At 35.4% G+C, this 72,089-nt stretch overlaps 1 long non-coding RNA gene across 2 annotated transcripts; it reads right to left on the bottom strand.

Annotated features, from left to right (window-relative positions):
• Positions 1 to 27,915: 27,915 nt before the first annotated feature.
• Positions 27,916 to 49,138, bottom strand: LOC138714583 (uncharacterized). Of its 2 annotated transcripts, none has more exons than XR_011336049.1 (3): positions 49,040 to 49,138; positions 31,699 to 31,775; positions 27,916 to 28,524 (listed from the first exon to the last, which is right to left on the bottom strand). It is a non-coding gene; the product is annotated as an uncharacterized lncRNA (long non-coding RNA). The 2 variants fall into 2 exon arrangements; XR_011336053.1 differs by having other exon boundaries at positions 48,926 to 49,103.
• Between the last annotated feature and the right edge of the window lie 22,951 nt (positions 49,139 to 72,089).

The raw sequence follows: 72,089 nt of genomic DNA on the forward strand, positions 1-72,089 counted from the left end.
ATTTTAACCTTTTGCAGCACAAATTAATTTGTTATGTTTTTCATTTCATGGATCATAACAAAGCTTTGATCAATTTTTTTCAACATTTTAACTCTGCACACAATTTCAAAACATAGATGGCACCTCTATGTATATTCAAGAGATGGTTCCTTGGTTGAATATCCGTGCCATAAAATTTAGAAAGAAAGAAAACTGTGCTTCGTCTGAACAACCACTATGCTGCAAAGGGTTAAGATCCTTGCCATTTCCAAAGCATAACGCGTTTACGTATTCAACATTTGAACACATTCAACATTTTTAACATATTTAGCACTTTAATATATTTAACATTTAAACATATTTAACATGTTAATACATTTAGGCTCGCTTTCATCAACGTCTGTTACAAACCCAACTAACAAGTGTTGGTTTAAAATGTTAAATTATTTAATAGTACGTTAAAATTGGAAAATTTTATGTGAATTCAGAAGACAGTGGCCGGTATTCGTTTCTGAGAATCTTTTACACTTCCAGCTCCTGTTTCCGTTAGTACTTTTTCCGTTACCGCGACAGAAAAGAAAAATGGAGACAAACAAATAAGCGTTCCGTGCTGTTAATTACACATTACAAGAAAACAATTTTTTAGAGCTGATTGATAAGTACGAGGGACAATAGGGAACAAAAAACTGCTAACATGTCACGTAACATTGGACGCGTAGTAATATGATGGTGAAAACTGAACGTTAAGAAAAGATCAACATACGATGAGCTGAAATGAGTTTCCTTCGCTTTGTAGCTGGATATACAACAGTATCTTATCGAACCATAACTAAAGAAATTAAATTAGAAAAGAATAATTGAATGTCCAGAGTACAGCTTCAGATTTAATCACAAAATTCAGGAATAATTGAGAACTTGAGGAAGAAAATTAGAATAGTACATTATGCAATGACCCTATAATGATAGTAATTAAGAAGCGAGTATGGATGTTTATGAAACCAGCGCAAGCGAGTTTCATAAACATCCATACTCGCTTCTTAATTACCATTATAGGCGAGTTTCATACGACTTTTTATGCTCGACTATATTTCTAACTTGAAATTATTCATTTTATTTGTATCTAACTAACCTTGAGCAATACCTCGTAAATTGTGAGATGTGCGCAGACACGAAAGTATTGATTTTTTCCGAGGAACAGATGTCCACATTGACCTTCATAGCCTATAAGAACCTACAGAGTAAACTAAATATTAACTTTGATATAACATTGAAATTAAATTAGACATTGAAAAACGAGATGACAAATTGAATTTATTTGAATATTATTTACAATTAACGCTAATTATTATAGTAACAGAACATAACCTTCTGCGACAGTATTGGATTTCCAGCCTCCGTGACTTTTCGCTAATTGTCTTTCGATTGCATATCCGAGAATAATCGATACTTGCGGTTTTATAACGGTACAAAGCTGACTTGTCATTGGCTGAGGTTTTATAACGGTACAAAGCTGACTTGTCATTGGCTGAACACCTGTACTTTAATGAGTAGGTGTACTTTAATGACATGCATTAAAAGACTGCTACCAGGTGTATAATTTCTACATTTCGGCATGGTCGAGCATAAAATAAAATATGTAACAGAATACTGTAAATTATCTTACATTTCATTGTTAAATTGTATTAAGTAATTTATATTTTAATAAATATTGTTCTGGACATTTATAATACCGTAGGTCTACATGTAATAACTCGGGACATTTAAGGTAATGGCCATGTAATGACTGTGGTCATATTATATGGTATATTGGCCATTTAATAACTGTGAACATTTTTGATACTGGACATTTAATTTCTATTCATATTTAAGATAATGGCCACTTATCCTCGTTTGTCCTTCTGTATCATATATGATAGCTTAGAAATTTATTCATGTCATTCATTATGCGCTTATATAGGTCCATGGCCAGAGGTTTCTTATTCTATACCATCTGCGCTTTCTGGTTTTCATTCGAGTTTCTTCTATTTACTTGTCACTAGATGCCTCCAGTTGATTGAATTTATCATTCCGTCTAGTCAGCAGCATGGCTGAGAAAAGTAAATATAATTGCCGATCTGTTATATGTTAAATGAAATAATATTAACTGTTGATACATTCTTACACATTACCTATTCACGTAATAATAATATAAACATTGTTTGGGTTCTCATACAGGCGTACAAAACTACATTGGCGATACCTTTGGTCACTAGCATGACTTTTCATAAATCACATTACCATAATTTTCTATAATAAGTAGAACAAATAATATTGTATAAAACTGATAGCTGTTATTTCATGCTCTCATCATTTTCATATAATCAAAATATTCTTTACAATATGATACGCTTCACTAAAAAGTGACACTGATATGAAGAATAACGGTAGGGGTAGTTACGAGCAAGTGGTGAGAAATGACGACAAACTAGCTCTACTGAGTAGTTTGACAATACGTCCATTTTTATGTCATCGACTGAATTCAGTGTGGAACTAGTGAAAGACTATAAGTGGTGGTCAAAAAAGAATACTGTGTCTGTGTATTGCATAATACTCCAATAGATGGACAGTTTAGTAAAAAATTGTGGGCAGAAACAATTCATATAATAAGTCATTGCCTGAAATAGGGACTCTGTGAAGCTGCTAATTAGATTTGATCACTGTACCCGTGTATAGTCCATTAGATGGACAGTTTAGTAAAAAATTGTGGGCAGAAACAATTCATATAATAAGTCATTGCCTGAAATAGGGACTCTGTGAAACTGCCAATCAGATTTGATCACTGTACCCGTGTATTGTCCATTAGATGGACAGTTTAGTAAAAAATTGTGGGCAGAAACAATTCATATAATAAGTCATTGCCTGAAATAGGGACTCTGTGAAACTGCCAATCAGATTTGATCACTGTACCCGTGTATTGTATAATACTCCAATAGATGGACAGTTTAGTAAAAAAACTGTGGGCAGAAACAATTCAAGTCAATGTCTGGAATTGGGGCTCTGTGAAACTGCCAATCAGATTTGATCACTGTACCAGTGTGTTCTATAATACTCCAATAGAGAACAGTTTAGTAAAAAATTGTGGGCAGAAACAATGCATATAAGTCAATGCCTGTAATATGGAGTGTGTGTGAAACTGCCAATCAGATTTGATCACTGTACCAGTGTGTTCTATAATACTCCAATAGATGGACAGTTTAGTAAAAAATTGTGGGCAGAACCAATTCACATAAGTCAATGGCTGGGATAGGAATTTTGTGAAACTGCCAATCAAATTTGATTCTGTGCCCGCACCTGGAGCGAACTACGGTCGAGATGGATTAGGTATCTTCAAACGGTATAGGTTTTAGTTTAGGATGTGGTTCGTCTGTATAGCCACATGGAACATTTTGCAATATTTTGCAAAATACCTGTTACTATAGATCACGTAGTGTTGTTGAGGTTATTCTGTTGTTATTATTCTTCAGATTTTTTTTTACCTGTAGTGTAGTTCCTGGTACAGAACATCTTTACAGAGCATCCTTTTTTTCCACGAGAGAAATATATTTTCTATATAATATATAAATTTAATAAGAGTATTACATTTGCCTTGATTTCTAAGCGTAGTGTTGCTGCTGGAATACAGATACTTTCATTTCATTATTTTTAAGCAATTGTTTGCATTTTTGTAAAATAAATAAAACTGAATGGATACCAAATTAAGTCCCCATAGAATCCCAAGGTATCACATGATACCTAGCATAAAACAAGAATTGAGGTCATGATAAAAATTTTGATTGGTTAGTGTTTGTCTTTGTATCGCCAATTATCAAATAAATAATATTTTACCGGTAACATTTTTTTTTACTTTAAATTTGTCTCGGGACTGAAGAGGGTAATGACTGTGGACATATTATATATTGGACATTTAATAACTGGGGTCATTTCTGATACTGATTATGGATATTTTTGCAGTGGACATTTCGCATTGGGCTAATTGACTGATAATCGTCTTGAGCCTCAAATCTCTAATTTCCATACGATATTATTATGTTATGAAACAATGTCTTTTTGAGTCTTTCTTTTCTGTATTTCTCTAGTGGTTTTCACGCTTGTAAATTTTTGACCAGCTTTAAAATATGTAGCAATAATACAATTCCTCTTGTCGCAACCACAATCTTGCAGAAGAAAACAATTGAAATCACAATTGAAATATCACAATGCAAAAGTAAAATACAATCTTAGACTTATAGTACGAAGTGAGATTTGATCAGTGTAACTGTTTCATGCAAAATAATGCAAACTCAAATATTCTGTTCAACTGTGGGCAGATATGAACGTAATTTTTTTGTATTGTGTGATTTTCTAATTGCAGTGAAATTCTCATGAAGCGATAGTAACTCTTCTAGTACCGTGCATAATTACTGACTTCCATATTTCTTTTATTTCAGGTTCTGCATGCTTCACGAAGAAGGGAGAAGTCTCTTGGAACTGGAAACAGGTTAGTTTAGCTTCACTTGATAAACGAGATTATCTTAAACGTCGTCCGGTTTTGCAGTAAGTCATTTTAATGTACCATGTTCATTATAGAATTCCAGTTTTTAGGTTTGGGAGTAACTTATTTTAGTCATTCTTGTACTGTAATACAGAATGTTCTGAACGTTAAAGATCAAGACCAGAACTTACTGAACTCATAACTCACAAAAATTCGAGAGGAAGTACCGCAACGTAAAATAGAATGTTTTATTTTCGTTGGAAGTATTAAGGCCATAAGGCCAACCAGCCTTAATTAATACAATACATATTTAAATTACGAATATTTACACTACACTTGAAAGATTCTCCAGCAATATTATAAGTTTTAACGACTAGTATATGTTTATTTAAATTTAGATAAACCTATGAGATAAAGAAGTAACTTAATTTATGAGCCAATTTAATTCAATCAATTGTAATTAATTTGAGATGGCTAGTAAAATGATGAAAATTAATTTAATATAAGTTTACTAGAACTATGTTATAGGGAGAAAAAATCTAAATCTAAATAGTACATTATGCAACGAGCCTACAATGAAGATAATTAAGAAGCGAGTATGGATATTTATGAAACGAGCGCAAGCGAGTTTCATAATTTTCTTACGAGCTTCTTAATTACCATTATAGGCGAGTTTCATACGACTTTTTATGCTCGACCATATTTCTAACTTGATATTATTAATTTTCTTTGTATCTGACCTTGGCCAATATCCCGTATGTTGTGAGATGTGCGCAGACGCGAAAGTATTGATTTTTTCCGAGGAACAGATGTTCACAATGACCTTGCTAGGCCATAAGAACTTACAGAGATAACATTAAAAATAAATTAGACATTGAAAAACGAGATGACAAATTGAATCTATTTGAATATTATTTACAATTAACGATAATTATTGTAGTAACAAAACATAACCTTCTGCGACAGTATTGGATTTCCAGCCTCCGTGACTTTTCGCTAATTCTCTTTCGATTGCATATCCGAGAATAATCGATACTTGCGGTTTTATAACGGTAGAAAGCTGACCTGTCATTGGCTGAACAGTTGTAACCTGAGTCGTCATTGGCTGAAAGACCTGACCTTTAATGAGTAGGTGTACTTTAATGACATGCATTAAAGGTCTGCTACCAGGTGTATAATTACTACATTTCGGCATGGTCGAGCATAAATATATTTATATAATGAGAATATTAATGTAATTGCCATTAGAGGTTTTGTAATCTATTTAGAGAAATTAATGATAGTAATAAGAATGGACAGATGTTAGTTTCATTATAAGTAACAAATATTAATCAGTAATTAATATGTTAAGTAAGAATTTATGTAATTTTGGCCTAAATGAAGTTATTGTCCAACAACCCCTTACGTCACTCGGAAGCGAGTTCCAATTTCTAGCAACTGAAACTGTATAAGATGAAGAATATAAATATGTCTTGTGGTAAGGTATAATGAGTAAATTGTTATGATGAGACCTGGCACTTAGCTGATGATATGCGGATAAATTTTGAAAACGAATACGTCTTGTTACAGAGATCTTGTAAATGAAACAACCGTTTACATAAAAACTGAAGTAGGTATTATTTTTATCTCTACTTAATTATACATGTTTTCCTTCGTTAACATACAACCTACCCTGGTGCCATATTTCAAACATTATATTTGAACTTAATTTACAAGCAGGAGAATTTTCCTTGAGAATAAAATTTATTTTAATGAGGTTTTCAAATAAATTTGAATAATTTATCTTACTCAATTCGTCCACATAGTTGGAATTCAGTTCAGACCGAGATTAATGTAAACACGGATTCTATCGATATAGCTCTGCATATATTCGATCGTCATTTTCCCGGACTTTTTACGAAATCGGAATTGTTGCCATCAATTTAGCAAGCAATCGGACACTTTGCAGCTTTCCCTCCACCTTCGTGTTCGCTCGGTACCGCTGAGTTGTCCATCATTTTGTTCGGTGTTTTCCTTTCTTTCTTCTCGTATCCGAAACTTACAGAATTTTCAATATTTTCTTTGTAAATATTTCGGAATTTTGAAATAAAACTTCAAATTTTTCTCTTGTTTTCAATTTTTCACTTTTTTCACTTTTATTTTATAGATCAATTCGTAACGAATCGTCTGAATAGTCAAAGACGCATATAGCTTCTCCGGTTGCTGAGTTACGGCTGCCGAAATGGCATGAAATTTAGTAATTTTTACATCGCGTTTTGCCGCATTCCTGTCTTATCTCAAATGCATGACCCCGATAAGTCAACCATCAGAGCACGCATACGTCCTCGCCCTACCACGTGATACCACTGTCATCCACCTTCTACTATTAAGGCAACTGTTTAGGGATTTTGGGGTGAAAACTCCGACTTCTTATTTTGTGTTTAGTATTTTTTTAAACTTGTGGGCCGTGAAACCAGGTAGCTCGGGTTCGATTCTCGGTCGGGGTAAGTTACCTAGTTGGAGTTTTTCCGGGGTTTTCCCTCAACCCAATATGAGCAAATGCTGGGTTACTTCCGGTGCTGGACCCCGGACTCGTTTCACCGGCATTGTCACCTTCATCTCATTCAGACGCTAAATAACTTAAGATGTCGATAAAGTGTCGTAAAATAACCTACTAAAATAAAAATAAACTTGTGGGTGAGGGTTCAGTTTTCCGTAAGTTGAGATTTTCCAAATTAAGTGCACTTTTCTCTGAAACAATCTATTACATGAAATTTTTACATTATTTCCTGCTTCAAAGAATTGCTGCAAAATCTTGATTTTGGACGTTAACTGTAGTTAAAATGCATTCTTTTACTGAGAACTCTACATACAATATTATTGTTCATGCTGTTCTAAGTTCACTACTGGTTCTTCGAGTTAACTTGTGAGGGTTTTGGACAAATTATTCTCTAAACCGATGCACATCCACATCATGCAGTATACTGCAGGCCAGAACTTTTATTCTTCTATATAAAACCTTCGTTAAAAAAGAAAAACGAGCGTGTATTGTCTACACGAGTCAGAAATAAACTTCTTAATCTGTAAATGTATAGTAATACAAGTTATTTCATAATTTATAGGTACAAACCTCAAGAATAAGTAAAGTACAATGACACACAAAAAATCTTAACATACATAGGTCGGGAAGCTAAACATTTCCGAAATCTATAGGTTATATTACGCCTCGTGAGTACAGATGCTCTGGGGTAACAACATCCTATATCCATCGGAAAATTCCTGGCGTGTCTCCAATGCATTAACAACCATTGTCCATGCGATCCGGAGTTCGTTAACATTATCAACATAGCTGGAATACACTAAAAATTTCAAATATACTCAAACAAAAATATCCAGAGAATTGAAGTCTGGGGACATGGGAGACCATAGTCTTGGTAAGCCATGGCCGATACAACTGTTGTGGAAGCATATGTGTAAGAACTCAACTTAAAATGAAAGTGAGTCGGTGCTCCATCATGCATATACCACAGCAGCTACCTTTTCCAAAGAGACACATTACCAGGATATCGTGTACCTCATTTGCGAAAAGTGGAGGTACGCACGACTATTAAGTCCATCAAGTAAGAAATGTAGTATGTTCACTAGGATTTATAATGGGATGATAAATTAGGGTTAAATTTAACACTTTTATGCGCAGTACTTTTTAAAACTTAAAATTGAAAGGTGAAATAATATTGGAAGTAAAAGATATTTTTCAGCGACTAGAGAAGCTGTAAAATTTTGCAAAGTATTCGTCTGAATTCTGTACATATCTCCATGAAGAAGATGCTAATGATTGGAGAGTAAAATGGCGTTTATATTTGAATTTTGTATTATATAGCGAAATTTATAAACTTGTACTTGTTATTTGGGAAAAGGAAATTGTACCAGAACAATGGAAGGAGTCCATAATTGTACCTATTTTTAAAAAGGGGGACAAAACCAACTGTGGTAACTTTCGAGGAATATCACTTTTGTTGACGTCGTACAAAATTTTGTCCAATATTCTTTTGAGGAGATTAACTCCGTACGTAGATGAAATTATTGGGGATCATCAGTGCGGTTTTCGGGGTAATAGATCGACTATTGATCAGATTTTTTGTATTCGGCAGATAATGGAGAAAAAATGGGAGTATAAGGGTACAGTACATCAGTTATTCATAGATTTCAAAAAGGCATATGACTCGGTTAAGAGGGAAGTATTATATGATATTCTTATTGAATTTGGTATTCCCAAGAAACTAGTTCGATTAATTAAAATGTGTCTCAGTGAAACATACAGCAGAGTCCGTATAGGTCAGTTTCTATCTGATCCTTTTCCAATTCACTGCGGGCTAAAGCAGGGAGATGCACTATCACCTTTACTTTTTAACTTCGCTTTAGAATATGCCATTAGGAAAGTTCAGGATAACAGGCAGGGTTTGGAATTGAACGGGCTACATCAGCTTCTTGTCTATGCAGATGACGTGAATATGTTAGGAGAAAATACACAAACGGTTAGGGAAAACACGGAAATTTTACTTGAAGCAAGTAAAGCGATCGGTTTGGAAGTAAATCCCGAAAAGACAAAGTATATGATTATGTCTCGTGACCAGAATATTGTATGAAATGGAAATATAAATATTGGAGATTTATCCTTCGAAGAGGTGGAAAAATTCAAATATCTTGGAGCAACAGTAACAAATGTAAATGACACTCGGGAGGAAATTAAACGCAGAATAAATATGGGAAATGCGTGTTATTATTCGTTTGAGAAGCTCTTATCATCCAGTCTGCTGTCCAAAAATCTGAAAGTTAGAATTTATAAAACAGTTATATTACCGGTTCTTCTATATGGCTGTGAAACTTGGACTCTCACTCTGAGAGAGGAACATAGGTTAAGGGTGTTTGAGAATAAGGTGCTTAGGAAAATATTTGGGGCTAAGCGGGATGAAGTTACAGGAGAATGGAGAAAGTTACACAACACAGAACTGCACGCATTGTATTCTTCACCTGACATAATTAGGAACTTGAAATCCAGACGTTTGAGATGGGCAGGGCATGTAGCACGTATGGGCGAATCCAGAAACGCATATAGAGTGTTAGTTGGGAGACCGGAGGGAAAAAGACCTTTAGGGAGGCCGAGACGTAGATGGGAGGATAATGTTAAAATGGATTTGAGGGAGGTGGGGTATGATGATAGAGACTGGCTTAATCTTGCACAGGATAGGGACCGATGGCGGGCTTATGTGAGGGCGGCAATGAACCTTCGGGTTCCTTAAAAGCCATTTGTAAGTAAGTAAGTATTATTATTATTATTATTATTATTATTATTATTATTATTATTATTATTATTATTAAGTGAAATTCGTGGTTGAAGAAAACTGTATTGGTAGTAGGTTTCGCAGAATTATCCCGTTTCCCCTACCGGCAGTACACCATTGCTTCATTAATGATCCTGTACAATGTGGTTCGCCTTCTTTAGTGAAAGAAAAGGGAAACGCCCACATCGAGAAAATATACATTTTCGATATGTCGCTCATAGATGGGAACACTTGGCTCAATGATGCAAATTCAAGTATCAGCCATTGGATTGAATGTAATGCTCATTGTTGTTGAGCGTGTTTTGACAATCGTGTTTGAACTACTGAGTGTTTGAATCGTTTTAATGTACTGTGTTTTCTGTGAGATGAGTTTTCAGTGATAAAGTTAACGATTTTGGTTAATCAGAAAGTAATGTTTCAAAACTTCACCTAGCAATTTCGTGAACCAAGTTAAAAAAATAATACAGATTCTTTAACATATTAACACAGTCTAGTATATACAGTCACGGAGCTCAATACGTAGTAAATATGCATCCATAGATAGTTTCTCACCACTACGATCGCTAATATCGCCTCATTACAGGCAATGCGAAATAGTATCGGCTCAGTCTATTGTTCCTAGCACCCTCAAAACTCAAGCTTCGTGACTGTATGTACTAGACCATGATGTCAAAGCAAGCGCATTTTTCTGACCTTGACGTCGTGAGCGGGCAGCAAGCGCTAAGTATGGAAAGGGGAAGGGTTGTGTATATGAATAAGCAACTTGTTGGATTAAGAAAACAGTGGTGCACAAACTTTAAACGGAACGTGAAATTTTATATCGTTATTTTATATGGCTTCTTTCTGTTTAATATTATCTATAGTGTCTGTAAAACAAAAGTACTAACACTGATTTCTTAATATTGCAGTTTTGTTTTAAATCTTAATAAGACAATAGAGAGTTAAGATGGAATATTCACTTATTTTCTCGAAATCTGCTGAAGCTATAGAGCTGACATTTTTACAACACATGGGCACATAACTTTTGCTTATGATGTAACAGTAGTTGCTTTGTTAATTCATTTCCTTACAAACAATTTCAATGTGAATATTTTAAAAAATTTCAATACACTATCTTCAGTAATACGTATTCACGGTATATTAAATTTACGAAAACATTCTGTACGGCTACTAAATAAATAGGTCTATATCTGAAAAATTCACTTTTCTATACGAAAAGTTGAGAAAATATTTCTTTTGAATAAAAAATCAAACTTGTGAAAAATGAGCATTAAAATTAAAACTTACATTCTTATAATGCACTTATACTTCTCAGGCAAATCTAAAAATTAACATGGATAGAGTTTTAATAAGTTCTCTTCCCTTTATCTATTGAATCAGTGCTGGCCATCCCTGAATATAGCTCGACCAAGCGGCATATACCACCTCTTTCGTCTGTCTCTTTCCTTTCCGCTGTAAAGCGCTCAGGCTCTCCTGGGCTCTGAAGCGCGCGCTTGCTCCTGTGGGCATCAATTGAAATGCCTGTACTAGACTGTGATATTAGGTTGATGTATAAGTTCGTAGTGTTTTTGTTCGTCATGGAAACGCTGTGTTGTTGGAGATTGTTTATCGTTTGTCATTTGTCCTTTGTCATTTGGCATTAGGAATGTCATGCTTGTAAATACGCCTTGAATTTTGCGGATCTCAAAAAGATTCTGCTGGTCGTGGGGTAAAGAGAATGAAGTGTCAAATGAAAAAAAAAATAAATAAATAAACATTTCCGACTTATTCTTCTGCTTGAGTTTAATAGAGGAACTGTGTCGTGTACGGGGAGAATGTCATCGGAGGAAGCATGCAAGAAAATAGTTCTGTCATTTCAACACACAAAAGTTAGTGTCGATCCATAGAAGAGACGTCTGGTGGGATAAAGGTGGTGTCGTGTACTACGAATTGTTTCCTAGGAATGTAACCGCAACTGCAGGATTTTACATATTTTCGTGTCTCAGGCTTAATTTACAATGACGCGACATTCGCGACACGCGACGCGACATCGCAGTATCGTGTCGCGGTCTGGTGTTCACAATTCCGCGACTTGAATCGCTGGTTCGTGTTGATTAGGAAACTTAAAATGAAACGATGCCTGCCTTCTCAGTTTTTGGAGTAGAAAAAATCAACATATCATAACTATATGCGGATGACATTTTCGCAATTTGATGATGTCCTGCATACCATTGCCCCTCAAATACAAAAACGTCCAATGCGGGAGGCATCCAGCAGAGCGTCTAAGCGTAACTTTGAGGTTAGAGTTCCCTAATAGTTGGTATCTCTCTTTAAAAACTTGGTTCTCTCTCTTTACGATTTTCGTATTGTAACTACACAATGTCCATTAGGCCTATAGTTTGGGATAAATCTGGGATAAATTAAAAACACCTCATTAAATGGAAACTTTTTGAGGACAATTTCACGAAGGTGGAAGGATACCTATTGGAAAAAAGTAAATTTTCCGAACTTCATGAGAGCCATGGATGGAAAGCATTGTGCATTTCACGTAAACAAACCGTAACATAAAAGGTGAACCGTAAATAATGTCATTAATTTCAGAGGGTTATTCTTTGAGATATTTTAAACAAAAAAAAAATAATATAAGTTTTGTTATCCTTTTGCTTCCGTTTCAAGATAAAAACTGTTTTATATGAAACATTTCTTACCGTCTTTTGGAAAAACCATTGATTTAATTAAAATTATTTTCAGTCAATTTAAGAGAGCACTGTATTATGATAATAAATACGCAGAAATTTGATGTAACGAATGTAACGTTTTAAAATTCATTTTCAGAACGAAAATTTACAATTGTTCAGATGAAATTTCTGCATATTTGAACGACAAAAACAATTTTTTTTATCATAGTACACTACTCTCTTAAATTGACTAAGAATATTGGGAATTAAATTAATTCAATGGCTTTCCCAAAATATACGCCATGAAATGTTTCAAATAAAACAATTTTTTTCTCTAAAATGAAGCAAAAACGAGCAAAATTATATTAACCTTTTTTGTTTGAAAAACCTCTAGAAATTAATGACATCACTCACGGTTCATTCTGTATAATTCAGGGTATCCTTTAACCCATTCTATCAACATCTCATCTGAAAAAGTCGAAAAGTATTCAATTTTGTTGCAGACGACGCCATTATAAACAAAACACATACGCATTCCGGTAACGTCGCGCGGTAAAAGTTAATTCAATTTTAACTTTTGTCGCGTCGCGATCTGCGTCGTGACGTCATTGAACTCGGATTTCCTATTGGTCCATAATTTATATAACGTTGCGTCGCTGTGTCGTGTCGCGTATGTCGCGTCATTGTAAACGATGCATTACACTTTCTCTCGAATGATTCTCGAGTATAGATGTTTTTACTAAAAAAGTAGAGCTATCAAAATGGCAGAAGTGCGAAGACCTTGCCGCCATAATCGACTACTGAAACTGGTTTCGTCAAAGAGTATAGTGCATAGTAATGACCCTAAATTAATCTTGGTTTTGTAATGAGGTCTGGTTTTATTTCCATGGTCGAGTTAATTTACGGAACGATCGGTATTAGTAAAGTGGAAAACCCAATTCAAATTCTTGGAACTCTGCCTTCAGACTGTTAATTAAAGATCGTTCAGGACACCAAAACACATCAGAAGAAAATCTATTATTTGGATCAATAATGAAACTAAATGCACGAAAAACTAACATAGAGTGACGGCATGATGTAAACAGGCACATATCCCTGTCTGGATAAGTGGACATTTTTATTTCTACTACCAGAAAATCTGTATACTTAAAACGTACTTTTTATACCTGAAATTCGTTGACCAAAATGTTGCACTTCAGAATATAACTAGGCTCCGTATTTCACCTACCTATAAACTGGAATGAAGTTGTCGATTCGAAGTATTTATTTTTTATTTTGGTAGGTTATTTTACGACGCTTTATCAACAGCTTAGGTTATTTAGCGTCTAAATGAGATGAAGGTGATAATGCTGGTGAAATGAGTTCGGGGTCCAGCACCGAAAGTTACCCAGCATTTGCTCATCTTGGGTTGAGGTAAAACCCTGGAAAAAACCTCAACCTGGTGACTTACCCCGACCGGGAATCGAACCCGGGCCACCTGGTTTCGCTGCCAGACGCGCTGACCGTTACTCCACAGGTGTGGACGATTCGAAGTATATGTGACGTCACAGCGCAGGTACATGTACGTTCGTATACAAAATAGTTACGCATCCTCTGCCCTCTTCATGTAGAAAGTCAAAATCGGGACGCAGTCATAGCGAGTAGTCTTATCGATCACTGCTCTTACTAGTCGTATTATTTAAGTAACTACATCATTGTGGCTGATTGAACGTTCATTGCAGAAGTAAAATGCCTTAGGTAAGACGCTCAAGCGTGTAATATTGCAAGACATAGTTGAGGATATTTGAAGTAATATTTTCGCTGTAAATATAGACAACATTACATATAAATTGTGTAAAATAAACGTAAAAGTGACAAGAACAGTGCACTGAAAGATACTGCAATACCAAAAGGTACAGAAAGTGTGTTGAACGTAATCCAAAGGAATCAGTACCATTAAAATTAGAAAATTATGAAGATATTCACTCGACGTTTAGCATGGATTTGTGTAGTCTGCCATGATGTTCAGTGCCAACATCCCAATTAATAAATTAAATAATCTACATTTTAGGGAATTTCTAGAAAAGTATATAGAAAATTGGTGGGTTTTCAGTGATTAGCGACATATGCAATAGCCTAATGAAACACGAAAAAATATCAGACAATAGGAATATCTTGTACTACATCATGCAGCAATAACGGTATGTGCTATTGAAAGAATTTCTTGTAATATAAAATCATTTCAAGTGACATCCGCATATGTTCAAGTTCCGTAACTTATGAATGCACATTATTATTCACTGCAAAGATCACGACGAAAATGAACATCACGGCTCAAGCATGTGTTTACTAGTATAGCTTCGGAAAGTCGGGAGTTGACTGTACTCCACGAATACGCAGCGAGAAGCGTTTGTTTATATCCTTATCCGTTGCATTACCTGTGTTCGGCATACTGTATATCCACTGCGTCTTAAACTTCAGTCTTTAGGTAGCTGGAATACGAAGCTTAATAATAAAAAAGAGAAAATAAATGAAAAAACAGTATTACATAATATGTCTGACAGTCAAGTTGTAGTGGTATGAAACTGGTATCCAATGAGTTTCATCACATTTACTAATAAGGGTGGGGCAGAGCAAATAGCTTATTTCAATTTGGCGCCCTGAAGCGAAGGTTGCTTCGAGGAAGGTGGGGGTAAGCACATTAGAGAGGGCGGGGCGTAAAGTTGTAGCTCCGATTAGTTTAGTTAGCTTCATGGAGTGGACGAAGGTGGAACGCGCGTTGGCTGTCGAGGCATACTTTTCTAACGTTCGCTCTATCATCGCCACGCAACGTGCATTCCGTACCCATTTCATATTGCGCCCCGTGGTCGTGTTCCTGGCCGGCAGTCGATTGTTTCACGGGTAAACAATTTCAAGGAAACTGGTGGGCTTCCACGAACAGCAAAGTCACCACAAAACATTGACATGGTAAGACTTTCTGTTGCGCGACCCCCTCAGCGCTCTGCTCGCCAACACGCAGCTGCTCTTGGGTTGTCTGCTCGTTCTGTGAGGCGAATCCTTCATGAAGAACTGAAATTTCATCCCTACAAATTGGCGGCAACATTTCCCAGGACGCCTCATCTCCTTGAGGGGTGATCTGCACTGGCCTGCACGGTCGCCTGATTTAGCCCCCTGCGACTATTTTTTATGGGGCTATCTAAAATCACTTGTTTACAACGATCGTCCTAGGATCCTGGCTCATCTGAAGAACAACATTCGTCAAGCTGTCGCCAACGTAACCGTCGATATGCTGGAAAGAGTTGAACGAAACTTCCGAGTTCGATTAACTCAGTGTATTGAGAATAATGGACGCCATCTGCCTGATATCATGTTTAAAACTGTGTAAACATAAAATTTACATGTTGTACTTGATGTTGTTCAAAGAATTAAATATATATCTGCATTATTTTTGTTTTAATTGAATTTCTAAATAAGCAAGTTGCTCTGCCCCACCCTGTACATTATTATTTATAGGAAGTACAAGTTTTCAATAAAAACATTTGTTTCTTCTTTCTGAAGGCCTTAACACCCAGGGAGTTCTCTGTCAAACTGATTTCACGCGGGAGCGTGTCACACAAAATAAGCAGAATCCTCCAGAAGGTTAATATCAAAACCATCCATAAACCACAGAGCAAAATCCGGAGTCATCTACGTCAGGTTAAAGACAGTCAGGGCTTAAGGACTCCAGGGATTTACAAGATTCCATGCGAGTGTGGCGAAGTATACATAGGGCAGACTGGCCGCACAGTAGAAGACAGAATCAAAGAACATAAGAGGAACCTGAGGCTGTATTACCCGGAAAAATCTGCAGTGGCGCAACACAGCATAGAAAAGGAGCATAAAATACTGTTTGACCACACCAAGGTCATTAACAAATCAAGCCACTACTGGGATCGTACAATCAAGGAGGCCATAGAGATCAAGCTGGAGAAAAACAACTTTAACAGAGACAGTGGACTCCAGCTCAGTCAGGCATGGACACCGGCCTTAGACCAACTCAGGCCCTGTTACAATCAAGGTCATGAAGATCACGGACCGAGGACGGCAACCGATTCCAACCGGCGGAACAGGGCTCGCCGCCCGCCAAACTTCACGCAGTAATCCCGGGAGGGGCGGAGCTTACGAGCGATGACAATTCCCGGCCCCGGATTGGCCGATCCGCCAACCAATCCCGTTTCACCTGAGACAGCCACATCTATATAACCTTTCGACTTTCTGTTCGGACATCACTTCCCTGAAGATGGCTGCAGAGATAGCAGTCGAAAGCTTGGAGCATTCCAAAATCTTAACTCGGCTGATATCCCGCGAAAACATATTAGCGAACCAACGCCGAGAAAGCCTCAAATCATACATGATATTCTTTACCTTACCCTTATTTCAGTGTACTGTGTGTTTCTTCACAGTTTCACAGTGTTTGATCAGAGTCTATTTCACGCTTCTGCTTTAGATAAACGTTGCGTGTAGCAGTAATGGCATGTGTGTAGTTTTTCTAGAATTTTAATATGCAGAAGTAATTGTGTGGAAAGACATTTAAATGGGCGAATAACATGAACATTGCTCATGTTTTTTGTAGCTCCAGTGAATAAAGTTCGCGATTTTGTTCTTAGCGGTCGTTGAAATTCGGCTTAAAACACAGTGGATCCTGCTTAATAGGACCATGTTGGGACCATGCGTTTTGGTCCAATAATGCGGCTGGTTCTTCTAACCGGAGTTGGATACATAATATTGTCGTGTACTGTTTTTGTCCCTCTAAGTTTGGTTCTAATACGCAACTTTATTGGACCAAAACGCAGGTCTCAACGTGGTCCTATTAATAATAATAATAATAATAATAATAATAATAATAATAATAATAATAATAATAATAATAATAGTTTTATTTTCCCTGGCAGAGTTAAGGCCATCAGGCCTTTTCTTCCACTCAACCAGGATCAAATCACATACAGAAAAAATACATACCGGTATACAAATATGAACTTAAAAATAATAATAAACATAATTAAGTAGAAAAGAGAGATTGAATACATATACACAATCAGTATTAACTTTGAAATAACAATAATAAAAAATATATATGTAATAAAAAAAGAGACTGAATACATAATCACAAACAGAAAAATACATTCTAGTATACAAGTATTAAGTTAAAAGAAAAAAAAAAGAATTAGTACATATGTATATAATCTCACAACTAAAGGAACAGTACAATTAGTATGATCAGCACAGCACGTGTTACATTGAGACAATGACAATTACCTAGATATTAGTGTTAATGGGAAAATAAAGTAATGACTGTAAAATAATAATAATAATAATAATAATAATAATAATAATAATAATAATAATAATAATACCTAAAAACTAGTTCTGTGCATTTAAAATATTTCTAAACAACCTAATTTTAAACAACTGGGGACTAAGACTACCCCTGATTTCCAGCGGCAGCGAATTCCATGAGCGGGCCATGGCTATTGAGAAAGAACTTGAGTACAGAGATGTCTGATGACGTGGTATTGATAGCAACAGATTGTGCTGTGAACGTGTATTACGATTATGATGTGAAGCTAGGAGAGTAAACCGAGAGGCAAGGTAGTTGGGTGTGGAATCATGTATAATTCGATATAGCAGGCAAAGAGAATGTACTAATCGTCGATCTTGCAAGCGGAGCCAGGAGAGTCGTAGAAAATATTCCGATATATGATCATGTCGGCGGATATTGAAAATAAATCGGACGCAGACATTATGTACACGTTGAAGTTTTTGAGAAAGTTCAGCACTTAGGTCACTATATAAAACATCACAATAGTCAAAGTGAGGCGGAATCCATTTTATATCAGTGCCTACGTTATTGCTTCACACATATTATGACTCGGACTAAGTTTTGAAGTAAGAATTTAGTATTGAACTTTAGACCACAAGGGTATCTTAGCGCTAGAGCACTGGATTTATAAGCCAGGGTCCCAGGCTCAAAGGCCGATCGTTTTTTTTGGTCGCTCTTTCTTTCTTCTTTTCGCTAGCTCTTTCTTCTTTCCTCCGGTCGATCTTTCTTTTGCTCGCTCTTTCTTTTTCCCTTTCGCGCGTTCTTTCTTCTTTCCTTTGCCCGCTCCTTTTTTCGACGATAATTCTTTTTTTCTTTCCTTTACTTGCTCTTTCTACTTTTGATTGATGGTTCTTTTTTTCCCTTGCTCACCCTTTCTTCTTTCCTTTGCTCTCTGTATTTTTTTTTTGATTGATATTTCTTTCCTATCTATACTCGACCTTCCATCTTTCCTTTGCTCGCTCTTTGTCTCTTTTTATTAATATTTCTTTCTTTCCTTGCTTTACTTTTTCTTCTTTCTTTTCACCGAAATTTCTGTTTTTTTCTTTTGCTTGCTCTTTTTATTTTATTAACATTTCTTCCTTCTTTTTGCTTGCTCTTTTCTTTTTCCTTTACTCGTTCTCTTTTTTTAATTAGTTTTTCTTTCTTCCCTTCCTTTTTTTGCTCGCTCTTTCATTTATCGATATTTCTTTTCTTGATTTATATTTCTTTCTTCCCTTTGCTTGCTCTCTTCTTTCTTTTGTATGCTGTTTTCTTTGATCGATATTTCTTTTCTTAATTGATATATCTTTATTTCCTATGGCTTACTTTTTCTTTTTATATTTGCTCGCTCATTCTTTTTTTGATTGATATTTCTTTCTTCCCTTTGCTTTCTCTTTCTTATTTCCTTTGCGCGCTCTTTTATTTAATCGATATTTCTTTTCTTGATTGATATTTCTTTCTTCTTTATTCGGTCTCTCTTTTTTGATATTTCTTTCTTCTCTTTGGTCGCTCTTTATTCTTTTCTTTGCTCGCTCTTTATTCTTTTCTTGGCTCGATCTTTTTTTCATTTCTTGGCTCAATGTTTCACTCATTCCTTGGTTCGATCTTTTTTTTTTTTTTTTTCATTTCTTGGCTCAGTGTTTCATTCATTCCTTGACTCGATCTTTTTTCATTTCTTGGCTCGATGTTTCATTCATTCCTTTGCTCGATCTTTCTTTAATTTCTTTATTCGATTTTTCTTTCATTCCTTGGTTCGATTTTTCTTTCATTTGCTTTGTTTGATCTTTCTTTCATTCCTTCGTTTGATTTTTTTTTTCAATTATTGGCTCAATTTTACTCATAGCCTATGTCACTCGGATCTTTTTCATTTCTTAACTCGAATGTTGTTTCGCTTATTGGGTCGATATTTCTTTCTTTCTTTCTTTCGCTTATTTTTTCTTCTTTCTTTCTCTCTTTCTTTCGCTCATTTTTTCTTATCTTGGTTCGGTCTTTTCTTGTTTATCTTTTTATCTTTTCTTTCGTACCTTTCATGTTTCTCTTCTTCTTTCTCATTGATTCGATTTTCTTTCTTTCTTTCTTTCTTTCTTTCTTTCTTTCTTTCTTTCTTTCTTTCTTTCTTTCTTTCTTTCGATGTTTATTTCCTTTTCTTTTTGCTTTCGACAGAGTTTTCTTCCTTTACTCGATCTGTGTTTCTTTCTTTCTTTCGGGTTAGTTATTTCCGCTCTATGTTCATTTCTCCACCCATTAACCGTCCCAGCATTTCTGTTATTCTTTTGTTAGCTTGTGATCAATATTCTATGCTGTAGTGTTAGTATTGGCAGACTTCATAGCATGCACTTTTGTTAGAACTACAGTTATATATAAACTATCACAACTTCATGTTGTAATTAAGAACGGCCTGAGTTCAATCTCTAGTTGTCATAATTAATGTTGCCCTGTGATCACTGTGGTAATATAAAAATATAATTTCTGCTCATTTTTACGCTCATGAGAAAGAGAGAGATAACAGGGAAATAATAGACAGAAACCCATAAATTTCGTACAAAGAAAAAGTCAAGTTTTCAAATTAATCTGAATTGTTGACCAATAGTTTTATGATTTCTTTTTCAAGTTTGCATATTCAGTAAGCTGTTAGTTTCGTAGTTGAAAACTCTTCCACCAGAGACACACGCAATATTGTTCTTCCTTAACTTCGTAGAAATACGATAAAACAGTTGAAGAACGTATAAATTGCAAACTGATGTATTTGCTTTTCACTAGGAGCAGATGGAGAATTACGATAAAACAGTTGAAGTACATATAAATAATTGCAAACTGATGTATTTGCTTTTCACTAGGTGCTGATGAAGAATTACGATAAAACAGTTGAAGTGCATATAAATAATTGCAAACTGATGTATTTGCTTTTCACTAGGTGCTGATGAAGAATTACGATAAAACAGTTGAAGTGCATATAAATAATTGCAAACTGATGTATTTGCTTTTCACTAGGTGCTGATGAAGAATTACGATAAAACAGTTGAAGTGCATATAAATAATTGCAAACTGATGTATTTGCCTTTCACTAAATGCAGATGGAGAAATACGATAAAACAGTTGAAGTGCATATAAATAATTGCAAACTGATGTATTTGCTTTTCAATAGGTGCAGATGGAGAATTACGATAAAACAGTTGAAGTGCATATAAATAATTGCAAACTGATGTATTTGCCTTTCACTAAATGCAGAAATACGATAAAACAGTTGAAGTACATATAAATAATTGCAAACCGATGTGTTTGCTTTTCACTAAATGCAGAAATACGATAAAACAGTTGAAGTACATATAAATAATTGCAAACCGATGTGTTTGCTTTTCACTAAATGCAGATGGAGAAATACGATAAAACAGTTGAAGTACATATAAATAATTGCAAACTGATGTATTTGCTTTTCACTAAATGCAGAAACACGATAAAACAGTTGAAGTACATATAAATAATTGTAAACCGATGTGTTTGCTTTTCACTAAATGCAGATGGAGAATTATGACAAAACAGTTGAAGTACATATAAATAATTGTAAACCGAAGTGTTTACTTTTCGCTAAATGCAGATAGAGAAATACGATAAAACAGTTGAAGTACATATAAATGAATTGTAAACCGATGTGTTTGCTTTTCACTAGATGCAGATGCAGTTGTTTGTAGCTTTCTATTGCACTGGATCGTAAATCAGTTGCGTGTGTTGCTGCGTACGGTAAAATGTTGAGCTTTCTAACAATCAGATGAAACAAACATACGGTTTGTTTCGAATCCATGACCATGTCGTCGTCTTGGCATATCTTAATATGTAATATCACCAGGAAGTTACGCAACACTAGCGAAATAAACATTACTATGTCACTTCCTATATGTGACTTTCCTCTAGCTTCGGTATTCCTTTAGAGTTAAATCATGTTTGTCGGAACACACTACTTTCAGCGGAAATGTACAAAGCGGGTATTATTAAAATGTGCCTATTTATCCACTTCTAGATGAAAAGCTGTATTCGGAAGAGAAATGATGAACAGACAACGTTCAAGAACTTGTACGTGGAAAAATCATTATGTTCGCCGGTATTTGAGCTGTTAATTCACAAAATTTGCAACCCTAATTTTATGTAATGTTTACAATATTAAAATACATCGCTTAGGAACTTTTCAAGGTGGCACATAATCTTCAGGACAAATGAATGCTTTGCATGTGCACTCTGCTGCCAATTATAAGAAAATTTCATTTATTGAATAAAATTTATTTATTTATTTTCCTTTGCAATATTAACTCAACTGCTGCCCACCGTTGTGGCTGAGGGGTTAGCGAGTCTAACTCCGAACCCAGCGGGCCTGGACGAGTTGCCTGGGTGAAGTTTTTTCGGGGCTTTTCCCTCACTCCTATGCATGAATATCGGGTAACTTAATCAGGCGATTGGAACCGCACTCATCTTCACCACTTCCTGTCCTCTCCTAACATCCTTTCATTCACCATCCCGTTACTTCTTCTCGTTTTCAGATCGCTCTACAGCGGCTCTCCGAAGCTGCTGGCTCTCTCGACCGGCCTCCGTGGATTGTATTCAAGTGATGATGGGTAGCTTCTGCAACGGAACCCGGGCCAGACCTTCTTGGGGGAGGACTTCCGCCTCGGACCGTTAAGAGATCCTTGGGAGGGGGGTTGCCAAAGCAAGTGTGGTACATGGACTCTGTTGGCTGTAGGGACCGGTCGTTAAGGGGGTCAAGTGGTTAGGTCGGTGCGCGTAGAGGATCGGTGGGCACGCAACTCATACAAAAAATATGGGGTTGTACAATAGACCTCAGGTCGTAGTGCGTGGGATGTTCCCGCCCTCCCTCCCAATAAAAAAAATATACGCAAGTGCTGGTCTGTTATTAAAAATCGGTTAATCTTTTTTATGATTATGTAGCTATGCAATCATTTGTAACAGTATGAATGTTACAATAGCCCTACTTCTTGCATAAAATATTTAATAAATAACCAAATTTACTTCAATGGTGACTATCTCGGAAACATGTTTTTGGTTTTTACTAAAGATGTTATTAATTGGTCCAACAGAATAATATCTGTTATAGTGACAATTAATATTTGAAGAGAAAAATTCGCTCCGGCGCCGGGGATCTACGTACCAAGCGCTCTGACCACTGAGTTAGGCCGAATTCAATCCACAGCACCGGATCGAACTCTCCTCCTACAGTTTGGAGAGTTGGTACGTAGAACCAAGGACTCGGGTTCGATCCCCGGCGCCGGAGCGAATTTTTCTCCTCAAATATTAATGTTTTTGCTTGTTGGTCTCTTACTGCGTAACTCAGTCCAATTATGATGGCGAAATGAGTTCGAAATCCAACACCGGAAGTTAACCAGCATTTCTGCTTCGATTTGTTGAGGGAAAACCTAGGAAATAACCTCAAACAAATAACTTGCCCCAACTAGGATTTGAATCCGGACCGGCTCTTTACACAATGAGACCTGCTAACCGTTACTCCACAGCGGTGGACGTACAGATATGTGGTATATATTTAAGAACGATGAAAGGAAAATAAAATCAATAATACAGGATATAAATTGCATTAAATTTATTTCACTCTTATAAATAAGAACCAATTCTTTAAAAATCTAAATATATCACAATAATGGCCAACCGGGAGCGTTAACGTTTCACGTAATTACAGAGATGCTGTGAATCCCCTGTCACTTTTTTAAACTATCAGCTCAGCAATGAGACGTGAGTCATAATTTGAATAAGGTGTCAAATTGCACGTTGCATAATTAAAGCAGCAAGATAAAAAAACTTGGGAACTGGTTGAAGGCATTATAATTGGTTTCTAATAATATTATGAAGAAATAACAACTCAAAGTCTAACGATGTGACATCCAATAGTACCGCCCTCGACCTTGGTAAACATTCGCGTCACATTACGTAGTGTAAGCGTGGGTAGAACTGAAGTCTTGCGCACAGCAAGAGACTATATTCAGAGGTGACGTCATGATTTTTAAACTTTGATATTTGTCCCATCGTTCCTAATATACTATCACTCAAAGAAAGGCGTAGGATTCTAGAGTAAAAGAAATATAATTTTATACAAGTTCGTAAAGGTTCTATTTTTGACACGAGTGTTCCACAAACATAAGAGAAACAAAAAAAAAAAATTGCTTTACGAAAGTGTATCGTACAATTTTTTCTACGATAGCACAAATTTACATTAAATAAATATTTAAAGTTGGAGAGGCTATAAGATCACGATGTCATGGTCGTCTAAACCCAGAATCATTACGAAATATGTAAGTATACATGGAATTATAGTCTGTTTTATTCATGGTCACGATTTCATGCCGTCTAAACCGGCCATATATTCAATAAAGCTGTTAGGAAAAGCTATCTACATCTTGTTGCAGTGAGTAGGCCTACTTATGTAGCTTCTGAACAATAATAGGTAAAATGTAAATATGAATGCTAAATTTGTTACTTATTTGTGTAATATTTGAAGGGTTCAGAACCATAGTGGGCCAAGCGCCATTTACTAAAACCGTAGAAAACAAGGGTTAAAATGAAGTTATTACCATGATTCAATGGAAACATATAACAAGTAATATAAAGTGTACACATTAAAACTAAATGATGTGTCAATCTTCATTAAACTAAACTATTCACTTAACTTTAACCCTTGCTTTCTCCGTTTTTAATAAATGCCGCTTTGCCCACTATGGCTATGAACCCTTCATTTACGTCATGAAAGGTCGAGATAATGCATTAATTTTTTATTGAATGAAGTTTGTACACTGAATATTGTATTTCCTCTGGCAGTGCGTAAAATGAATAACAGTGCGTAAAGCGATTACTCACTTTTTTACGCACTAGTGTTTTAAAGGCTTAGTATACGTATTAATAACTGTGGGTAAAAAGGAACTTAACGCACTATGGTAGAAAAATGTCTTTTTTTTTTTGTTGACGACAATGATGATAATAATAAGAAAAAGAATAAAAACTAAAAATTATTCAAGCACCTATCTTTGCGAGAACATCATTTGGGACTGAGGGGAGGGAAAGATGTGAGCTCCAAGCCGAAAGGAAACTTGTCACACTCATTATGCTGCCGCTCCACTGAAGGATTGTAGAAAAATGGGGTATGGTGTCGTTCTGCAGAACTGAAATTATGGAACGAATGACCATGAGACAGGACCTCCTCTGCCAATCTATCAACCTGGATAAGTAACACCTAAGCGTCTCTGCACATCGGTATCAAGTGAACTGGGACTCCGTCATGTTGCAGCCACGGCACCGCTTCCAGTGAGGTGAGAAAAACATCCAAAAAAAATTATGCGGTTCGTAGCCTCGGTAAAACCTATTTGGCAGTGTGTCACGCTCAGTTATCCCAGCCCAGATGTGCTGATAGCCATTTACTACAATAATTGACGGCCCGCAGAGCCCAAACAATGATTTTCTGGACAAGGTTTCCCTGATGAAAAATGATCTGTTTGCTGTCCTGTACAACATGCTAAACGTTGTCGGTGTTGGTTTTAAACTAGAAACTAGGGCCTACGGTAGAGAAAGCAGGGACTCTTCATTTTTTATTCTATTTTCGAAGCATAATTTTCAAAGTAGGGCTACCTGGAAGTAGATCGGTCGGTAAAGGGGGGTGAGGGCGTAACAAATATTGTATTTTGCTATGTTTATTTTCAAAGATTATAATACTAACTCGAAATCATCCAAATTAAAAGAAGTCAGAGAATCTTATACCCTATAGTTACTAGCTGTTAGGCTGCGGTGTCGAAGTCTTCCATGTTTTCGGGATAGACCTACCTGCCACTGCTTTCTTTCTTTATTGTCTACTTTCATAGAGTAGGCAATTCAAAATTGTGACTTTTAGGCGCCGTTGAGAGGTTAAGTATAAATGCATTTATGTACCTGGTCGTTACTGATTCTTAAATCGCTTTTTTGTTTGAGTTGTAAACACTTTATAATTAGCAGAAATTCTTAAGGATTCCCTGCAGATTATACAATTTCATTTATACCACTCAAAAGGCCTTAATTAAGGATATGCTAATTTCAAATAAAATCTTTTGTGCGAGATCGTGTGTATTTGCTTGTTTTCCGCACAGAACCAATACGCGGTAAGTGTGAAATACCACATTCAGTATTCCCAACGTAACACACATAACAATTTCCCTCTTCTTACCGCTTAAGCGCGACATTCATTTTACTGCTTTAGGCTTTTAACATATTATTTTTAGAGACGTTTAACATAGTAATAATTATAAATTGGAAACTTACCACTGCAATTTCACCTAAATTGCAATGTTAATTATTGTTTTTAAATATTTGCAAAAATTAAGTAAAGTTTACTACTCCACGAAACTTATTACATTCCTGATACAAGTAACATTAAGGAAGCCGTGAAAAAATCAACAAGATTCCAGATGCCGATGTTATTACTGCAATATGTTATATAAATAATATTGTTAAAATATTAAAATGAAAAATAAATCATTACATAACCTTACCGTTTGTTTTAAGTTCGCATTTATAGACTGGAGGAAAAAAAAGACGGCCTGCTGGAATATAGTAAACACAGAAAACATTTTATAGCAACAATGTTGAAGAAAGATATTTTGGTTTTCCGAAGTTGCTGTCATTAAACAGAAACCAACGTGGAGATTTCACTGCAACTAATTAGAAATTCGTCTTTCAGGTATGTAATAAACGATCTTCGCACAAAATAATGTACGATACACGAGCGGTATGTTTGTTTTCATGTTCTCGGAAATTAAAAAAGCTCAACTACGTTTCGCTTTTTCAATCTTTTCCTCGACCATGAAAACGTCAACATACCGCTCTTGTAACGTATATTACTAGACCCTATTATTTATAAGCATAATTTTAAAGTCATCTTCTAAGATTTTATTTTATAATTGATAATCAGTGGTACTTAATTATTACATTTTATTTTTATAACAATACTCATATTTAATTAATTATATTTTAATTGATATTTTTTTTAGAATCCTTGTGGTCATTCTTAATTAAGGCCCGACGATTTATTTCTCTCTCTGTCTAAGTTCGTAGAAATCGATCTGGTTATTTAGCCCCCTAAATGAATTTTCCCAAAGTCAAGATCTAGTTAAGTTGCTTGTTTGAAAACATAGATTCATCACATGTCATCAGAATTCTTAGCCCTGTTTTAAAAATATTTATTTATTTGTCTAAAGGCTAGTACATGATATTTACTATCATTAACTAAGGGAAAAACAAGAAAGTGGTGAACAAAACTTCGGATTAAGTAATTAAAAACATTCGGGCTCTGGCTTCCCAGTAGCGGTCGACTTCCTTGGAGGATATCAGAGCAGGGCATTTTGCAAGATGTTGTCTATCCATGTCTTCCTGTTGATGGCACAAAATGCAGGATGCTGATGGAAGAATGCCAAGACGATTGCGGTGTTCAGCGTCATGTCATGTTCAGCGTTAAGACGAAAGCTTGCAACTGCCAGTCTTCTGGGTTCAGGAGGTATATCCTTCAGCAATTTCCTACGTTGTTGCGAAATGTTTATGTCCAATTCTTGTTGGTGAGTATGTTCTTTTGTTTTTAAAATATAATTTACAACATACAAACATTTTATTCAACGTTTAATTTAAACCCCTACACGAGTTTTCTCAAGATGGAAACATAGGTAAATCGCTTTCTCGCACCCGAAAACTTTAGATTCACCATATTTTATAAAAATTCTTTCACCAGTTTTTAATCGAAAATTTACAAATATACAGGGTGCTAAAATAAAGCATTCAACACTTCAGGCATTGGACCAACAAAAACAACATCGTCATCGTTATCGTCATCATCATCAACATTACCAGAAACGACAAACTAACAGCAGAGGGGAAATTTGTATTTAATACTCCTGTTGTTTACATAATCTTTGACGTGGGATGATCGAATCGTCGATTGAGATTTATAACTTCCATTAAAATCTCCGCAGACTTACGTAAGAGCAGTAATGTTTGTAGGCGATGTTATTTTTATTCGAGAAGTGTAATTTTATATTCCAATTTTATGTCGATTGGTTAGGAAATATTGTTTCGAAGTTATAAAACACCAGATAAAATTACACATCAAATTAAGTGTCTTTATGATGTTTTCAACTTTTAAACGTTTATATTACAAATATAATGTTACAATAAATATACTAAGCTGTAATACTAATGGTTCTAAAAATAAACTAAAAAAAAATGCTATCAACTACTTGCAGGATTAATGTAATACAACTTCTTGTGCATAATTTGCAACGTTGTAAGAGCTAAAATATCACACATACACAACTTCTGAATGACTTATGAACGTAAAGATATGTTTCTTGAAAATACTTCCATTGGAATTAATACATTCTCTCATTGAGATGTCTTTGTTAGCAATAGCCAAACAATAATAAATGAAAGCTGAGAGGAATTTCAATAAATCGCATATCACTGATAAGAGAGACAATTAATAACAACGAACATATATTTTGTATGTTTCAATCACGATTTTGCAGCATCTTCGAGCAATAGCAGAATAGGTTTGGCCGTTGACTATGTTGCACACTTGAAACATTCTGTTCCAAGCCGGAGAGCAGCAGGAGCCATCTGTTGGGAAAACTCCCAAGGTTGAGCAATGTCGCAGATTCTCGAACCTGTAGAGGTTGCTGCTACCGTTGGATGCCGCCGTGGAGTTTCACTCGTTCTCTGCAAATGGAGTAAAAGAAGCGTGTTCAGTTAATAAACAAAGCATTTAATGTAATGAAGGAATTGAAAATCTGTTTGCTGTCTGATGCAGTATCTTCTGTTCTGGTTTTGTGTTTGAATTGGTAGGTTGATTTTGACTGTTAGTTGTAAAGTCAGTGCAATTAAATGGTTACGATAACAACAATATGTTGTTGTTGTTTTCTAATGCCAGGCGTTTGACAATAAAGTCATTTGACCTCTTGCACTCCAATATTTTTCAAAGATATTATCATGACCAGCCAATGAAGCACAGATCTTGAGGTGTTCCGAATTCATTTCTTGGTTTGAGTTGCACAATTGGCAGTTAGGGGACTGATATATTCCAATTCTATGCAGGTGTTTAGCCAAACAATCATGGCCTGTTGCCAATCTAAATGCAGCTACAGACGATTTCCGTGGTAAATCGGGAATTAACTGTGGATTTTGATGCAGAGAGTTCCATTTTTTCCCTTGGGATTGTGTTATCAAATTTTGTTTGTTGAAGTCTAAGTATGTAGATTTAATAAATCTCTTCACAGAGTAATAAGTAGATTTAGTAACAGATCTGTAAGTAGCAGTGCTGCCCTTCTTTGCTAAAGCATCCGCATTCTCGTTTCCCAGGATTCCACAATGGGATGGTATCCATTGGAATACAATTCTTTTATTGAGTGATATTAATTGAGAGAGCATTTTAGTTATTTCTGCTGTTTGAAATGAAGGTGTGTGTTTAGAGACGATTGATAGAATAGCTGCTTTGGAGTCTGACAATATAACTGCATTCCTAAATTTATTGATGTGGCATAGAAGATTCCTGAGACATTCACTTATTGCAATGATTTCACCATCAAAACTTGTTGTTCCATATCCAAGTGATCTATAAAGTGAGAAGAGACAGCACGTAACACCTGCACCGGCACCTTGTTCTCTGGAGATCAAGGATCCGTCGGTGTATAAGTGAAGCCAGTTTTGTGGAAGGTACCTAATATTAATTGTCTCTAAAGACAATTGTTTCAGTATTTCAGTGTTTACTTCTGATTTCAGTTCTGATAACAACAATATTGCTGTTAATATAGTAATAATAAAGCCAATAATAATTCAAATTTATACTGAGATAATGTAGCTTATGTCGGCAGATGGAACAGTTGGGAGTAACAGACAAGATGTTATCGTGCACAGTTTTCCACTCCTAAATACGGCCCTGTTAGGTGTGTAGGAACGTGAATGAATAACTTTCACATTATGTAGGAACGTAAGTTAATCATAGATATGTAGGGACGTTAATGAATTAATTTTAAGTGTGTAGAAACGTGAATAGATGAATTATGAATGTATAGGAACGTGAATGGATGAATTGAAGAATGGACATTAAAAAGTGTCAATATCTTTGAAATTAGTTTTTCTAAAAAAAAAAGAGTAGGCCTATGTCCCTGGCTCAATATAGCAAGAAAAGATAAATCCCATTGAAATTTTATTTATAATCTAGCTTCTCCCATAGAAGTGCAAAATAAATATTACATTACTACTTGCACAAGAAAGCCCTGTTTTATAGGGTTTTTCTCTTGGACATTTCGGAATTTTTTATATCCAGTCTTTAATTATGAATTTTAGAAACGTGAATGGATTAATCATGAATTATAGGAACGTGAATTATTGATGCGTAAGGAAGTGAATGGAGTAATTATAGAAATGTAGGAACGTGAAAGGATGAAGTATAAATGCTTAGGAGCGTTAATGGATGAAATATAAATGCTTAGGAATTTTAATTGATGAATTATAGATGAGTAGAAAAGTAAATGGATTAATTATAGATGCGCAGGAAATTAAATGAATTAATTACAGGTGTGAATATGTTGGGAGAAAATTCACAAAATATTAGGGAAAACACGGGAATTTCACCTGAAGCAAATAAAGAGGTGGAAGTAAATCCCGAAAGACAAAGTATATGATCATGTCTCGTTGCCAGAACATTAGTACGAAATGGAAACATAAAAATTGGAAATTTACGTTTTGAAAAAGTGGAAAAGTTCAAATATCTTGGAGCAACAGTAACAAATACAAATGAGAGGAAATGAAACGCAGAATATATCGGAAATGCGTGTTATTGTTCGGTTCAGAAGCTTTTCTCATCCAGTCTGCTCTCAAAAATTCTGAAAGTTAGAATTTATAAAACAGTTATATTACCGGTTGTTCTGTATGGTTGTGAAACTTGGACTCTCACTTTGAGAGAGGAACAGAGACTAAGTGTGTGACATTGTGATAACAGTGTTAAAAAATCCTGTCAAATCCTGATTAGTCTTAACAGCAATTACAATTTTTCATACTCTTTTCTTTGTTTCTTTTTTTTTTAATTTCATTATCTATATTTACATATGTATGCATATTTTTATGCTCGATCATGCCAAAATGTAGTAATTATACACCTGGTAGCAGTCCTTTAATGCATGTCATTAAAGTACACCTACTCATTAAAGTACAGGTGTTCAGCCAATGACAACTCAGCTTACAGGTGTTCAGCCAATGACATGTCAGCTTTGTACCGTTATAAAACCGCAAGTATCGATTATTCTCGGATATGCAATCGAAAGAGAATTAGCGAAAGGTCACGGAGGCTGGAAATCCAATACTGTCGCAGAAGGTTATGTTCTGTTACTATAATAATTAGCGTTAATTGTAAATAATATTCAAATAAATTCAGTTTATCTCGTTTTTCAATGTCGAATTCAATAATCAAGGTTATATCAAGTTTAACGGGATTACATCAAGGTCAATGACATTATTGTTCCTCGGAAAAATCAATACATTCGCGTCTGCGCACATCTCACAATTCACGACCTAGAACAAGGTCACTTCCGATGTTATCAGATACAAATAAAATGTATACATCTGAATAATTTCAAGTTAGAAATATGGTCGAGCATAAAAAGTCGTATGAAACTTGACTGTAATGGTAATTAAGACTCTCGTATGAATATTATGAAACTCGCTTGCGCTCGTTTCATAAATATCCATGCTTGCGTCTTAATTACTATCATTATAGGCTCGTTGCATAATGTACTATTTGGGGATGTACTGAGTCCGTAAGGGCTACCCTCAATGGGGGCAGTTTGTAAAATTAATGTGAATAACATGCCATTCACTTAAATTACTGCGTCTTACCTGATTTTAATAACCGCTACTTCGGCGTTGACAACAGTGAGTATAACGAACGAGAGCATCATGATGAATCGCAGAACCTGCAATACCATAAACAAGATTAGGTACGTGTTATTAGCATGGCTATTATACTCGTCTTCAGGGCAGGTAAATATCGAATTTTTATGTAGATATTTTGTAAATAAAGTAAATGAATGATCTTTTATTGATTTGATGAATTGAGCGATGAACTCAATGTATTGAAATATTGTATTTCTTTTAGTTAATGATCGAACGAATTAATTGGAAGAATTTGCTGTAATATATTTTTACTTATTTTTGGTGAATATAGTGCATAATCACGTCTGATTAAGGTTCTGGCTGGTATGTACAGAAAGTACATCTCACTTGATACGTGTCAGAGGATAAATAATTTTTTGTATACATCTGAAGTCTGACTAGTGTAATATCAATGAACTTCCGGGTTTCTTAAAAGCCATTTGTAAGTAAATAAGTGTAGGAACGTGACTTAATGAGTTAGTTATGTGTAGGAGCATGAATTAATGAATTATAAATGTGTAGGTACGTGGATTATTGAGCTATAGATTTGTAGGAACGTGTATTAATGAGTTCTAGATGTGTAGAAACGTGAATTGGTGAATTATAAAATATGTGTGTAGATGTGTTGGAACATACTTACTTACTTACTTACTTACTTACTTACTTACTTACTTACTTACTTACTTACTTACTTACTTATTGGCTTTTAAGGAACCCGGAGGTTCATTGCCGCCCTCACATAAGCCCGCCAATGATCCCTATCCTGAGCAAGATTAATCCAGTCTCTATCATCATATCCCACCTCCCTCAAATCCATTTTAATATTATCTTCCCATCTACGTCTCGGCTTCCCCAAAGGTCTGTTTTTTTACGGTGATGGGTTGTTAGCCCTTCGTCCAACCCCCACGCTGGAGGACCAACCCTTATCGGCTGTCCACGACTGCTTATTCAATATATTCACAGCTACCCTCCATATCTGGAGGCCGTCTCCTCTATCCGCAACCTGAGGACGCGCCATGCCGTGGTGATAGGGACCCACAATACATAGTAGATGTGTTGGAACATAGATTGATTAATTAAATTAATTATATATTGTCGGAACATAATTAATTACAGATGTATAGGAACATGAACGAATTAATGACAGATGAATGCATGAATGAATGAATTAAATATGTGTAAGAACCTGAATGAATGTATTACAGATGTGTAGAAATGTGAATGAATGATTAAAGATGAATAAACCAATGATTTATAGATACTGTCTTCCTCCGACGAGTTCAGTGCTGTGACCTGAAGTATTCTTGCTATCGGTGCGGGGGGATTGCAGGTAGATTCTTTTGTTGCTACAGCTAAGCCGAGCCGAGCGGAGTGGGAAGTATTAATCGTCCAAAAATATGCAGTCTTCAGTTTGTAGTAGTGTGTGAATATTACATATACATATTGTTTACCTAGGCCTATGTGATTTTGTTATAAATATATTAAATATGTTGTTGCAATTTTTACTCAAACATCTCCCTGATGTTAGCTATGTTTATTATATGAATAACTCATATTAAATATTTCACCGTTACAAGTCATTTTTAAGGAAACATGCTGTGGAAAATGGGTCAACGAGACGAGTAGATATTTTAGCGTACAATGCTGACACTAAACAGGGCATCATTGTGGGCCCCACGATACGTTTTGAAGTAGGATGTCATCAGTCAGCCGAGGTCCACCTTGAGAAGAAGTCGATCTATGAGCCTACAGTTAACTATTTCAAGCTGAAATATGCTTTAATTCACTTTGAGGTATTCGGCTTGCTCGTAGGTGCTCGAGGGACTATACCAGCTTTTTTCGAAGAATTTCGACGGCAGTTTGCTCTGCCAACATCTCTGAGGGATGACATTGTGATAATTGTGTTAAAAAAATCCTGCCAAATCCTAATTAATCACATGGTGCACATTAATAGCAATTGTAATTTTTCACGCCCTTTTCTTTGTTTCCCTTTTTTTAAAACTTAATGTCTACGTTTACATATGTATAATATATATATTTTTTGAGGATATACTGAGTCCATAAGGGCTACCCTCAAAGGGGGGCAGTTTAATATTATTATTATTATTATTATTATTATTATTATTATTATTATTATTTTTAAATTGATTACTTTACAAATTTAATTCAATTCTACTAGTCACTATATTTTATAGTATGATTCTTCTTTTCATTTATATTATTGTAGTTTTATTATGATTTTTATGTTTATTTATTTTATTGTATTTGTATTTCTGATGGTGTGATAGCCTTAACTTCATCAGAATAAATAAATAATATACTAAATAAATAAATAAAATGTTCTACAATACTTTCCTTCTCTGAACACATAAGTACGAATGGTTGTATCTCTATCTCGCCAAAAATACGTTAGAAAACTAATAGGCATATTGCTCTCGTAAATTGGGCGAATGTTTTCAGTATGATTGTACTTCCTTCCAGACTGGCGATGTCACTGTTCCCTCCCACTCCAGTCGGAACCGCATTCCTCTGAGCCCTAAACTCCTCAGAGAGTGACAGTATGTGGGAACATGAATGGATTAACAATAGGCATGTGGGAATTTGAATGATTTGGTCAATGAATATGAATGAATGAATTAATAATATACGTATGGGAATGTGAATGAACTGGCCAACCTACTCCATTATCTCCTGGTTTGGTTGCCTCATGATTGATGCCTTACTAGTGTCACTTCTTTTCGTACAGATGACTAAACAACAACATGGTGCCTAATAAATAGAACAATTTTTTGATTAAACAAATTAATTTTAGTAGAGGATTCATTGTATTCATATCTTTAATTAATTAAACAATTAATTGGTAAATTTGTAGTTTGCGTCTAATTGAATTAAGTGGATGCATAGCATAAATATCTCAATGTACCAGATTTACTATTTAATTATTTGAGAAAGTTATTTATTCATTTGTTGTTTTCCATGGATTTTCCATGATTATAACTTTTAGGTGTGGAACAAGTAAAAGATTATACAAAAATATATTGTATATAGCAAGCAGATTAATTCAATTTACAAGCATAAACATTTCATCAGTTGAATAGAAAATATGAACTTGGAAATTTTACATATTATTATAATGTACCGAAGTACATATGGTATTTCCATGTAGATATTCTGCGTCATCAGACGATGAAAGAGTAATGGAACGGAGAAAAATTCTCTCCGGCGCCGGGATTTGAACCCGGGTTTTCAGCTCTACGTAGGTTCAAATCCCGGCGCCGGAGAGAATTTTTCTCCGTTCCATTACTCTTTCATCGTATGATGACGCAGAATATCTACATGGAAATATCGTATGTACTTCGGTACATTATAATAATATTTATGATATGCGTAAATCACTTCGTGATTTAAGACGGCGCTTATTCCGGCCAACTAGTCACTCATTACGAATGCACCTCAGCACATGTGTGGACTTCGGTCCTAGGTTCATAGATATCTATGACGTAGTGCAGAGGGCGGCCACTAGAGGGAACCCAAGAGTTGGAACTTTAAGCTGAGACGATTCTTCCGACGCCGGGGTGGAATCCGGTGTGGCTTACAGTCTTACTAATAAACCGTGTATAGTTTTTATACGAGACTTATGCACAGTTGAGACAGAAAACGTTACTAATAAACCGTGAATAAGCGATGGACGTATAAACAGGCTGTAACTATACATTGGGAATTGCTTTGCAGTAGTTATATACACGAAACCCCTTGTTTAAGCGTTATATATAGCGAAAAAAAGGCCGCCCCTCTAACAGCTGTTCGTATCGACTGTCATTTTATGATGATGGTTACCTTGTAACCACAGAAGAACAAACCAAAGATCATGGAATTATTAGAATAATATTGCTGTAGCTTGTACTCTTTGACCAAAATGTAGTGTGGTAATCGATTAGAGCCAGTTGTACTATCGATATTTAACACGCCACACTAGAGCGCTCTACCGGATGCAATAGAGAACCTCAGATATTCTATTACCTTTCGTAACGAAGTAATGACGAAACTATGACGTAGCTGTGTAACAGTTATACTGTTATACACGACGTATGTAGTGATTATTAGTAAGGAATTTACACACGACTTATAAACGAGCTACTCATTGTATAAGTATAAGACAGTTAAATGTCTGTATGTAGAGTTTTTATTAGTAAGACCGTTAGTGGATAAAGCGTCAGCACGTAGAGCTGAAAACCCGGGTTCAAATCCTGGCGCCGGAGAGAATTTTTCTCCGTTCCATTACTCTTTCATCGTTGGAAATTTTGTTAATTCTGTTCTAAACTTTTTCCCCTTTCCGTTCAAAGTTTCAAGATAAATTAGGCAGTGCACTCAAGACCGTAGTACGTGAATAGTGAACTCCAGTTTTATAATAGCTGAGACTAATAAAGGATGGAAATACGATTTATGTCTCTTCAAGTATCTTGATCTCAAACGTAAAACGTACAAAAGGAAAAGAATGTACAGTACCGGTACTGAAAAGATTAAAATTCTGAATTTTGAAAATATTTGATAGGAATGTTGGAGTTGTATGTGAATTGGGCGAATATATTTAATTTTTTATTGAATTAGGTTGTAAATTTGTCTTGAATAATTGAGTTAATTGAATAAATATATGGACTTAGTCAAGGACTACATTAATTTAAATTTTTAATAAATTATCTGGTAAATGTATAATAATTAATGATCAAGTTGATAATACGAAGGAAATGGTGATTGAATTTATGAAGGAATGTACAGGGACATCATTTTATTTTTACTTCAATTTTTATTGTACCTGATTTTTTGAATGTACTTCACTCCCAACCCTTCTACTAAGGAAGTTCCAACTCCACACAGAACCAAGACCGCAGATAGTAAGCAGTACTGAGTTACTGAGTATAGTACGTTCCAGAAATATGTTCGCGTTTTCCAGTGACGAAAGAGCTTTCAATATTGAATCATATTTTCGCACAGGTACTGTCCGTTTGCCTACGTCGCATCCCGGTTTCCCCCACCTGCTTCTGCTCGCCCCTCTGTAATAGCTGGGCTGTCTTAGCTCTTTTCCGAAAACATTAATTTCTCTTAGGAATTGGAAGTTTACGTAATGTTATACAGCTGTTTAATTTAACTTAAATAAAAGGGCCTCGTTAAGTAATTAACTGTCACGTGATTTCCTCCCTTTCTACAATCCTGCGGCATAACCACTTGGACGGACAGTAGATAGCATGTCTGAGTAATTTTACATTTTCGAGTCGGGCAGAAGTTAAGATTGAATTTACAGTACGTAGAGTAGATACAGAATTATTTCAACATGAGTTACTAGTACGAAGGACGAAACTGGCAATTGGAATTAGATGCAATAGTCTATAGTGCGTTAATATGCACAAAAGAACTAAAGCCTGTATCGAAATGAACGGCCACCATTTTCAAAATTGTGTTTAAATATTCATATTATGATTATTTTTCAATTTAACTTATTTCTCTATATTGTACGCTAATGTGCTGTAGACAGTATAATATACACTGCATAATGAATACGTTCGCATGGATAACTCACTTCATGAGTAAAAACACTTATTCTTAATACAGTACTGTACTTTGATTAAAGAAAAACCTAATGAAAATTATCAAACTCAAAATCGCGATATTTCCTAGTTTACGTAAATGGATGAACTACTTTTCTTCCTTCCTATACCTAGTAGAGTGATTTGTGTTTTACGCCAGTATCATCGAACTCCAGTCTTGGAGGGGGGAGCAAGCGGTGTTTCCGGTTCTCTAAAGGTATAGACAGGTTAATATTAAAAATGTTAGTAAAAATAAAATGATGTCCCTGTATAATTTACTCAATAACTAATGTGCAAGGTGCGGCAGAGGAAACGCATGTTTTTCGATCGGCTAGTACTCGGCAAAGAGGAAGAGTCGGGGTTTCCGCCGCTTACTGGTAGGTATGCAGTTTCAGTAGGCATGGCGCCGTGGACCTTGGAACATCGAGTGTTTGACTTTGAAACTTATTGAAACAAAGTCCGTAATTGCCGTCCTATTTTGGTGATACCCTTTGGCCGCCTCGCTCACATGACTTGTCCGTATGCTACTGTTTTTTTGTGAGCTTACCTCAAATCAAAGGTCAACAGAAACAACCCCGCAGTATCCAGGACTTGAAAGATTCCATTCGCCTGAAAATTGCTAATATGGAGGAAGAATTAATATTGGGAAGAGCAATGCAGAATTTCGAAGTGAGATTGCGAGAATGCATATACAGGGACATCATTTTATTTTTACTAACATTTTTAATATTAACTTGGCTATACCTCTGGATCAACGCCGTTTGCTACCCCCTTCCACAACTGGAGTTCGATGATACTGGCGTAATATACAAACAAATCACTTTACTAGGTATAGGAGGGAAGAAAAGTAGTTCATACATTTACGTAAACTAGGAAATATCGCGCTTTTGAGTTTGATCATTTTCATTAGGTTTTTAATCAAAATACAGTACAGTATTAACAATGAATGTTTTTACTCACGAACTGAGCTGTCCATGTGGACGTATTCATTATGCAGTGTATATTTTACTGTCTACAACACATTAGTGTACAATATAGAGAATGAAGTTAAATTGAAAAATAATCATAATATGGATATTTAAACACATTTTTGAAAATGATGGCCGTTCATTTCGATATAGGCTTCAGTTCTAATGTGCATATTATCGCACTATAGATTATTTGTACCTAATCCCAATTACCAGTTTCGTCCTTCGTACAATAACTCATGTTGAAATAATTCTGTACCTACTCTATAAAAGAGTACCTTATGGACTGTAAATTCAATCTTCACTTCTGCCCGACCCGCAGAGATAAAATTACTCAGACATGCTATCTACTGTCCGTCAGTGGTTTTGTCGCTGGGTCGTAGAAAGGGGGGAAAACACATGACAGTTAATTACTTAACGAGGTCCTTTTATTTAAGTTACTTTAAACAGTTGTATAATATTACGTAGACGTCCATTCCTAACAGAAATTAATGTTCTCAGAAAAGAGCTAAGTCAGCCCAGCCACTAGCTGGCGAATAAAAGCTGGTGGGGGGGGGGACCGGAATACGACGTAGGCAAATGGACGACAGTACCTGTGCGAAAATAATTCAATATTGAAAACTCTTTCGTCACTGGAAAACGCGAACATATTTTTGGAACGTACTGTTTACTATGACCGTAAGGCTACTATGACTGTATATGCGATCTTGGATCTGTGTGGAGGACGGTAGGAACTTAATTAGTAGAAGGGGTGGGAGTGAAGTACATTAAAAAACTCAGGTACAATAAAAATTGAAGTAAAAATAAAATGATGTCCCTGTAGAAGGAAAGGCGTTGCTTGACGGATGTTATCTTTGGAAGATAATGAAGAATTTTCAACAAAAGTGCATTATACAATTTTAGCGCTGTACCGAAGTACATATGATATTTCCATGCAGGAATTCTGCGTTATCATGTGATGAAGGATCGGACATTGTGCCACTGTCACACATCTGTGACACAGTGCATGAGGGTTGGCCACTAATGGGAAACTAAGAGGTGGCGCTTAAACTGAGAGGATTCAATCCAGCATCGGAACTGGAATCCGGTGTGGCTTAGTGGATAGAGCGTCAGCACGTAGAGCTGAAAACCTGGGTTCGGATCCCGGTGCCGGAGAGAATTTTTATCCGCTCCACCGATCCTTCATGGATTATACAAGCTTTATTTACGTGTAATTACATTTTGTTTAACTTGCAAATCTACTGAGTTACTGTTAATTGAAAAACATGTTTTTCCTTTGCCGCATCTTCTATTAATAAATAGAGAAGTACATAGTGAAAATAAAATAGTTGTTCAATAAAAGTGAAAAGAGGGAAGATATAAAATGTGAATAGATTAATGAGATTTCGATTATATTATTATTTAAAAGAAATACAATGACTGAATGAAAGGGATTGGTTAGATGGAATTGTTAATACAATAGTACCATTTTAATGAATGAGAACTGTAATAAAATTAATGACCAAGTGAATGAATGTCAATAGATATGTGTAATTATTACTACAAGTATGAAGAGATTATTTAATTTTTTAAAATTATATGACAAAAATGTAATGACTAAATTTGCGGTGTGAGAGTGTAAGAACGAGTGTGAGATGAATGTGAATGCGAGATGAGTGTATGCGAATGCAAGTCTGAGATGAGTGTGAGTGAACGTGAAATGAGTGTGTCAGAGAGATGAGTGTGTGTAAGTACGCGTGTGAAATCAGTGTGTGAGAGTGATGAGTGTGCGTGCGCGTGAGGTTAGTGTGTGCGTGAGTGTGAAATGAGTGTGTGTGAGAGTGAGGTGAGTGTTTCAGAGATATGAATGTGTAAGAGTACTCTGTGAAATGAGTGTGTCAGAGAGATGAGTGTGCGTGCGTGTAGATTAGTGTGTGTGTGTGTGAGTGTGAAATGAGTGCAAGTGCGAGATGAGTGTGTGCGAGTGTGAATGTTAAACGAGTGTGTGTGAGTGAAATGAGTGTCTGTGAGTGTGTGATATGAGTGTGCTAGCGCGAGATGAGTGTGTAGTGTGCGAAATGAGTTTTTTTGCGAATATGTGCGAGTGAGGTGAGTGTATGTGATATGAGTGTGTAAATGAGATAATGTCATTTTAAGTTAGAGTGCGTGTGAAAGAATGAATGAACGAATGAATGATAGTTTAATAAATTAAAGTACCGTAATTCTGAAGTAATGAATAAGAATGAATTTGAAAATTGAAAAATTGATTAAAATTGAAAGAGTGACGTTTTAATCACGGAGAAATGATGAAATATGGAACGAATGATGAATTATAAAGAATGATTTAATGAAGTACTACATCAACGTGACTGATGGGGTTCATGACCTGTAAACATCGTGACAAAAGGCCACTTGTCTGAGGCATTGGCTGCTCCATGGATGGCATTTAGGAGGATAAAATACCTAAAAGTGGACTTAACCTTGATGTCTTTCAAAACAAGTATGACCAGTTAAAAAAATCCTTGGGCAGTAAATCGAGCTGAACTTCATTTTCTAAAACTGAAGAAATCCCAAGACTTGCATTATACACTACGACAGTAACCACAACATTTTGCATTTTTTACGTAGGATTAGAAAAATAATGTAACGAACAAACTTTGTGAATTAATAGTTCATTCTCTACTGTATAATTAATTAAAAATGAGATTATTATTATTATTATTATTATTATTAATAATAATATTATTTTTCATTCATACTGTTCTGTCCTACGGCAAGTCTTTTATTGCAAACCCAGCATTCTTCAGTCTCTCATATTTTCCGTCTTCCTTTTAGTTTCCGCTTACAATGCATGCATTTGAATCGGTTTTTTCTGAAGGGCATAAGTCAGGGAAAGTAAATTTGTGGGAAATTGAAAAAAAACTATGTTATAGACTAATAGTCTAGATTACATTTGTTGATTTTTAAATTAATTATACCCATTATGCGGATAATTAAGATTTTATTGAGACTTAAAATAGGAAAAAAGCCGCTCTTAAAAATAAGTTTTATAATAATAATAATATAATAATCATTTTATTTTCCCTGGCAGAGTTAAGACCATCAGGTCTTCTCTTCCATTCAACCAGGATCAAATCACATACAGAAAAATACGATACCGGTATACAAATATTAACTTAAAAATAATAATAAACATAATTAAGTAAAAAAGAGAGATTGAATACATATACACAATTAGTATTAACTTTAAAATAACAATAATAAAAATATATTATAATAAAAGAGACTGAATACATAATCAGAAACAGGAAAATACATTCTAGTATACAAGTATTAACTTAAAAAAAAGAATTAATACATATGAATATAATCTCACAACTAAAGGAATATAATTAGTATGATCAGCACAGCACGTGTTACATTGAGACAATGACAATTACCTAGATATAAGTGTTAATGGAAAAAATAAAGAAATAACTGTGTAAAATAATAATAATAATAATAATAATAATAATAATAATAATAATAATAATAATAATAATAATAATAGTAATAAATAAAAATTATACATAAAAAAACTAATTCTGTGTATTTAAAATATTTCTAAACAACCTAATTTTAAACAACAATTTTATAAGGAGTAAAATCAAATAAGATACAGATAATTTTAGATATTTTCGTGCTATTCTTAAAATAGTCTTCTTTATTGGAAATCGTACACAATCAACAAAAAGAATATATAATAATTATAAATAAAAAAGTAGCAAGATATCATATCATATGAATGATGAAGAGAAATCAGTCTTTTCACTTGGGATGTATAATTTTCCAGTCATCGCACGTTGCATTACTGTCTGTAGACCAGCTCAAAAGTTCTTCATAAAATGCCGTATGCTCGCTTGGGATGTAGGGACCTACTGCTTCATTTTTTACAAGTCTTTCATTTATTTCTGTTTTATTAGCACTTTTCCTGCCGGGTAGACTGGGCTTGTTGGTGGAGGAGCAGATTCTCGCAGAAATGCCGTGAAGAATGTGGACTTACTAATCCACAATGAACCGGGAACAGAAACGAGAACGAGAAGGGAAATATTTTAAAAATAAATGTGTTACTTGTGAGCATTCACAATTAACGAGACGCTTGCTTGAGCCCGGGAACGGTAACGTGATAGTCAATTGTGAATGCTCACAATTATATACATTTATTTTAACAAAATTTTCATTCTCGTTCTCGTTTCCGTTCCAAGTTCATTGTGGACTAGCCTTCAGATGTCAGTTCTATCAGAGTTTTTGACCCGATGAGAGCCCGGAAAATTTCAGTTAGAATCGCTGTAGTTTTCTCACACATTCAGACTTATCTTTCACATTAAATCCCATAACTTCTTAAGCTGGTCTCACATATTGTGGTTTTCCTACTGCAACTTTTCAGTTGGAAACCCGCTTGTTCCTTTTTCATTCTTTCGCAGTCATTTATAATCACTCTGTATAACTTCTTGATGGCCGGATAGTTGAGTTCTTGATTACGAAAATATTTCATGTAAAACAATTTTTATTGTATTGTATTGTATTTATTAACGTTCCATGGTATTCCTACATTGCTTTACAGCTAGAATATGGAACAAGTCAAAAAACTTAATACTATTATAAAGTCTTAATTCATAGTCACAGTCTAGATGAAATATATACAGATGAGATTTACAATATAGTCTACTACTACAACACAAAGTTTTAGTATCAATTTCATGAAGTGTTATTGAATGTCATGAATTCACCTACAGAATAAGGCGTGAGAAATTAGGTACTTCTTTAATTTGGCCCTAAATAATCTTATGTTTTGAGTTTCATTTTTTATATCGATAGGTAGGCTATTAAAAATTTTTACTGCCATATAACGCACTTCTTTTTGATAGCACGTTAGACTTGCCGATGGAGTATGAAAGTCATTTTTGATGTGTATTTATGGTATGAACTGTTGAATTAGTTACAATGTTTTCACGATTACATACGAGGAAGATTATTAATGAAAATATATACTGACAAGCCATGGGCATTATTTATAGTTTTTTTGAAAATAGTCCTACACGATTCCCTAAATTTGGCACCTACTATTATTCTAATTACTCTTTTTTGTAATAGAAATATACTGTTACTATCTGTGGAATTTCCCCAGAATATTATTCCAAAACTCGTTATCGAGTGGAAGTATGCAAAGTATATTGTTTTTAAGGTATTGATATTTACTATCTTTTGCATAGGTCTAATAGCGAAACAAGCTGAATTTAGTTTGGGGGTAATTTCTTTAATACGATTTTTCCAATTTAACACATTATCGATTTTTAAGCCAAGAAATTTGGTTGTTGTGGTTTCTAATAGGGATCTGTTGTTAATTATTGCGCTAGAAATTTGCGAGGTTGAATTTGCACAGGATTTAAATTGAATTATGTTAGTTTTGTTACAATTTAATACCAATTTATTGCCTGAGAACCAGTCACATATTTTGAAGAGAATTTCCTCTGTTGAAGACTGGAATGTGTTTGAGTTATTGGCTGTAATTACTATACTTGTGCCATCTGCAAATAATATGGGATGACCTACATCTTTTATTAGGGGGGCAAGATCATTTATAAACACTAGAAAAAGTAGGGGACCTAGTATTGATCCTTGAGGAATTCCATTATTAATAGTTCTCGGAAAGAAAGCACGAATGAGGAAATTTGTACTGAACGTTTTTATTTGAAATATCTCAAAGAATAACCTGCTGAAATTAGTTATATTATTTACAGTTCAGCCCGTATAACTACCCGATATTCGTATTCTTTAGAAGCATAGTAAAACATACAAATAATAGAATTTTGTATGTTTTCGCATATTCCTTATCGTGTTGCGCATATATTGGAATTTGCGGAAGTAAATCTACCCCTAACTATCATCCTCTGTTTTATCTTTACCATCTTCGTTTTCTTCTTATCATACTGATAAACTTCTTTATTTCTTTGACTTATCTTTTCTTCTTATAAGGACGAGCACACAAAATAGAGAAAAACTAAATTGCGAAATAGAATAACGAGAAAGAGCAGTAAGTGAAGAACAAAGTAAAAATAAAAATTGCGAAATAGAATAACGAGAAAGAGCAGTAAGTGAGGAACAAAGTAAAAATAAAATAATTTGAGCTTACTATTCTTGTTAACCGCATGTTTGGCTCACCGTATAATTAAATACATGAAGGTCGTACAAAAATATTTATGATAAACATGGCGACAAGAAATTTCTTCACAAGCGCGGAGCAACGAGGTAAACACTTGGAATGCAAATTGCAGTTCAAGGCGAAATCATTATCATTTGCCACAGTTTTATGTTATTATCATATGATTTAAGATTATAGCGCATAAGTAGTTCTTAGCTAACGACTTAATACATCTGCATTCTTGCAACATATTCTCGTCTCAGTTTTTTTTTCTGCTTAGCAAATATATGTATCTCTGCAAGATATCTGGTGTGCATTAGATGCCACGCGGCATTAGATACTGCATAAACAGTGCAATGAAAATAGTAGATATTTTATAATTTAGTGTATTATATGGCAAGGAATAAAAAGTTCTTTATGTGAAATTTGCGTGACTATTGTCTCACACCTCTCCATCTATCTCTGCAAATTCACGAAACTCTTAAAATATTATAATAGTACATTATGCAACGAGCCTATAATGATAGTAATTAAGACGCAAGTATGGATATTTATGAAACGAGCGCAAGCGAGTTTCATAATATTCATACGAGCGTCTTAATTACCATTATAGGCAAGTTTCATACGACTTTTTATGCTCGACCATATTTCTAACTTGAAATTATTCCGATGTATACATTTTATTTGCATCTGACAAGATCGGAAGTGACCTGGTTCTAGGTCGTGAATTGTGAGATGTGCGCAGACGCGAAAGTATTGATTTTTTCCGAGGAACAATAATGTCATTGACCTTGATGTAATCCCGTTAAACTTGATATAACCTTGATTATTGAATTCGACATTGAAAAACGAGATGACAAATTGAATTTATTTGAATATTATTTACAATTAACGCTAATTATTATAGTAACAGAACATAACCTTCTGCGACAGTATTGGATTTCCAGCCTCCGTGACTTTTCGCTAATTCTCTTTCGATTGCATATCCGAGAATAATCGATACTTGCGGTTTTATAACGGTACAAAGCTGACTTGTCATTGGCTGAACACCTGTAAGCTGAGTTGTCATTGGCTGAACACCTGTACTTTAATCAGTAGGTGTACTTTAATGACATGCATTAAAGGACTGCTAGCAGGTGTATAATTACTACATTTCGGCATGGTCGAGCATAAAATATATTATCACTACGATAACACATTCGTACTTTCTCTATACTAATGTTAGACTACTCGTTTTGGAGCAATTCAATTCCTTTCCCATGTTGCGAGCGATATTATTATTATTATTATTATTATTACTATTACTATTATCACTATCATTAATAATATTGTTATCGTTATACGGTATATATTTTTAAATTATTATGTTCCACGCACTTTATTCTCTGGACACGTAGATACTGAATTTGAACAAAATCCGTCCAGTAACTTAGTAGAGATCACTGCACACAGACAGACTAGCATTATACAGTAATTATAGTATTTAATGTACGTTATTCCCTGATAAATTACAGATTCGTTGATACTGAATATGACTAAAACCTGTGAAATTGTTTAGGAGGAACCGCTGTACACAGACAGACAATACTAAAATGATTATGCTTTATGTATATAATTCCTTGATTAATTGATTCACAGATACTGAATATGAACAAAATCCGTCCAATAGTTTAGTAGAAATCGCTGTACATAGACAGACTGGTACTAAAATTATTATATTTCATGTACTGTACAGTAATGGCAAAAAAACCCGGACCGACCGACCGACCGACCCTTGTAGCTGATTTCAGAGCCTTGTTCACTCCTGAGCACGATACACTGGTAACTAAGACTTTCGTGGTTCGAATCCTGCCTGAGAAGGAAACCTTTTTGTCTCTTATTCAAATTTATTCCCAATACTTTTCGATTGAAGCGATATTTTACTACTTAATTAACTTATTATTCCCAGAACATGAATTTTACCGACAATCGAGAAGTATTGGGAATAAATTTGAATAAGGAACAAAAAAAAGTTTCCTTCCTAGGCAGGATTCGAACCACGAAAGTCTTAGTTACCAGTCTATCGTGCTCTGGAGTGAACAAGGCTCTGAAATAGCTACAAGGATCGGCCTGGTTTTCCTTTCCACTACTGTACATCATTCGCTGATAAATTGACTCGCAGATACTAAATTTGAACAAAATCTGTCCAATAGTTCGGTAGAAATTATTGTATAGTAGTGGCAAAAAAACAAAAAACCGGACCGACCCTTGTAGCTCATTTCAGAGTCACAGATTCAAATTTTGCTAGTCACAAAAAACATCCATCTCGTATAATTAATTGTAACAATGAAATTTATTGCATTTGTTCGATTCCTACCGTCTTTTATTTCCTTCATTGCCTCAAACTTACAGACGAAAAAACTTTGAGAGTTTTGTTTTCTCTGGCATCAATATTACATTTCTACCTTATTCGGCAAAGATAACTGCGTATTTTTACATTAAATAGCAGTACGTACCTCTGGCGTCACTATCCATATTGAAATTACCACAGTTTGACACAATATACAGCACAGGATTCTTTTGAATCAGCTACAAGGGTCTGTCCGGTTTTTTTGCCACCACTGTACACAGAGAGACTGGTGCTAAAATTATCAGGCTACTGCCCAGACAATGCGTGTTGCAAGATCTTCTTCAGAGTCGACAAGGGTTTTATAAACCACAGGCAGTAATCAAATTAATGCATGATACCGAGCTCAGGGAATAAACAAATCGGGTCGAAGAATGATATTGCGCTGACGAAGTAAACAAACTGGATGGTAGGATTAAACCCTTTTTGCAATTAACTGAAGCGTCCGAGCCCATGGGTTTGTTAACGAAAAGTGTTTGAAAGAAGGTTATCTATCCGATTCAAAAGTTTGTCGGTATAATTTAGAAACACCCTGTATAACAGTGCAGATTGAAGGGTACAATAGAATACATTAAGATAATTAAAACCCTATTATGCTTTTTGTAATTAAGTGCATGGTTAGTTAAAAAATTAGGCAACAGCGCATCGCCAGTTCACCTAAGAAGACACACACGAACCCGGGTATAAGTAGCAATATTCTGACCATTAGTCACTACAGTAGGATTGTCAGGCTTCCTAATGGCAGAAAATAACGACACGTGTTAATCTTTCTATTTAATTTACAAAGAAACCTTTTATTTAAAACTCCAAAAGGATGAATAATTTCTTGTCGGTTTCCCAGTCACATATAGGCCTATAACAGATTGGCCATCCCCATGTTAAAATCGATAACATATGGAACAGAACAACCACTAGGATCGCCACCGTCCATTGAGAACGTCCGCTAGATGGAAGTACAGTTGCCCCATGCAATTAAAATGAAAGTTATAACGTGATTTCTTATGCAATAGCTAGATGGCAGCATAGTGAAATTGATTAAAGTTGTTGCCGTCAAACCCTATAAGGATGAGCAATCCGTTATACCTGTGATCTGGGATAGTACTTACAGAGTAAAATAGTGTTAACATTTATGAGAAAATTATTTTTTTTCTGAGAAAATTATTCGTTTGAGACTAATATGGCATTAGCATGTGTTGTTGTACTCTGTACAAGGAATAAACTGTTAAACATTTTGACAGTATGGACATTTTAATCTTATGGACGTTTTATCATATGGACGTTCTGTAGTATGGACTATGCACGGTGGAAGCGTAAATGTCTGACATACAGACGTGGACAAATTATTAACAAAAATTGACGATTTTTATGATAATTCTATTTACAAAATTTGACTTTTCAATTTAGACTACAGCTGACAGTTTTGCATATTTCCATCATTACAGAAGACAGAAATATGCAAAAATGTCAACTGTAGTTTAAATTGAAGAGTCGAGTTTTGTAAAGATATATAATCAAAATCTTCAATTTTGATAATAATTTGTAAATTAGCAAAAATGTCAACTGCATTGAAGAGTCAAATTTTGTAAAAATATGAAACAAAAATCTTCAGTTTTGCTAATAATTTGGAAATATCCAAAATGTCAGCTGTAGTCCAAATTGAAGAATCGAATTTTGCAAAAATATACAATAAAAACCTTCAATTTTGCTAATAATTTGTAAATATGCAAAATTATGAAATGTAGTCCACATTGAGGAGTTAAATTTTGAAAAAATATACAATACAAATCTTCAATTTTGCTAATAATTTGAAAATACACAAAAATGTTAACTGTAGTCTAAATTGAAGAATCATATTTTGTAAAAATATGTAATAAAAATCTTCAATTTTGCTAATAATTTGTCCACGTCTGTAACTATGAAATCAGGACATTTTGATACGTGTGGAAATTATTTCGAGACGCGAGACGCAATGATCGAAATCGGGACTGTACCGGGAAAAACGGGACGGTTGGCAAGCCTATCTGTATGTAGTCTGTAGAATCTCAGAAAATTTCTATCGAATCATTAACTGTTAAAGTTTCTCGGAATGACTTACCGGTTCCTCTCACAATAATCCACGCACGCAAGCACGCACTCTTTGGGTTCACTAGTTACTGTGCACTGCACTCGTGAGGGGAGGAGACTTGTCATTGAAAAACAATTGACTTACGATCAGCCTGAAGCTTCCCATGCTGTGGCGCACAACTTACTATCGCTACACCGATGGCTCGTCTGCTTTAACTTGCAGATTCTTACAGGCGTTTTCAAGGGCTTCAGGTTTTTATCCCCCCCTCGTATCTTAGGTCATATTTTTCATAGCATAGGATAAAAAAACGCATCTGTGGTTCCAGAGAATACAAAATAAAGTCCATAAGCGATGTTTATGTAGTATAAATTCTTATTTAATCGTTTTTACCTGGAATTACGTAAAAGTGGTGTTGTTTTATTTGTTTCGCGCGAAGATCGTCGGCTTTGAAGGCGGTGGCCAAGAACGTCTAGCAGGAGTCAGTGCCTTGCTCTCTACCTGCTCGACTACAGGCTATTTCAAAATATGTTTACTATGTACAAAAAAGATACGTTCTTGGAGATGTGTGACGATGTTTAAACTAGAGGACCAAAAATCTAATAAGTCGTTCTGATAGCTTAGTAAAGCAAATGACCTTATTTTTCAGCGAACTCTTGTTCGACCTCCTACATTCACTGGAATGATTATTGTGATGGACAAGAATGGGCAAAGAGAATTTTTCCGGATGAACAGAGTTCCACTGTATCCATTATTAATTTTGTTTCTTTAATACAGTGAAGAGGCTTATTTGAAGGAAAAAGACCTTTGGGGAGGCCGAGAGTAGTAGTAGTAGTAGTAGTATTTATTTATTTAACCTGGTAGAGATAAGGCCGTCGGGCCTTCTCTGCCCCTCTACCAGGAGATTCCAACTATAATATGAACAATAAAATTACAATTAGTATTAAATTTACAATTACAATTACAAATAACATTACAATTAGTATTAAATTTACAATTACAATTACAATAAAAATCAAAGTACGAAAAGATTACCTGACTAATTAAAGCTAGATAATTTATCAACAGTAATCTCACTAGACGTTTTGATTTATCTAGAGAAAATCAAAACTCGAGTGGGATTTAATTGACTATTACACGATTAGAAGAAAGTATATAAAGATTAGAAGTAACGAAGTACTCCAATACAATAAAATATTAATTGACACGAAAATACAACTGTCTTCAAATGTATTATTGTACCATCTCAACATTACAAATATTACGCTAGATGCATGCTAGATGGCAGTAGTGAGCAATGCCTTCTCGTCGAGTTCTCGATCTATTATACACGATGGCAATGTTACTAGTCAAGAAGGCTTTGTTGATTCAGTTTCATTTTTATTAAAATGCAACATTCCACTTCAATTATTCGAATCGCAGTAATCAACGTCACTTGACAGATGATTTTCAAAAAATCTTAATATTAGGCCTAAACAATCTCTGATACGTGACTATCCATAATATCATATAGCAGAAGCTATAACATAACCTAACTAATATATACAAGTGTTAGAAAAGTTTAAATTAACGACGATGACATAAAAAATAAACATGAATAATTTTAAAAGGAATAATTATTGAATGTACAATTTTCAAATTTGAATGTGGTTGGTGGTTCAATTGATGTTATATTGGACGTGTGCGTAATAGAAGTGGAACTCGTTGATTTAGGCCTAAATGGTATATTCAACTTATTCAGGATTTCCGAATGAATAATTTTAAAAGGAATAATTACTGAATGTACAATTTTCAAATTTGAATGTAGTTGGTGGTTCAATTGATGTTATAATGGACGTGTGCGTAATAGAAGTGGAACTCGTTGATTTAGGCCTACATGGTGTATTCAACTTATTCAGGATTTCCGAATGGTGCTCTTCATTTATTTGTAAATCGGATTTCAGAAGATGCATAGGTATGATCAGTGATTTTTATTAATTCTTGTTCTTGAATGCCAATGCGAGTCATATTTGAAACTGCTGTGCATCAACTGGAGTGGTTTGTAATTATATATATATATATTTTTTTTTTTGACGTCCAGACCAGCGCAGTTTCAAATGTTGTGCGATAAGCAGCCGTGATTGGTTGAAATATGCCCTTTCGTTTTATTGGTCAAAAGTAGTATGACGTAGTAAGAGTGTAATAGTCATAGAAAAACAAAGAATATTTTATATTTACTGAATTACAAATTAAACCTAGAATAACAAAATTGTATAGTGATGAAATTACTGGATATTGAAATATTTTGTGATAGATTAAGGAAACTATTTACAAGAAATCAATTACTGACCAAGTGCCTAGTAAGTTTGCGTTTGAATTAAATTTCATTTCGACAGTCCCTGATGCTAGCAGGTAGCGAATTCTAGAGTCTTGACAGGGCTATTGTGGAAGAGGATGAGTATGAGGAGGTGCGATGGGATGGTATTGTTAGTATTGTTTCATGACGAGAGCGTGTGTTCAGATTATGGTGGGAAGAAAGGTAAGTGAAGCGAGACGACAGGTACGAAGGAATAGAAGAGTTCAAGATTTCGAAGAGAAAGAGAAGTGGATGTAAATTTCTTTTCTTATCTAGTTTAAGCCAACCTATTGCTTCCAGGGATGGGGTAATATGATCATATTTACGAACATTGCTTACAAAACGTACACACAAATTATGAGCACGTTGAAGCTTCATTTTGTTGTCGCTGGAGAGGTCAGTCAGTAAAATGTCCGCATAGTCGAAATAGGGAAATACAAGTATCTGCACAAGGGACTTTTTTTAAGCAAGAGGGGAGATGAACATTTATCCTTTTTAGCACATAGATAATAGAATATACTTTTCTGCAGGTTTCTGTGATTTGCAAGTCCCAGTTGAGATTATTATCCATGTGAATGCCAAGATTTTTTACTGAACTGAAAGGGATATGCACTGTACTTACTTTATCGGGGGAAATGTCGAGGTGTTTTACAGCGTCCGTTTGCTGTTTGTGTCCTAATATAATTGCTTGTGTCTTTCCAGTAGATGGGAAGATAATATTAAAATAGATTTAATGGAGGTGGGATATGATTATAGAGACTGGATTAATCTTGCTCAGGATAGGGACCGATGGCGGCCTTATGTGAGGGCGGCAATGAACCTCCGGGTTTCTTAAAAGCCAGTAAGTAAGTAAATAAGTAATACAGTGAAGAAATTGATATACGAGTATGCCCGCAGACTAGTATGTTTACGAACATTTTACAGTTTCACGCAGAATTTTTTTCAACTTTTCGTTGAGAATATAATATTGAGTCCAAACACTGGCATTTCCTTAAATCCTACGTCAATTATCGTATAAAACAATTTTATCTCGAAAAGGAAAGAAAAAAAGGAGCAAAATTGTATTAAACTTTTTTGTTTGAAATATCTCAAAGAAGAACCCCGTGAAATTAATTACTTTTCTTACGGTTCACTCTGTATATTTGGTCATATGAGAAGGATGACAGTAGATATATTGCCGAAGAAGGTAAATGAATGGATTCCAATGAGAAAAAGGAACAGGGGAAAACCAAAATTGACATGGGTAGGCCTACAAGGAATAATTAAAACGATGAGAGAAAGAGGATTGGAAGATAGGACATGAGAGAATACAGAAAAATGGAGAATTCCTATAGAATCCTGAAAATGGGTACAGGAAGATGTCCTAGGGCATTGTAAAACCTAATGACAAAACATATGAAATGGCCACATTCTTAAATATTATTTGAGATATTTTGGTTGCTACGGCATCACTTGGATCAAATGGCAGCCATTTTCTTTAATATTTGGAAATTGTCACTTTCCCCATCGGGTAATAACTGGAGACGGAGGTATAGGTACTCCGGCATACTGCGTTTCGAAATCAGAAACATGATCTGTTGCCTTTGCAAACATCTTTTTTTAACATTAGAAATTAGTCTGCCAACGTCAGAAAATTGCACTCTCACCACTTTTGCAATCTGTGACAAGCGTGTGCAAGACACGAGAAGTTGGGGAAACTCTAGGAAGGTGAGGATCAAGGGACAAGTAGGGGGAACTTGAGTAGCGGAACATTACGAGTAGCAGGAATATGAAGACCAATGGAACATGAGGAGATGGGGAACAGGAAGAGTAAGAGAATATAATAATAATAATAATAATAATAATAATAATAATAATAATAATAATAATAATAATAATGATTTATTTTAGCTGGCAGAGTTAAGGCCGTAAGGCCTTCTCTTCCACTCAACCAGCAGAAAGTGTATATACATATGCATGAACTTACAAAGAATTCAACAATTTGATTTAGATGAAAGTTACATGTATACAAGTGTTATTTACGAATTAAACAACAAAATACTATGAACTATTAATTAAACACTGAAATAAACTGTGTAGCAGAATTAAACTGAAATACATAGAATGTTAATATATTTCAAATGATATTAGATAATAGAAAGAGATTATTATGAGACAATTTTGAAAATGCAGCACAATCAGGATGATGTCTAAAGAAAAAAGCAACAGTGTAGTCAGTAATATTTTAAATCAGTATGATTGGAGTGAAATGCTAATAAGGTTATCTTTTAAGCTGTTCTTAAAGGTGTTTGTTGTCTTGCAGCCCCTAATACTTTGTGACAAGGAATTCCAATGACGCGAGGTGGATATTGTAAAAGATGAGGAATAACAAGATGTTCTATGAAGAGGTATATTTAGCGTGCCACAGATAAGTGATCTGGTATTTACGTCGTGGTTAGAATATAGATAAGAGAAACGAGACGAAAGGTAATTTGGTGTTGAGGTGTGCAGAATTCGAAAGAGTAAAGACAAAGAGTGTAAAGTTCTGCGTTCTTTAAGTCGGAGCCACGAGAGACTTGCGAAGGACGGTGATATGTGATCATATCGTCGGATGTTGCACACGTATCTGACGCACATATTCTGAGCTCGCTGTAACTTGACTGACAGTTCAGAACTTAGATCACTTAACAAAACGTCACAATAATCGAAGTGCGGCATTACTAGGGTTTGTACTAGGGTAAGTTTTAGTTGAGGAATAGGGGAATATGAAGGGTAAGGCAATATGAGTAGCAAGGAATATGAAGGGTAAGAGAACATGAGGAATAGGGGAGCATGAGGCACATAGGAAAATGAGTAGGGAATCATGAATAGGAGAATGTGATGAGCTGTTCATCATGAGGAGTAGAAAGATACGACGAGAAGTAGCTTTGATGATCAGATCAACATGAGGAGTAGAGGGATATGAGGAGTAGAATGTGACAAGCAGATCAAAGCAGATCAATATGAGGAGTAGAATGTGATAAGCAGATCAAAGCAGATCAGTATAAGGGGTAGAGGGATATAAGGAGTAGAATGTGATGAGCAGATCAACATAAGGAGTAGAGGGATATGAGGAGTAGAATGTGACAAGCAGATCAAAGCAGATCAATATGAGGAGTAGAATGTGATAAGCAGATCAAAGCAGATCAATATAAGGAGTAGATGGATATGAGGAGTAGAATGTGATGATCAGATTAACATGAGGAGTTGAGGGATACGAGGAGTAGAATGTGATTAGCAGATTAACATGAGTAGAGGAATATGAGGAGTAGGACATCATAGTGGAAAGAATAGAAACGTAGATATAAATGAAAAAGCAGTGGTGGAAATATGTGTATGAACAGAAGAGAAGTATGAAATAAAATAGGACGGGAAGGAGTAGATAGAGGAGAAGTATGAAGAGGCAATGAAACAAAAGAAGACTAAAGTAGAAGAAAAGAAGATAACGATAGATAAGATTAAATAAGAAGAAATACGTTGACTTTCATGAGCTTCAGAAATGTTTGACGCCATACCCTTCTTTGCCCTCCTCATCTAATCCTCCTCAGCGTCATCAATATTGCTGCTGCAATTTACGTCCTTGTTAGCCCTTGAGTGCATGAAAATATTACATAATATCTTAGCGAGTATTTATTTTTTCTTGTAAGAGAATCATTCCGGATATCGAACAAGTGAATCTGCTGTTCGCTTTTAATAACAGGAAGCTGAAATATCTTTAATAAGCCTATTATAACGTACACAGAAGTCTCAACAGTCGCATGCAATTTGAAACAAGTATTGCCAACTTTCCAATGTCAAATCCTTACGTAAGCCTCGTGTCTATGACGTCTTACGTGACCAAAAGAAAAAAGTCAGATAGAGGCTACAAGACGGTTCATGACGCAATCAGCGGCCCAGGTTAGTAGTACCTGAGTAGGACAAGGTGTTCAACAAGTCTAGTGCACTATTCTTCCCATCTTTATGCTGTAAAATAACAGTATAAAGAAATCCTAGGAACCTCTAGAGTCTATTACGATACAAGTTGGAATGTGCTTTTTACAAAATCGAAGGAAAGTTTGAAAAAAACAAGCAGAGCGAAAAAAAAGAATACTTTGTTACATCGAAATACGTTATTCTTTTACACAATGAAGCACGCTTGGGGATTTACCTCTGCTTGGGACGCAAACTTCACATATTTTGGAAAATATCCTAAAATAAATTGTAAAGCTGAACTTACATTTGGAAAGAAAAGGTTTAAAGAAAAGCATAGAATAAGTACAAAATTCAAGTTTTATGACGCACTTTGTAAGACAAGAGATTCCATTTGGTTTGGGAAGTCATGTTGCGAGATTTATAAAGTGTGATCGGTAGAAAGAATCTAAATTGAGAGAACAACTAGGCTACATGAAAAAACTAATACAAAATTCAAAGACATCTGCATCATAGTATAAATATTACATTAACTAGATATGTAATGACCACGTGAACATTATTATTGCAACATTATTCAACAAAAAATATATGCCTACTTGCTAAGGAATTGTACCCTATATTTAAAATATTTTTTGTTAAAAAGCACAGTAGTGGCAAAAATAAAAAACCGGACCGACCCTTGTAGCTGATTTCAGAACCTTGTTCACTCGAGAGCACGATAGACTTGTAACCAAGACTTTCGTGGTTCGAATCCTGCCTGGGAAGGAAACTTTTTTTGTTCCTTATTCAAATTTATTCCCAATACTTCTCGATTGCAGCGATATTTTACTACTTAATTAACTTATTATTCCCAGAACATAAATTTTACAAGCAATCGAAAATATTGAGAATAAATTTGAATAAGGAACAAAAGAAAAATTTCCTTCTCAGGCAGGATTCGAACCACGAAAGTCTTAGTTACCAGTCTATCGTGCTCTGGAGTGAACAAGGCTCTGAAATCAGCTACAAGGGTCGGTCCGTTTTTTTTGCCACTACTGTACATGTTTTTTTTTTTTTCGGTTAGGTAGCGAAATTTTTATTTCGTTATACAGATTTTTTTTTCTTTTTGTAAAAACGAAATTCTTTTGAATTGAAATATTTTAACATTAAATTGTCCACATCTGTGGAGTAACGGTTAGCACGTCTAGCCTCGAAACCAGGTGGCCCGGATTCGATTCCCGGTCGGGGCAAGTTACCTGGTTGAGGTTTTTTCCGGGGTTTTCCCTCAACCCAATATGAGCAAATGCTGGGTAACTTTCGGTGTTGGACCCCGGACTCATTTCACCGGCATTATCACCTTCATCTCATTCAGTCGCTAAATAACCTAGATGTTGATGAAGCGTCGAAAAATAACCTACAAAAAAAAAAAAAGAAAAAAAAAAACATTAAATTATATGAAAAAAAAAACAGGGGACAGAAAATAATTTCGTAATATTTAATATTTCGTTATACTGCCATTCGTTATAACGATATTACTAAGGTTATCCCTTCAGAAGAGTCGACCTCGGTAGCGTAATTGGTACAGCGCTGACCTTCTATGCTCGAGGTTGCGGGTTCGATCCCGACCCAGGTCCATGACATTTAAGTGTGTTTAAATGCGACAGGCTTATGTCAGTAGATTTACTGACATGTAAAAGAACTCCTGCAGGACAAAATTCCAGCACACCGGCGACGCTGATATAACCTCTGCAGTTGCGAGCGTCGTTAAATAAACCATTTTCTTATTATGTAATGTTTCTTCTAATGAGAAAGTACTACAATGCTTCAAAGAGGTTATTTAGAGATTATGACACGTTCACGTAAACCTATGCTGACCAGATTTTTATGGTCCAATAAGGACATCGGGAATTTCAAGAAAAACTAAAAACAGGTATCTTGTTAGTCACTATCCGTTAAAATGTTGCAGAAATTACATGTAATAGTAGATACAATTATTGAACTTTGCACACTAAATTTGTAGAGTATCTTAACTTTCTGAATTAAATGAATAAACACACATAACTTCTATACACAATTATGGCCATTAAAAATTTAATTTCAGTACTGACGCAAGTGTCGAAGTCTTTCACATGATATTGTACACTGAATCCTAACACGCACATTTTACAAGTACTGGTCTGAAGAATGTATCTTTTTAAGGATCTGTTCATTCCCATACAGCAGCGTTGTCAGACACAGCCTAAACGGAGCGGAGCGCTCCACTATAACTCGTTGCGAGCTCCGGTGCTTCCACAGACATAAGCAAGTTCACGCTCCGACTGGACGTCTCTAGCACCACAACCGGTTTCGGAGCTTACAACTCTGACACTACTGCCATACAGCTTCACACTAAGTTCTTCACAAGCGAAATGAAAGTTTGTTTTCACTTGTAACAAAGCTGATTCAGTTTTCATTCTTGATTTTTCATCAGTCCAGATTGAGTTCATTGTGGTGAAAAGTCTTTCAACTGACGAATTACTGACTGAAAGACACATGATTAATGACACTATTTTGAGAATATTTTCAAATGGAATAGAATTTTTTTGAAATATTGAAAAACATCACATACCACTTTTCATCTGTTGGTTTGTCACAAAATGGGCGCTGCGGCAGTTCTAACGCTTTCGCATAATGCGAATGAAGACAAAGATGGTATTCCGTATGTTCTTCTCAAACAGTGCAGAATATGCTTGCTGGTTCTTCTGTCCCATACTGAGAACCATTCATAAATGTGCATGAATCACATCAGTTTCACCACGATACTTAAATATTCATGTGTAAAATATTGAAACAAATTCAAAATTTCTGGGGCAAGACAAAATTAATTTCCGAGAACAAAAAGGGGACATTTGCTCTCCGGGGACAGCAACTAAAAACCGGGGACTATCCCTGGAAATCGGGGACGTCTGGTCAGCCTACATAAACCCCGATACGGAAATAGTAATTTATGTCAATACACTTCATTGACCGGAAATGGAATGACGTCATATAAAAGAAATAGTCGTCATAATACACTGCTCTCTTAGATTGACTGAGCATATCGGGAATTAATTCAATTGTTTTCCCGAAACATGATATGAAATATTTCATATAAAATAATTTGTTTCTCTGAAAGGAAGTAAAAACCAGTAAAATTGTATTAATAGTAATATGCGTTACAAGAGCGGTATGTTGAAGTTTTCATGTTCGAGGAAAAGTTTGAAAAAGCAAAACGTAGTTGAGCTTTTTTAATTTCCTAGAATTGAAAGAAAACGTACCGCTCGTGTATCGTACATTATTTTGTGCGAAGATCGTTTATTACATACCTGAAAGAGGAATTTCTAATTAGTTGCAATGAAATCTCCATCTTGGTTTCTGCTCATTGACGGCAAATTTGGAAAACAAAAATATCTATCTTCAACATTGTTGCTTTAAAATGTTTTCTGTGTTTACTATACTCCAGCAGGGCGTGATATAGGGGAGAGTGGGTAGTATCGGACATCGGGTAGTATCGGACAGTGCGTTTCTTTCATCTACCACCATATGGTAGTACCTGAATGACATGGTTACGTTTCTCTATGCGACATCACAGAAACGTAACCATATCAATCAGGTACTATCATCGTGTGGTAGATGAAAGAAACTCACTGTCCGATATTACCCGATATCCGATACTACCCGACTCTCCCCTACGTCTGTCTTTTTTTCCCCCAGTCTATAAATGCGAACTTAAAACAAACGGTAAGGTTATGTAATGATTTATTTTTCATTTTAATATTTTAACAATATTATTTATATAACATATTGCAGTAATAACATCGGTATCTGGAATCTTGTTGATTTTTTCACGGCTTCCTTAATGTTACTTGCATCACGAATACAGTAACTTTAGTGGAGTTGTAGAGTTTACTTAATTTTTGCAAATATTTAAAAACAATAATTAACAGTGCAATTCAGGTGAAATTGCAGTGGTAAGTTTCCAATTTATAATTATTACTATATTGAACGTCTCTAAAAATAATATGTTAAAAGCCTAAAGCAGTAAAATCAATATGTCACTTAAGCGGTAAGAAGAGGGAAATTGTTATGTGTGTTAGGTTGGGAATACTGAATGTGGAATTTTAGACTTACCGCGGATTGGTTTTGTGCGGAAACCAAGCAAATGCCCACGATCTCGCACAAACGTTTTTTGTTTGAAATATCTCAAAGAATAATCCCCTGAAATTAATGACATTACTAACGGTTCACTATGTATACATGACTATCAAAATACATATCGTGTTAAAGATGGTATACATATTGTATTTTATTACTTTATTTCGAGTATGCATGTTTCACGTAATAATTGGTATTTCCCTGTCAATGTTTTGTGTTTGTAGTCGGCTGTGGAGGTCAGAACAACATGCGTAGTTACGGGAAGATTTCTACATGAGCTCATTAAGGATTTCCTTGTTACTCGAATAAATATAGGGAACGGATTGTTTTTTTAACATTCACAGACTTGCAGCAACAGAATAATTTGATGATTCATTTCTTCCGAGAAAATAGTTCGATTTAAGCTTGTGTACACACTTCTCGAGAGTCTGGAATGTTCTTTCATATTGGTTGAATATAACTGTCCTAATTACAGACGCCTTAGCTTCTTCTTAAGAACCCGGAACGAAGTTCTCAGAAAACGTTTGCTCATGCTGCGAGTGAATGAATTGAGGAATAGGAAACAAAAAACAGAGTGATGAGTAGTGATTTTAAAATTGATCCGAACAAATGTAACATTTTGTATTATATACTTCTTAATTTCAATTCAGGAATCCGCCACTGAGCACGAGTTCTACTCTTCCAGGGGTGAGCTAAAGTTTTACTCTTGATATTTTAAGTTACAATTATTAGCAAAATAAATAAATACATAAATAAATAAATAAATAAATAAATAAATAAATAAATAAATAAATAAATAAATAAATAAATAAATGGATGGATGAATGAATGAATGGATGGATGAATGAATGGATGAATGAATGAATGAATGAATGAATGGATGGATGGATGAATGAATGAATGAATGGATGGATGAATGAATGAATGGATGGATGAATGAATGGATGAATGAATGAATGAATGAACATGAATGAATGGATGAATGAATGAACATGAATGAATGGATGAATGAATGAACATGAATGAATGGATGAATGAATGAACATGAATGAATGGATGAATGAATGAACATGAATGAATGGATGAATGAATGAATGAACATGAATGAATGGATGAATGGATGGATGGATGGATGAATGAATGAATGAATGAATGAATCTATACTAATAATAAATCTGTAGCCAAAATTTTTCTGGTAATTTTCGATTTTCCGAAAATAATTGGTGTGAACATGTATAATTAACCATCCTGAAACCGAAAATCGATTTTTGAAATTTTTGTTTGTATGTATGTCTGTGTGTCTCTCTGTCTGGATGTTTGTTACCTTTTCACGAGATAATGGATGAACGATTTATATGAAACTTGTTGTAACTTAGACTTTAAGCTATATGACATTCAGAATACGTTATTTAAAAGGGGGGTTATAAGGGGGCCTGAATTAAATAAATCGACATATCTCGCTTATTATTGATTTTCATGAAAAATATTACATAATAAAAGTTTCTTTAAACATAATTTCCGATAAGTTTTATTCCTTGCAAAATTTTGATAGGACTGATATTTAATGAGATAAATGAGTTTTAAAATTACAATAACAACGCCGTCTAAGGCGCTGTATTGAAATAAAAACAAATGACTTCGCCTATAAGGGGCCTTGGACAACAACAATCGAAAGCTATTAAACATAGCCTAAGAGAATGTTTCTGTGTTTTATGAAGTAATATCGGAAACTAATTAATTGTTTAATTATTATTTCACCATTGGAAAGTGTAGTTTCTCTAGATGGACATAATTCTACAATGTTATTCCAGTAACTTCTGAAACATATAGCAAGTAATATAAAGTATACACATTAAAACTAAATGACATGTCAATTTTCATTAAACTATGTTTGCATGTAATAACAATAATTAAGAAACATATTAAAGGAATTGTCATTGCACCAAATGATTGCTCTCTGGACCAAAATGACCTCATTTTAATTATTTAAATACAATTTAAATTAAGTAACATATTGAACGATTTATCATTCTATCAAACACGAATGTTCCCTGGATCAAACGTCCTATTTTAATTATGTAATTACTTTATATTTATTTCTAACAGGTGCAGCGGAGCGCACAGGTACGGCTAGTGAATAAATAAATCAATAAATTTGACAATTACTTTTCAGAATGGAAAGTTACATTTGTTCAGATCAAATTTCTGCACACTTAAAGGACAAAACTAAAATTCTTTCAGTAATTTATTATCATAATACACTGCCCTCTTAAATTTACTGGGCATATTGTGAATTAATTCAATAGTTTTCCCAAAATACGATATGAAATGTTTCATATATTTTTTTTTTCTCGAAAGGGAAGCAAAAACGAGCAAAATTATAGTAAATTTTCTTATTTGAGATATCTCGTGGAATAACCCCTTGAAATTAATGACATTGCTTACGGTCCATCCTATGTACAGTGAATATGTATGTGTATCTATAGCGATATCCTGAACTAGCACCAACAGATAGCGCGCGTGTACTTTGAGGGATGCGCTTTGCGTGTGCATTTGTTTTTCGGTATATAAACATTGAGGATTTACGTAGTGTATTAGTGCATTAAATACTCTTAAAAACAACTCAAAATGCCAAATTTTTGTTGTGTTCCTATATGTAAAAACCAGGGAAAGTCTTTTGTCTTCATTCAGGTTCAGAAATATTCTGAATAGCCTATATGCTTTAAACCTTAAAAAACTTAACCAATTAAATTGCGCCTTGAAAGTACTAGCTATTAAATAAAAATTACTACTTCAAGTAAGGAATTGCTGCCTATAATTTCATTTTCGAAGAGGGGAAAGGAAAATTAATAAAAACATATGCAACCTTGACAGGAAGCTATGTTCGCTTAGATTATATGCAGTACTTCTAGGAGTGTCCGAAGTTTACGCCAGCATTTTGCGCCTGCAGTAAACTCTCGATTAACTGGGATGTTTATTATTCAGGACGATTCATAGTGAAATCCATTTCGTGAATAATGTTTTAATGGGCTATAGACTAATTATTAAATAGTACATTATGCAACGAGCCTATAATGGTAGTAATTAAGACGCGAGTATGTTTGTTTATGAAGCAACCGGAACCGAGTTTCATAATTTTCATACGAGCGTCTTAATTACCATTATAGGCAAGTTTCATACGACTTTTTATGCTCGACCATATTTCTAACTTGAAATTATTCATAAGTATTCATGTTATGGTTATCTAAGTGAAGAGAACTGACCTTCTAAATTGTGAGATGTGCGCAGACTCGAAAGTATTGATTTTTTCTGAGGGACGAATGTCATTGACCTTGATATAATCTAGAGAATAACATGAACATTAATATTGACATAACCTGGAAATTGATTTAGAATTGAGAAAAGAGATGACAAATTGAATTTATTTGAATATTATTTACAATTAAAGCTAATTATTATAGTAACAGAACATAACCTTCTGCGACAGTTTTGGATTTCCAGCCTCTGTGACGTTTCGCTAATTGTTTTTCGATTGCATATCCGAGAATAATCGATACTTGCGGTGTTATAATGGTACAATGGTGATTTCTCATTGGCAGAACAACTGAATTATAATGAATAGGTGTACTTTAATGAGGTCCATTAAAGGGCTACTACAAGGTTTATAATTACTACATTTCGGCATGGTCGAGCATAAATATGTTGTTACTCTAAATTTTCAAAATCATCCTACATAGTATCCAAAACTGCATGTTCTTAACCTACAAAACACAGGAATAATTGTGATACTATTGCGATCATGTTATATCATCTTATTAAACACTGCATTTGATCTTTCTGCAACTAGAGAGAAAAATACGAGGAATTCAATCTCGATAGTCTCTTCCCTATAAAAAAACCACATTGGTGGCCGCATAACCTATTTTTAGCCTACGGTAGTTACAATATTAATGATTAAAGAGGTAATATTCACCTACGACAAAGTTCCTTTTTTTATTTTTTTATCCGTGAACCTCGTTCTCAAAGTTATCGTTTAGGTCATGAACATTCAATTTACTCGTAGGTATCTATATTCTGCATACTGCAGATTTCCCCATCCATCTCTTGAAGGGAATCGCTCAGTTTACGCTATTATTTATTGTAAATTAAATTAAATTATGAGGTAAGAAAATACTGAATTATATTAAATTATACTAGGTTATACAAAATAATTATAAATATGATTTGACACGCACAGAAAACCAACAAGCGGGAGAACGTAATCAACTGTAGCATATGACATAATATAGTCCTGTGCCGCATGGAACGCTCCTGCCATCTAAGGGTAAAACATCGCATAAGATATCCCTATTGCCTATCCAGTTCACTTGGTTCTGCATATTGCAGATAGATGGCAAGACTGTGACCCATTTTCAATTTGTACATCACTTCGACTGGACACGCTATAGCCTACATGATGCGTATCTGTGAAGGGTTGTCATGTAAGTGTATGTGTAAGTGTTCGTGCAAGTATAGTGTGGGGGAAGGGTGAGGATGATGAATGTGAGGAAGGGAGAAGGGGAAACCCGGTGCCGGCACCGTAGCCTACTCCTGTCGAATAGCACCAAGGGGGCCGCCAGGCTTAACGTCCCCATCCGCCGGACGAATCACTATCAACAGTAACATATGCCTTTTCTTCATATTCACTGCGGAGAGATTTTGATTTGACCCAGGCATATTGGTGCACAATTTAGTGATTAGAAGTTGTGCACCGTCACTCTCTAGTCCCGATGTGGAAATTGTACATAAAAATCTTTGACCTCGCAGGGAATCGAACAGGGGCCGATAGTCAAGAGACAGACAAGCTACTATAGAGATAACTCGACGGACGTGTACATTGACTATAATATAAATTATATTTGGTCGAATTTTGAGCTTTTCCAGCTGCTTTTGAAGCCTTAGAAACCTCTGGTGCAGACCTGGCTGCGCAAATAGCACTGATAAGAAAAGTTATTCAGAATCTGAATCGTGCTGAAGATGAAATTGAGAAACGCGTATGAATAAAGATCTCTTCTTTACAGTAATAAATAATAGGTAAATTTGCAATGAGCTTTAATTCATCACTAGTTTAGAAATACAACTTCAATTTGTAAAGCTAATCGACGCAAAATAAAAATATTTAATAATATGAGTTATTTCTCTTGAATCAGCTGTACTGCCGTCACCAGGATACAGTTTATCGTTGTTCAACTCCATCTCCCGCTATGCAACTGTACTGTCCATAGTGAACGGATAGGAATTCTTTTTCCTAACTTACTTACTGGCTTTTAAGGAACCCGGAGGTTCATTGCCGCCCTCACATATGCCCGTCATTGGTCCCTATCCTGAGCAAGATCAATCCAGTCTCTATCATCATATCCCACCTCCCTCAAATCCATTTTAATATTATCTTCCCATCTACGTCTCTTCCTCCCCAAAAGTCCTTTTCCCTCCGGCCTCCTAACTAACATTCTATATGCATTTCTAAATTCGACCGTACTTGCTACACCAAATCTCATAACCTTATTCATTTGCTGTGGTCGTGCCAGAGAATCAGTCCCATTCCGAGGCTTATTTTGAGGTTTCGTAACAAGCTGTTTTTTTACGGTAATGGGTTGTTAGTCCTTTGCCCAACCCCCAAGCTGGAGGACCACCCCTCATCGGCTGTCCGCGACTGCTTATTCAATATATTCACAGCTACCCTCCATCTGGAGGCCGTCTCCTCGATCCGCAACCTGAGGACGCGCCATGCCGTGGTGATAGGGACTCACAATACATGGATTTTTCCTAAGTATAATTATTATTATTATTATTATTATTATTATTATTATTATTATTATTATTAGGTATACTTATATTGCATTGAATTTGTATATGAGGACAGTGCCAAGTGTCCAGTATCAAATGTTGTCTTAAATTACAATCAAGAATGGCAGTAATTTGTGACAAGTCAGTCCAAAATGCACCACGAAGATGTAATTCAATTTTTCAATAGCGGACTTTACGAGTATGTTCAGATTCATGTGGAAAACAGTCCTTAATCTCTATGCACCATCAAGGACAAGAACTGTCAACAAGGGCGTTACCTTGTGTCAGATTACTGCGCATGCGCAAGTTGAGCAGAATGTTTGCAGCGAATACACTGGGAAGATTTATAGCATCCGCCGTTCATCTCGGACTTCCCCGAGTCTAACTTTTTATGCTCAGATCTTTCAAAGCCACCTGAACTAGTCGTAGTTTCTTTATTCGGGATGTTGAATACGATGTAAAGAACATTTGTGAGTAAAAGGGTTATGAAAGTAAATGCTTCGAGGAGAAGGACGAAGACCCCCAGACACTTTGTTACGGAGTTACATACGTCACCTTTAAACTAAGTTTATGAAATATGTTCTTGGCGAGTCACCTGTTACAGCAGCACTTGATTTTATCTCTGGGGTGGAATGAAGGACGTAATTTACGACACATAAATAGAGGATGAAAGAAGCATAACACAGAGCATTATGACTATAGTATTAGCAATGATCCAGATTCCAGACAAATCTTACATCTCCTAGAGAGCGCGGCAGTACATTTTGTGGAACTTTACTTTTTGTCATAATGTTAATGGTACCTCTGATTGAGGTTCTGGCTGATATGTATATCTATTATCAGGCAGTACATGTCACTTGATGATATGTGTCGGCGGAAGAACAATTGTTTTTATGCATCTGAAGTCTGATTAGTGGAATATGTAGCTAATCGGCAATGTATGTAATGGAGGGGGAAAGGAACTGGCCACCCTGCCCCATTATCTCCTGACCTAGTTGCCTCATAAGTGGTGACTTCCTGGTATCACTTGTGAGATTCAGACCTGAAAGATATCTTCCACGAGGTATTGTTAATTTAGACGAATACATATTGCAGAAATTATATATTACATTTAAATCATAAAATGAGTTCGCGGGAAAAACGATGAATGTCACAGTTTTGTTAAGGTTGATGTCATTACCTAATTCAATGGATCACTACGAAATGTAATGTTGTTCTTATGAAAAATAGTAAAAAGGAGAATTATCACCACGAATACAGTAATCCTTGCCTTTATTTTCTATAGAAACAGCAATACATCTTGCAGTTATAGATTCAATTAGATCATTTTCTAATCCTTAACAGAAATTTGACATACATCGTTTTTCCCGCGAACTCTTCATATATATATATATATATATATATATATATATATATATATATATATATATATATATGAATCGTGCATTTCCAGAACGTTGCAAGTGCCAATTTGTAAAGTTCACAGTAGGAACAAAAATAGTTTCATACAGTACATACAACGTTGTAACTTGCACAACCTGAAAGTGCACTACTGTATTACTTGGAGCAGCACTTTCTTCATAACCTTTCGTAATATTGTCAAATACTGGGTGTTCATTTCAAAGTGTGTCATGACGTCACTGTTGATGAGTCAGCGATTTGAAGCGAGTTTCAGCTTTTGTGTCAGAGAAGTTGCCTATTAATCAAGGCGTTCAATCTGAACTTGAGAAAGTGTACGGTATAACTTGAACGTCGTAGCAACAGATAGCGGTCTGTACGGTCTGTGTCCTACCATAACCTCTTTCGAACTGTGTTTTGCGCGGCCAAGTCATACGCAGGTTATTTGTTATCATCGGTTGCGTACGGCAACATTCCACAACACAAATCAAATGCTCCGTGTCCATGTTGACCGTCAAAATTAATGTCAACAAATACGTAAGTAATCCTCTTAACCCTCTCCACATATCCCGACAGTAAGAAAAAAACTCACCTCAGTACATGTTTCGAAACAATTCACATTCCTGCCACTACCGGCGTTACCGTACGTATCGGTAAGTACCGTAAAGTGGGAATATTTCGGACGCAGGGGTAACATCAGACGGTAATTCAATTTATCATATTTTATGTTGGTAACACCAGTTCACCAATAGGTCTTTAAAAATGTGCAGAAACATACGAAAATAATAAAAAGCGCGGAAAAGATGCTAAGAACTGGTGTTACCAACATAAAATATGATAAATTGAATTACCGTCTGATGTTACCCCTGCGTCCGAAATATCCCCACTTTACGGTACTCTTCTCAATGAACGCCGTACTTGCTAGGCAACTTCTCTGGCACATAATAATACAACTCTGCGGAGGTGTAGGAAGATTGAATTCTCTAGGCTCATCGACTAGCCACATGACGGCATACAGCGAGCCATGACACACTTTGAACTGAACACGCAGTAGTGCACCTACAACTGATATATGTGAAAAAATAGATTCTCCCAGTATCGGCACTTACAACGTTATGGAAATTCACGCTTCATATATATACACAGTGGCCAAACAAAAAGGCACAGAATTTAAATTGTTATATTACAATAGCTAATGATTTCACTTGAAAGTTTATTTCACAGGCAAATTTCGTAGTCCTTGTAGACTAGGAAAATACTGTAATATTAATATTTTACCATTCATTAAACATTATTTTTTATTTTTTTGTAAGGCAGTGCAAAATCGATCGTTTATGCCGAACTAAGCATTATGGTCTTATGAGTTCAGGAGGCCAAGCCGTTTGTTGTACTATCATCATTTGTTTTCTTCCGTTTTGAGTTCTCATTTTGTGAATAATGGGTCGCTTAACGAACGAAGACAAGATTTTCATTAAACATTTGTAATAATATGATAATTTATCTGCCCGTCAAATTGTAAGGAACTGCGCTCAATCAATGTTGATCACAAAGGATTTATACATATATCTGTAGCTACTCAGACTGCTAGTTTCACAATATTCCAACTATTTCGTGAGGAGTGTACGTTCATTTAGTCACTTATTTATTTATTTATTTATTTATTTATTTATTTATTTATTTATTTATTTATTTATTTATTTATTTTTATTTATTTATTTATTTATTTATTATTTATTTATTATTTATTTATTTAATATTGAAATGTATTTTGTTTGGCAACTTGAAATTCATCGATTTGACTAAACAGTTTAAAATTCATGAGGTCTAACCTAACAATTCATTTTGTTTGACCACATGAAATGTGAAATGATTAGTATCAACTCCGAAAATCCAATACCACTTTCAAATTTATACTGTTTATTTATTAATTATTGATGTATTGGTTATTAATATTACGTTTGACATGTGCAGGGCATGGGTAAGTCCAGAAATGCATACAGAGTTTTAGTTGGGAGATCTGAGAAACTAAGATCTTTGAGGAGGCCGTGATGTAGATGGGAGAATAATACTAAAATGAATATGAGAGAGGTGGGGTATGATACTAGGGACTGGATTAATCTTGCTCAGACTAGGGACCGATGACTGGCTTTCTTAGGATTCTCTAAAAGTCATTTATATGCAAGTAAGTTATTAATTCTTATTAATTACTTTCAAATTTTAAATGGAACTTGCTAATAACTTCCATTTCATGAAATTTAGCAGCTTCTTAAATTCTGCCAACATAATAGAAAGTAACTGCCAGTTGTAGTAGCCTATTTGTTAGTACGGAAATATGAAACAAAGTTGCTCAAAGAAAATTCAACTTGACAAAAAAAAATTACTGTAATCCACTAGCATATATAGTAATAGGGTGTAAATGGTTAGGTTTCACCCTTAAGGTATAAAAGAAGAAGACCCGTTACTATATTTATGGATATTGTTAAACAATGGACCAATAAGCAAGGACCATTCAACCTGGATGAAAATAATGTACGATTTTAACAGAATCTAAAATATAAAAAACCATTTTGCATGGACCAGGTTGTAAACGTTTTTCATTGAAACATTGTTCCTGGAAGTGTATCGGCTTATGAGCGAACTATTGCAGATGAGATGTAACATACGAGGCGCATCCAGAAAGTAAGTTTCCCGATTTTTTCCCCTTGAAAATAAACGTAATTAGCCGTGTCAATTGCGCATGTGTAACAGATCTATGACGTATCAATCATATGCCAGCCGGACAGGTCCCGCCTGGTGCCAGTAGCGAGGCAGCAGTGGTCCGAAATGGAAGCTCTTATTCCTTATCCCGCCGCCTGCGAGGTTCGGTCGGTGATAAAGTTCTTTAATGCACAAAGCATTGCGCCAATTGAAATTCATCGGCAGCTCTGTCAGGTCTATGGGCCGAACATCATGAGTAAGCAGATGGTGCGTCGCTGGTGTAGGCAGTTTTCCGAAGGTCGTCAAAGTGTCCATGATGAAGAGCGCAGTGGGCGACCGTCCCTCATCAATGATGATCGTGTTGAGCTGGTGCGGCAGTGCATCATGGAGAACCGTCGCTTCACGATTACGGAGCTGAGCAGCCATTTTCCGCAGATATCGCGATCCTTGTTGCATGAGATTGTCACTAAGCACCTGCTGTTCAAAAAAGTGTATACCAAGTGGGTGCCGAAAAACCTGACACCCGAACACAAAATGCAACGTTTAGGAACAGCACTGACATTTCTGCAACGGTATCACGATGACGGCGACGAGTTCCTCGACAGGATCGTCACGGGCGATGAGACTTGGATTTCGCACTTCACCCCGGAAACCAAGCAGCAGTCAATGCATTGGCGGCATAGTGGATCTCCGGTCAGGACGAAATTCAAACAGACGCTGTCGGTACGGAAAGTGATGTGCACGGTGTTCTGGGACAGGAAGGGCATTCTGCTCATTGACTTCCTTCCAGGAGGTGAAACAGTGAACGCTGACCGTTACTGTGAAACACTGCGAAAATTGCGACGTGCCATTCAAAACAAGAGGCGTGGAATGCTTACTGCAGGTGTTGTGCTCCTCCATGACAATGCTCGTCCACATACGGCTCGGCGCACAGCAGCTGTTTTGACGGAATTTGGCTGGGTACTGTTTGATCACCCACCCTACAGTCCTGATCTTGCTCCCAGCGATTTTCACGTTTTCTTGCACCTCAAGAAATTCCTGTCCTCCGGTGAGCGTTTTGGCAACGACGAAGAGCTGAAGACGTCTGTCACACGCTGGTTCCATTCACAGGCGGCAGAGTTCTACGACAGAGGGATACAAAAGTTGATCCCACGATACGACAAGTGTCTCAATTGTGATGGTGGCTATGTTGAAAAATAGCTGAAACATTGCTGTACCTGTTGCCAATAAATGTTTTCCTGAAAGTGTGTGTTCCTTTTTTTTTTTTAATAGAGAAACTTACTTTCTGGATGCGCCTCGTATAATATAAGAATGTGGTTATGTAACGCATACAGGAATAAAACTGATAATACGAGAAATTAAGTTCTTTCGAAATGCACAAAATGCTCAATAATAAAGTGTTCTACTGATGACACTGTTTATTTTCTACGTAACAGGAAATAAAGATGCTTTTCGTGTGAGGAAAGTAAATATTTAACTCCATTAACTCATCATATAGACAGACACATTCGGACTCAACATAAAAAGTCTTGTTGGCTTTGCCGTTCTTGGATTTTATGAGCAAGAGAATGAAGGGACAACTCGGAACACAAGGCCACATCGGCACTAATATCAATTCTGAAACACTTGGACTTCAGACCAAGGTTGGAAGTGACTTCATGAATAATTGTGTAAGAACAAACAATTAATTTCTGGCAATGTGATGCAATAAGTAAGTCACAGTGATCATTCTTAAATGATAAAGTTAGTTAGTTGTCAAATCATGGACATTTAAGTGGACAGATTAGATACTAACGCGAATGTAAGGATTGACTGATGCGTGAAGGACAGCCGAAAGAATGGATATAATTCTTGAACAGACAAATTGATGTGTTGGATAGATGTACTAATGGGTGTGCTGATAATTAAATTACACTTAAAGTTATATATTGAAGAGATAGACTATATGATTGTCTCATGACCAGAACATAGTACCAAAATGAAAATATAAAAATTGGAAATTTATCCTTTGAAGACGTGGAAAAATTCAAATACCTTGGAGCAACAGTAACAAGTATAAATGACACTGGGAAGAAAATTAAACGCAGAATAAATATGGGAAATGCCAGCTATATTATTCGGTTCAGAAACTTTCGTCATCCAGTTTGCTTTCAAAAAAGCTGAAAGTTAGAATTTATAAAATAGTTATATTACCGGTACCGGTTGTTCTGTATGGTTGTGAAACTTGGACTCTCACTTTGAGTGAGGAACAGAGGTTAAGGATGTTCGAGAATAAGGTGCTTAGGAAAATATTTGGGGCTAAGAGGGATGAAGTTACAGTAGAATGGAGAAAGTTGCACAACGCAGAACTGCGCGCATTGTATTCTTTACCTGACATAAATAGGAGCATTAAATCCAAACGTTTGAGATGGGCAGGGCATGTAGAACGTATGGGTGAATCCAGAAATACATATAAGCTTAGAGTGTTAGTTGGAAGGCCGGAGGGAAAAATACCTTTGGGGAGTCGGAAACGTAGATGGGAGGATAATACTCAACTGGATTTGAGGGAGGTTGGATATGATGGTAGAGAGACTGAATTAACCTTGCTCAGGATAGGGACCGATGGAGAGCTTATGTGAGGGCGGCAATAAAACTCCGGGTTCTCTAAAAGCCATAAGTAAGTAAATATTTGATATATGAATGGATTAATCAAAGGAATTGAAAGAATAGGGTTCATGTGCATATGGGAGAGGTTAATAGGATAAAGGAATGAGATCATGCATTGATCATATGGATGGGTGAATGAATGTAAGAATAATTTGGACAGATGAGTGCATGGAGTAGATTGGATGGTTGGATGAATGGAAGAATAGAGTGGAT

This window comes from Periplaneta americana, chromosome 1 (genome assembly GCF_040183065.1).
Source record: "Periplaneta americana isolate PAMFEO1 chromosome 1, P.americana_PAMFEO1_priV1, whole genome shotgun sequence".
In the NCBI taxonomy this organism is placed as follows: Eukaryota; Metazoa; Arthropoda; class Insecta; order Blattodea; family Blattidae; genus Periplaneta; species Periplaneta americana.